Below are 72,089 nucleotides of genomic sequence, written 5' to 3' on the forward strand. Positions count from 1 at the left end.
GCGAAATTAATCGTCAGGCGAAGTTGAGGATAACTTCGCCGAAACCCTAACTTCGCCTGAACTGAATCGGCGACTGTTAAGATTCTAACAGTCGGAATCCGATGTTTCGGCAAAGGTTTGACGATGAAGAACTCAAAAACACTTGCTATTAAGGTTATGTGGACGAACAGTTTGTCCATGAACACGTAATACAAGCTTGTAAATCTCGGGTTTGAAAGGTCACCGGACCGAGGTCACGAAACCGTTCAAACCGACCTATGAAAAGCATCACTGTCGTTGGATATACGGTTAATCGATAACACACACCTCGAATCTATGAACGAAACTGAGAAAAAAGGGTCGAAAACGGAAACGAAACAAGTTCGCCGTATAATATATATCTTCGCCGGATTTCTCGGATAAGTTCGCTTGAATTTCTGATGAATAGTGTGACCTTTGAACATCCTTATATAGAGGCGGAGTTATACAGGCGAAGTTACGGATAACTTCGCCTAGGCGAAGTTATTCACAACTTCGCCTATTCAACAACATCGCCTAAAATTTCAAAAATTAACCCTTAAAATTTTAACAGTTGTCCTTTAAGAAATAAATAACATGATCAATTCTAAGTAACCAGTTAAGAAATCATAAAGCTATTTAAGTACAAAAACGTAAAAAATATAAAGTATAAGGGATCAAATTTCAGTCTCGATAGGGACCGCTACGTTTTAGAAAAGATCCGAACAGGAATCATACTAACTACGTGACTGTCACATAGATTCGTGTTTAGCTGTATTATGACATATAGAGACAGGTTGTAGCAGGTAATATACTTAAGATGGTTTTCATCGTTTCTGTAATACGAGTTAGGTTCAATTAATCCTTAAAATTTAAGTGGGCAACAACTCAGAAATATTGATGCCTCCTATCTATCCTCAAAGCGTATTTGGCTTTCCCCAAGTCACCCCGAATTGACTTCGACCCATAGTGTCTGATTAACTTGTAAGTATTCTTTGTCTGCTTCCCGTAGTCATTCTTCCATGATTGAGAAGTCTCGATATCTTGAACTCTCGAATGTTACAATTACTTCATAAGTACTAAAAATTTTTTATTTTTTTTTTTTTATTTTTTTTTTTTTTTTTACAAACAACTTATAGACTTCAAAGTAATAAACAACTGCAAGTCCCGAATCTGGATCACTGCAGTGTCTTGAAACGCCTTCTTTACGGGAATCAGAACACTTACGGGCTCGTGTATGACTGGGTAATCACTTTTCTGCCTATCATTCGGAAAGATATACATGAAGACACACAAAACTCTTAAGGAGTTTCCACATAAAATCAAGTAAAATTTAATTTGCATCACATCTACTTTTACGCACCATAAAAAGTTACCATGACATACAATGATTGTCCTAAAGCCTTTTAAGCCTAATAACTTCACTAGTGAAGCACACAAAGTTAGTATATCTATCATTTTCCATGGTTGGATCAATTTTCCGTTTAACATAGCTAACTAACTTCTTACGAAGTAACAGACTTGAAAACTAATTTCATTTCCCTAAAAAAAATTTTCACTTCAATCGCCCCGATCACGTCAAAGTCTTCAGGTAAACGGCAATCCTGAAGATCCAATGGATCAACTGGACCGACCACATACAAGTATGTGTCCTTCTAACTAAGTATGACCGACTAATTTTCAGCGACAGAAAGAAAACACATCATAACCGCCCCGGTCACTTTCAGTCATCTGGTTAATGGCGACCCTCATTCTCTACAAGTAGAAACGAGGACCAAAACATATCCGAGGATATGTCCATCAAACTGAGGTAACCGACTAATTTTAAGCAATAGTGACGTTTTTTTTTTTTTTTTTTTTTTTTAATAAACACAAAAAAATGGTTACTCGGGATTGATCATCCCGTTTAGCTCAATTAGGTTTTGAAATCTGGATTTATCAAACGCTTTTGTAAATAAATCAGCGAAATTTTCTAGCGAATCGACCTTTTCGACCTTAATCAGTTTCTTCTCAGCACAATCCCGTATGAAATGATGACGAATGTCAATATGTTTAGTTTTACTATGTTTCACGGGATTGTTAATTACTGAGATGGCAGCAGTGTTATCAATTAATATAGGGGTGAGTAAGAAATTCAGACCATAGTCGCGCAATTGTTGCTGAATCCACAAAACCTGAGAGCAGCAGTTGGATGATGCCATATATTCAGCTACGCACGTAGAGATTGCGACTGATGTCTGTTTCTTGCACTGCCAGGAAACTAATCTTCCACCGAGTAACTGACATCCTCCTGTTGTCGACTTCCGACTCTGATTGCACCCTCCATAATCAGAATCTGTATAAGCAACCAGTTCCACGTCTCCTCCCTTCGGGTACCACAACCCTAGCTTCGGCTTGCCTTTGAGATACCGCAAAATCCTCTTCACACCCTTCATGTGAGATTCCTTTGGGTTTGCCTGAAAACGAGCACAAAGACAAACAGCAAACATTATATCAGGCCTAGAAGCAGTTAAATACATCAAAGAACCTATTATAGCCCGATACTGAGTTGGGTCCACATCTGCGTCACCGTCTATTTCAGCTCCCAACTTGTGGTTGACGCAAATTGGAGTGTCAAATGGAGAAGATTCCTCCATCTTGAAGCGCTTGAGGACATCATGAACATATTTTGTTTGATGAATGAACATCCCATCCTTCTTTTGATCAACCTGCAATCCTAAAAAGAACGTTAGTTCACCCATAGCACTCATCTCAAATCTTTTCTTCATAACGGCCTCAAAATCCTGACACATGGAGACTCTTGATGCAGCAAATATGATGTCATCCACGTAGACTTGAACTAGCAGGAAGTCACTTCCTTCTCTCTTCACAAATAGTGTGCTGTCAATCAAACCCCTTTCAAAACCATTTTCTAGCAAGTAGTCCGATAACGTTGAATACCAGGCACGAGGTGCCTGATGTAATCCATACAGCGCCTTGCTCAACTTGTACACATGATCAGGAAAGTCTGGGTCAGGAAAACCCGAAGGTTGCTCAACATATACAACCTCATCAACTTTCCCATTGAGGAACGCACTCTTCACGTCCAACTGAAACACTTTCATCTTCTTAAAAGCAGCAAATGCCAAAAACAATCTTATCGCTTCCAACCTGGCCACCGGAGCGAACACTTTATTATAAGCTATCCCCTCTTGCTGATTAAATCCTTTAACGACCAGCCTCGCCTTGTTTCTTATAATAATCCCCTTTTCATCTCTCTTGCACTTGAACACCCATTTTGTGCCTATTGCATGCACATTCCTTGGTTTTTCAACCAAAGTCCAAACTTCCATCTTCTTAAATTGAGCCAACTCTTCTTGCATGGCATCGACCCACGAGCTGTCCTTAAGAGCCATTTGATAATTTTTCGGTTCAATATGGCTAATAAAGCATGAGTACAAACAGTCGTTCATTATACCTGTCTCCTTAATGCTCGTATAAACACAGGTGTGCTCATTCAAGCTACTTCTGGTTTGTACACCGGAGGACACATCACCTATAACATTTTCCAAAGGGTGATCTATGTGAATTCTCGTGGTCGGCACAACACCGACATGCAGATTATCTTCTAAATTAGTAGAGAGCTTATCAATGGTTGTTTCTGGCTGAGAGTGAAAAGGATTGATAAACTCTTCTTCAGGAGAGACAGCAGGGGAATCGATAGAATTTGATGAGGAAGGTTGACAATCATCAAATAGCTGTCTATGTGCCAAATTTTCCTCCTCTTCTAGAATCATCTTCGTAGCAACACGTTCTTCTTCTTCTGTACGAACCAAATCAGGTATGTTAAAAGACTTGAAGAGCCTATCATAGTCGAAAATCCCAGGAGGTCCGATGCTCGGTCTTGGCGATCTGTAACTCGTAATGTCGGTGTTACATACCACCTCAACCTTGCCGTTCGTTGTATTAAAGACACGCCTGTTGGGAGTCCCAACTTCATAGCCGACTAAGATTCCTTCAGCGGCTGCTTCACCAAACTTTGAATGTGCCTTTAAAATTGAACACGGGGACCCGAAAGCTTCAAGTCCACACAAATTGGGCTTTCTCCCATGCATAAGCTCGTAGCATGTTTTATTAAGTCTTTTTACCGTTAAAACTCTATTCAGTACATAGCAAGCTGTAGAAACAGCTTCAGCCCAGAACACCACCGGAAGCTTCGAATCAGCCAGCATAGTCCTGGCTCCTTCAATTAAAGTTCTATTCTTCCTTTCAGCCACTCCATTCTGTTGCGGTGTATACGGAGCGCTGAATTGGTGTTCAATCCCTCTTGACAGACAGAAGATCTCCATTTCAAAATTTTTAAACTCGGAACCATTGTCACTTCTGATGAACTTCACTCGTTTATCCATAATGTTCTCAACTTTGGTAATTAGATTCTTCACCATTTGAGCCGTTTCGTCCTTTGATTTCAGGAAGTATACCCACGAGTATCGTGAGTAGTCATCAGTGATCACCAAGCAATAAGTTGTACCACCTAGACTTCTTACATTCACAGGACCGAAGAGATCCATGTGAAGCAGCTCTAGTGTACTGGCAATTGAGTTTACTTTCTTGGTGAGATGGGACTTCTTGTGCTGCTTTCCCTTTTTGCACGCAAGACATTTGTCTTCAAAATTGAAACTTTTTAAGGGAACACCCAACACAAGCCCATGTCTGACAATATGGTTCATCTTCCGAAGATGAATGTGTCACATTCTCCTGTGCCACAGTTCAGATTCTGATTCGCTTGCTTTTGTCAAAAGACACGATTCTTCCGTTGACATTTCAGTTGAACTTAAATCCATCATATACGTATTTCGATCACGTGGAGCCTTCATTACTATCCACTCTTCTGGTATTTGAAAACCAGGCTTCAGCACAATCGCATCAGTCTTCGTGAAGTGTACGGTATAATCTTTATCACAAATCTGCGACACACTCAGCAGATTGTGCTTCAGTTCTTCAACAAAATTCACATTTTCTAACGTCATCTTCCTGTTAGTTACCGTACCCCTTCCAGTTATTTTGCCACCACTCTCACCGGCAAAACTGACTCTTGCTCCTTGAACAGGTTTTAAATCTTGTAACAAATCCTTGTTACCAGTCATGTGCCGGGAACAGCCGCTGTCCACAACCCAAAGATTATTGGAAGCCCTGTTCAACTGTTCCTGCACAAACAAAAGAGATTATTAAAATTTGGGGACCCAAGACCTCTTGGTCTTGGGTCGATTAACCTTCTTAACAGAACTCATACAACTTGGCTGACAAAAGTTAGCATTAGAAAAATTTCCACGAGTCCTAACAGGATACCTCCTTGGAGACTGATAATGAGGCCAACCAAACCGACGAACATTAAGAGAATCAAAAGAATAATAGCATTTGGTTTGGTTATTAGTAGTGTAAAAACGAGATGTGTTTCTTTGAAAACCTGTATTAGCTCTCAAATTTGAATGGTATTCATTTTTAACATTTAAACGATTACCAAAAACCTTAGTCTCAGTTTTCGAGGGCCTCACCTCTCTGAAACGTTGCTTCAGAGGGCAATCAGCAACAAGGTGCCCTGTTTGATTACATCTAAAACAACACCTATATTCAGCTTTCTTTTCAGCAGATGTTTTAGATGTGGAGGCAGTATTACCAACCGTACATCTCACATAAGGTGGGACATATGGGTTGAGTGGAGTACTACTTTTAGTTGATTTAACCTTTTCTCCACTAGTGGGTAATACTTCCTTCTCTTTTGTCTTACCCGACTCGGATGACTTATCCGAATCAGATGAGACTGGACTTGAAATAGAAATTTTAACTTTTGAGACAGGCGAACTTTTTTCGCCTTTACTAACTTCCGGTACTTTACCAGTTTCCTTAGCAGGACCTGTCTGATCAGCTACAAAATTAACAGATTCATGAACACTATGATTGAAAGTATAATTATGGTTATAAGGTGGTGGAACCTCATGGTAACCAATTCCTCCCCTTTTAGGTGAGGAACCTTGATCACTAACGAGGTGATCAAGAATAGCAGAGGAATTCCGGAATTGCTCCAGTTTCCTATTTAGTTCCACCACTTTTACCTGGTGATCAGCAATCTGTTTTTCTTTTTCAGCGATTAACTTGGTTTTCTCTTCTAAAACCTCGTAGCTTAGATCGATCACATCAATTTTCTCAGCTAATTTTGTTTTTAAACTTTTAACGTCTTTTTCACAAGCTTTAATTTTTATTTTGTAATTATTTTCTCTAGTTTTTGTGAAGTGATGATCTTCTTTCAAGGTTTTAAATTCGGCATCCAACTTAACATACTGATCAGTAATTGTAGCAAGCTGTTCAGACAAGTTCTCACATTTAGTACAGATAGGTTTAGCACATACCTCGGAGTTCTGATCATTAGCCATGAAAGCTTTTTCATTTTCAGCAGCTTTCATACATTCTTCAGCTGCAACCTTCGCCATGTGTGCCTGCTCAAAGAGTTCTCCAGAGAACATGTTCCAGTTGTATTCACCAGCATCAGACATCATGGCATTATCCCCATTGTTATTTCCACTTTGCTGTGTAGTCCTCCCCTGACTACGTTCTACCCGTGCATTAGTGCACTCCTTTGCAAAGTGTCCATTTCGTTGACAATTGTAACACCTCACCCTTGACTTATCAAATCCTGGCTTTCCACCTACGAACTTTCTGCCAGTCTTCTTCATGAAACGCTTCACTCTTCTGACTATCATCGCCATCTGCCACTGCAGATCCATCTCCTCCAGATCATCAGGATCGATCTGGTCATAGTCTTCTTCCAAAACAGCAGGGTCCACAATCTTTCCTTGTATGTAGTTCTCGTAAGAAGCAATAAAAGATGCATAGAGTGCAAACTGCTCTTCAGCGGATTTGACACTCATTGGCATCTTAGTGTAGTTATTGCTTGAAGCACTAGGAGAGTAACTACTCTTGGATACTTGAGGTTTCGAAGTACTTGATCCTCCAGCAACAAAGCAAACATCACCGTTCATGTTTACTGACACATTTCCTTCATGAGAAGAGTTAGAACCAGACTCTCCTTTGGAGTAGTAAGCAGCAGATTCAGACTTCGAACTTGAGCCTGAGTTGACTTTGGCACCATACATACCAGGGTCTTGAACCTGATCCGTTGGAGTTTCTTTACGAACCATATTAAGCTCAAAGGTTCTGAGCTTGTTTACTGCTGTCTCCAAATCGTAATTAGGAAAGTCTTTGTCTTCCCTCATTAGAACAGTGTACATTTCCCACTTTGGTGGGAGAGCATCGAGAAGCTTCTCAACTATTTCCTCCTCTCTGTAAGCAATAGAATAGTTGTTCAGCTCTGTCATTAGATGATAATATCGGGTGATAATATCATCGAGCGATTCGTTCTTCAAATACTTGAAGACAGAGAACTGGGTCTTTAACAGCTTAAACTTCGAGGCACGAATACCCACGTTCCCTTCGAATCTATTCTCAAGAGCATCCCAAAGCTCTCGTGCAGAAGTGTACTTCCGGAATGTATGGAGAATCTCTTGAGGAAGAGCCATAGTAATTGCAGCATGGGCCTTGCTCTCGGCCTCATACATCTTCTTCTCTTCTTCCTCCATCTTGCTGTACTTCTTTATCACATCCCTACCTTCGTATTCCATTGTCGGTGGAATATATCCATCCTGGATGCACACCCACATCTTTGCATCCTGGTATTTAATATACTGAGTGAACCTATCTTTCCACGCTACAAAGTCGGTTCCTTTGATCAACCTTGGGGCCTTAGTAGCCGACCCCGCTTCAACTTTCATTTTGACTAACTCTGAGATGTTAATCGGCGACATCTTCTCGAAAACACGAAAAACCTGAAAAAAACAAAATTTCTTCCAAACAGTACTATAGGCGAAGTTAAGGATAACTTCGCTTAAGTGTTAACTTCGCTGGAAAATCCTTAAATTCGCGTGACTTGGCGAAGTTGAGAATAACTTCGCTTAGGATAAGCGAACTTAGGAGGTAAGCGAAGTTGAGGATAACTTCGCTTAGGCGAACTTATGAGGTAGGCGAAGTTGTGGATAACTTCGCTCAACCTTATATCTTCGCCGAAACCCTACTTCCAGTGACGGCAACTTCGCCTGAAGAACAGCAACTTCGCCCGAAGAACACTGAAAATATTCAGATCTGTTTTCGACGATTTAGCAGTTTCCGGTCGGTGTAACGGCTTGAAAATGACTGTATAAGGTGAGTATAACACAATATCAACGAAAACGTGTCCCGCGAATAGGTCAAACGAGACGTTTTCTACACCCGCGTGAAATCCCGAACCTCACAATCCAGCCTAAGCTCTGATACCAATTGTAGGTTCCCGAACGGATCTTACACGGGATATCGCTATATACGCAGGTGCGGAATCCCTGCGTAGGTAGTTACGAGCGTAGAATACGTTAGACAATCACACACGATACAAACGAACACGTTATATATTATAACCTGTAACACGTCTATTACAGACTCGATCTCTCGTCTACTGACTTGCTGAAATACACGTGATTAAACAAAACACTCACTGACCAACTCCCTTCACGTAAACCCGTAGGTTACATAAATACACGACAAGTTCGCTTGTTCAACAAGTTCCATGTACGGAAACGCCTAAGCGAACTTGTTGACAACTTCGCTTACATACAAAATCATAAACTAAAACATAATTACATTACAGACTCGATTACAAACGCTAGACTATGAACTACTGACATTTATGTACCAACACAACTTCCATGTACGGAAACGCCATGACTGACTGAGAGATTGATTGATTTTGGTGAGTATGTATATATCATATATGTATGTAGGTATGGGAAACAATCAATTGGAGAAATGAAACCCTAGAGTATGAATCAAGTTTCTTTTATATATATATATATATATATATATATATAGATTTTGGTGAGTATGTATGTATCATATATGTATGTAGGTATGGGAAACAATCAATTGAAGAAATAAAACCCTAGAGTATGAATCAAGTTTCTTATATATATATATATATATATCGACAGCCTGATTTTAAAATTCATGTATTGGATAACCAAAAATTACCTTTTTCTATAAAATAAAAAAAAAGTTTTTTATGTTTTTAAAGTTTTTTAATCCAGAAATGTTACGTATTTCAAAACCCTATTTTGTTATATGATTTTTTAACTATTTTTTTAGGTTTTTTAGTGGTCCAAAATAGTTCTTAATTTTTAAATGGTTCTTTTATGATCCTTACCCCAAACACACACACAGACATATATATATATATATATATATATATAGTTGTTTGTATTGTTTATTTGCAATAGTGTCATATTATATACAAAAATTAAAAAAAAAATCGATATAATGCATATGTGCATTAGTGTTGTATTACATATATGCGATAATGTGTTTAGCATACAACTATTAGTGTCGTATTTGCATATATTCAATAGTGTGTATTGGATAATGCAATTGTGTTGTATTATATGCAATAAAACACTATTGTATATATGCAATAGGCATTAGTGCACATATGCACTACAGTACTACACCGACAAGCTTTTTTTTTTAGTATCAATATCATCTTTTAGAATGAGGAAAGAAAAAAATCACAAAATAATTTTTTTTAAAATAGTTAAAAATAATTTTTTACTAGTTCTCTAGTTCTCTCTTTAAGAGGAGTTCTCTTTAGATCTCACCCCTATATATATATATGTGTGTGTGTGGGAAGGTTAACATACAAATGAAATTAGCATGCTAAACATGAGAATCAAATAGAGTAATTATATATACAAGTAGAGTAATTATGTAGAGTAATTATATAATTACTTTACTTGATTATCATATTTAGCACGTTAATTTATTTGTATTTAATTCAAACCCAGTATATGTAATATTTATTCTTACTCCTCTACCTAGAACATAGCTCAGGCTACTAGATTCTGCACCTATTTAATTCGAAGGTGTGTTTGACATTCCACATAATATCTTATCCATTGGAATTTGAAAAACGATATAATAGTTTCTCAATGGAATTATTAACATATCAACTATATACCAACTTCCATGCATAATCCACTGAAAATCTTTGCAAAGTTTCACACAAGCTAGGTTATTACCATATACTATAGTACTAGCATGTTATTAATGGTCTGAACTGAATAGTTTAGTCTATGGGTTGATCCATTGTCTTAAGAGTATATACGCAAAGGTTTGGTACCAGTTACTCATACACTTTTCATTGTATGAGGGGATACTAGTGATATAGCATGTATGAAACAAGAGGATCTTGCATTTGTTCTTCATTGCGAAGAGCGGTATGAACAATATTAGGGATATCTTGTGGGTATATATTTTCTTCCCCTTCTGCAACTTCAAAGTGGAACAAGTCTTTCTTATTCTTGTACTTATGGCCAGGCATGAATTTCTTAATGCACCAAAAGCATTCTCCCTTGGTCATTTTATCATTGACTTCCTTACTAGATAGCCTGCGGTTTTGTGTAGAGGCGGATTTAAAGTGTACATAGAGTGGGATCAGACCCACTGTCCATTCCCTCTATAGCCTTAAAATCATTTACAACTTGAAAGCCAATAGGCTTAAAATAGCAAATTAGCCCACCATCCAGTTATAAACCATCGGCTATTAGGCTTAAATAAAATAATTGTACTTTGTCAAGCTTGTATAAACCCTTGAGCCTTTCAATTTATAAGACAGAGTTATTCAGTTTTTCGGCAGCGATGTGGGACACTAGGACTTCTCTTATTGAGAAACTTTCTGAAAGCTTTTGTTGTACAAGCGACATGGGACACTATTGTATCCATATCACTCTCGTCAACCATCCGTTTTTTTGGATGTTTTCAAAGTATCATATTTATTCCAATTCAATGTTGTATAATATCTATGTTTTAAATATGCTTTCTAGAGTTTAATTTTACTGAAAGAAGGATGGATCATACATAAAGTTATTTTAAATTTATGACATTCGGTTCGGTTAATTCGATTACGCCAAATACCATAACCATAACCGAGGCAAAACATTTGGTTAAATGGTTAAGGCTTAAACGAACTGTCGGTTAAGTGTTCGGTTAGGTCATTAATTCAGTCACGATTCGGTCAAGTTTGGCTCACTTTAAACCTGTATTATACCACCGTACAAAAAAGTATGTATCCGTCACTGGTTTTGTGTGACATAGCTTTAAAGAATTGAGAGGAGCTGCATTAATAGTTGTGGGCTATTAGTATTGGATAGTAGACTTGTATGAATAAACTAGTTTGAGACCCGTGTATTACACGGGTAATTGTTGAAAATTTTAAACTTTGACCATTAATTGAAATACAGTCAACAAATTAATCATATATTGTTAATACAATTACAATTAAATTAAAAATTACATAACTAAGATTACACAAATATGTTACAAATAGGTAAAAACTTCCTTTTACACTACATTTGTGATTGTATTAGCGGGTATACATTCAAAAATCAAAATTTTTAGTCCATGTCTGCTTGTAACTCTTAATAAAGTTACATATAGGTATACTTATAATTCTTAATATAGCTATATATAGTTGTCCGTGTGACAAAAAATATAATAATAATCATGGTTACAATACAAATATAAATATATCAGAGTTGTAAGTCAAGCTATGCCGTTAATGCCAAAAAATAGCGGATATTGGTCAACGACCGATATCTGAGAAATCGGTTATTGCGTTCGGATAGCGGTGGGATAGCGGTGTGTGGGTGTGTATATATATATATATATAACACCAAAAGTTATCTAATAATAATAGTTAAGTCTTAATTACCAAAATCATAAATATATAAGCATGATTCAAAACACAAAGTAACAATATTTTTAATTTAAGACATGATTTAATCACTTAATCGAAAGCCATAAATATATAAGCATCAGCAGCGGCTGAAGAAACGGGTATCGGAGATGAGCATCAGCAGAGATTGAGGTATTTTTAGGGCAATAAGTTGATCGTTCAATAATAATCATAATGAAATTGGGCTATGGGCTTACAGTTTGGGCCAAAAAAAGTAACAATTGGATCAAAAATATTAAACTGATAATTTCACCGCTATTTCCGATATATCGGTGGCCAAATATCGGCGAAATAGCGGTAAATAGCGCCGCAAATATCGGAACCGCTATTTGGACCGATATTTCGACCGCTATTTTACCGCCGGACCGATAACCGCTGTAGCACCACTATTGATAGCATAGAAGTCAAGTATACTTTAACCATATTATCTTGCCAATAATTTTAAACATATAATTTTATTTGTGTAACACATAAATTAAACAATACGAGACAATAAAACTCGCACTAAATGTAATCATCGGGGTTACAATACATGTACATTCCAACTCTAGATAAATGATAATATATATCTATGATACTAATAAAAAAAATATTTATACACATAAAATATCATAGCTTTTAAGCAATTAATATGATGTCATTTGAGACATCTCCTCATGTTTATCCAAAAAAAAACATGATTATCCCGAAAACCATATACATGAACTTTGATGAAATAATTATCCTTAGAATCTTTACAATTTAAAATTGATTGATCATGATAAATTTATTGTCATTATTCTGTGTATGACAAATTGTTAATTGACTTTATACTTTACAATTAAAAATTGTATAATCAAGCAACATAAAAACCAAAAATTTAAATATAACAAAATGATTTGTTTATTTCATATGAATGTAATTGGCAGGAAAATGAAAAATACATACTAACATTAAAACCATGTTCAAATAATAGTGATTATTTTGAGATAAAAAAATATTATAAGATTTTAAGTTACATAAAATGAATGTAGTGATTTTTATTTATAATTGGTGAAAGTAGGGCTACCACTTTTACCCATAACATGAAACCCGACCCAAGAAAACCCGTACCTGAACCCAAACTAATCTGACCCGAGAAACTCGAACCCAAGAAAATACTAACCCGAACCTGAACCGAAGTAATTCGGGTTGGTTCTTGGGTCCGAATTCTAGGTTTCGAGTCAACCCGAAAACTTTTAATTTTAAAATCATATGTATTTTTAGGTATTAAAGGCTAAGTCTTAGCCGCTGATGTTATCGGAATTTAGTCCAAGTCGATTGTTCTCATTCCACATATTATGAATCGAATGTTAATTGTTTATTATTTTGAATGTAAACCATAATAAACACTTTAATTAACACTTCAAAATTCACTAATCGTCTCTTGTCAATGCATATGGAGAATACTTATTATATGTAGTAATTAATGGATTTAGTTGGAATAAACCTATAATTTTAATGTCATATATTGAAATGACTTAAAAGATAAAGACCATATGTGAAAATTGGTTGAAAAAAAGGTGAGGAGGGCTATGGTATTGACAAGTGGCAAAAATGGTAGGCTTTTATTAGAATAGATAGATATATAATACTATTATTATATATGGTTATTATAATTATTTATATTATAAAAGATCAAAATTATTAATATACTTATTATATAGGAATATTGGATTTTAATAATCCCTATTAAATGATATTGGCCGATAATAATCCCTATTCATTTTATCGCCACTAAAGGTCCCAAATTCAAAAAAGTTGGCCCCCCAATGGCCCCCGTTTAAAAATGACTTAACGGCGTTATAGTTTTTTTTGAATTTCAAACAAATGTTTTAGGGCTTTTGATCGTTAGGAGGATACGAGTCGATTGGTGTAAAACTTAGTTTGAAATAGTGCTTCAAAATGACGAAACAATGCTTCAATTCGGGTGTTTGAACTTACAATTAACCAAAATTAAGTCGTTTGGAACATTGTTTCGAGCTAAGTTTTACAACAATCGACTCGTATCCTCCTAACGATCAAAAGCCCTAAAACATTGGTTTGAAATTCAGAAAAAACTATAACGCCGTTAAGTCATTATTAACGGGGGACCATTGGGGGGGAAACTTTTTTGAATTTGGGACCGCTAGTGGCGATATAACGAATAGGGATTATTATCGACCAACACCTTTAATAGGGATTATTAAAATCCAATATTCCTATTATATATTAGCTTGGTAATTGTTGATGAGCTATATTTCCCTTATTAGCTATAGAGTTTTCCTTGGGTGTATATATAGAAAGAATAAATTAACATCATAACCTAATCTCACACTCATAGATGTGTGACTCCTCTCTCCTAAACCGGGACCCTAACACCACCTTAAACTATACATCGAACTCGATCAAGATGACAATCATGTCGACTACACCATACTCTGTTGCGGTTTCTACTCTCCATGTTGTAACAGGTCCATATATAATTATATGTTAATCATATAATTCATGTTTTCCATTATCACCAAGAGGAATAGATCTACAATTCTTGGTTGGTTGATGACTTGATGGGATTTGTTAGGGTTACGAATATAGATGGTGGGAAACTATAGAGAAAAAGAAGATCGAGAGAGACTTGGATGTTCAAGTAATATGTCCACCGGAAGCTCAACAAGCTTCCACATTAAAAAGACATAATTCCAACTTATTAATAAAACTTACTTGTGCGCACGACGCATGCGTGCCTGTGTATGCGTGTGTGGATCGATTTACTTGAATTTGGGCTTGTAATAGTTACACTATTGGATGTTCAAGTCATTTTTTGTCATAATTGTAGGTTGGTTTTCATATCCTTATGCATTGTCCTAAGAACTAAAGACACTTGTTCAACTTGTTCTTTGGTAGAACAAGAAGAAAGTAGAGCTCTTGCAGTACCTCCATCAGGATAACATCCATCAATAAGCATTTCTTCAAAGATTTGTAAACATCGCGTGTACTGTTTCTTCCTAGAATATGCTCCAAGACGAGAAGTCCACGTCACCACGTCCCTTTGCAAATTCTTAGCCGGCAACAATCTAAAAATCTCTTCCATTTGTTCAAAATAGCCCGCACGTCCATACATATTGATCAAGATGTTGTAAGTGCTGATATCGGGTGTGTATGACCTGTTTTCCATAACTTCTAAAACTTCTTCCATTTTTTTGAAATGGCCCGTTCGCCCATAAACGTTTAGCATTGTGTTGAGCACAAATGTATCCGGCTCGAGCCCTGATTTGTGCATTTTGCTGACTATTTCTTCACATTTTGACACATTACCGGCTTTCGAGTAGGCTGATAGAAGGATCATATGTGACTTCATAGTTGGTTCAATTCCTAGCCGCTTCATTTCCTCAAATACCAACCGAGCATCTAAACCCAAAACACACTCGTGAGTAAAATTAAATTACTATGATAGTGTTCTAGAATCATATATTAAACATAAGAGTTAAGTTCTTTTTTCGTCCATGTGACTTGGTCATTTTAACAGTTTTGTCCCTAAGACTTAACTCTGTTGGATCTTTTTGTTATATAGAAGGGCAATTAAGACATTTATCGTTCGACACAACAAAAGAAATCTAACATAGTTAGTCCAAGGACAAAAAGGGTTCAAAAATAAAACCACACTAACGCCAAGAGTTAGAGGTTTCAAATTTGGTCTGAACTGATTAAAATGACCAAACCATAGAGACGAACAAAGAACTTAACTCTAAACATAATGTTAAACGAGGCTCTATTTGTTAGCTTTTTCCTTACCTTCATGAAGACCAGATCTTCCATACGCATCAACCATAATATTAAACGAGGCTCTATCTGGTTCACACCCCATATGCTGCATAAGCGAAAAGATTTCTGCAGCACCATAAGGGAAACCTGCCCGGCTGATAAAAAACAGAACATATTTCTTATGAGTTTTTATGTCAATAAAAAAAACTAAATTTAGAAATCACCTGTAGGCTTCCATGAGTGCATTATAAGCATAAACATCGGGCTCGATACCAGCTTCCTCTAACTGTTCAAATATTTCTTCTGCTTTCTCACAAAGGCCTTCTCTAGCAAATGCGTTTATTAACGCGGTGTAAGTACAAATATTCGGTTTGCACTTTTGACTCGTCATTTCTCGGAACACCTTCAAAGCCATGTATGAACGGTTCGCCTGCAATGTGAATCGTAACTTCATTTACTTTGAATTTACCAGCATGGTTGTTAACTGTATTCAGCCGCACCTTTCCATATAAGTTTATCAACATCGTATACGTTTCTGTTGATGGTTGGCAGCAATTTCTCTTCATCCTTTGAAAAATCTCTATAGCTTTCTGTGTGTTTCTACCCTTCATTAATCCATCAATATACGCATTATACACCACTGCACCTGCATACATATTGACAAAAGATCATGTCAAGTATTCTTCAAATATGAAATGGTCAAAGTCAAAGTCAATGGTCAAGACGTACTTGGTGAAAGACCATATTTCTGCATTTCCACAAAGACAACTTCGCTTTCTCTAATAATCCGCACGTACAATAGGCTCTTAGAAGAAGTGCATAAGTATCCTCATTCGGAATGCACCGGGCTTCTAGAAGATTCAAATAAGTAGATTCTGCCTTGTCAGCGCGTGACATGTGTCCAAAAGCATCAATAAGTAAATTGTAGCAGATTACATCAGGCTGGAAAGTACTCCTGTACAGTATCCATTCACACATCTGTAACCACAGTCATTTTAATCCTCAAATCTTTTTAACTTTATGAGAGTAAAACCAGAAGAAAGATATTGGTAGGTACCGATATGATTGGATCCCAATTTTTATTGAGACGAAGTAGAACCGCAACACTGATGATATCATCCCATGTGGTGTGAGTAGGAGGAAGACTACTAAGAGCATCCCAAACCTTGTTTAAATCCATTTCTTTTTTCATAAAATTCAGAATTTGTTGAGCATCAGGGCTCAAAACTGGGAATATTCCATCCACAAATCCTGATCCATATTTCCATCCCTGCCCCCTTAAAGATCCACCTGTACATTCACAACATAACACTCGATAAATGTGATTTTATCATGAACACAAATGTGAATGTAGATAGACGGGCCCACTGGTGCGTACCCCGTTTGCGTGAAACCTTTTTATGATTAAAGCTTCTTAATTTGCCTTCCTTGTTTATGTAAAGACTGTCGTGCTTGAACTTCTCTTTCAGCTGCGCGTCAGAACTTATGGAAGCCAATAATTCATACTTGCACTTGCAACTTCTTGGGTAGATTAGTAAGCCATTTACTGCAACTTTGAATGTCAACCTACAGACAGAATGGTAAGAGAAAAATAACGGCTTATTTAGTATATATACATTGTTTAGGATCTTAATTCTTCATTGAAGAGATTACAAGTAGTAGCCTGTTAATAAATATACTCCCTTAATCCAACCAAATAAACAAAATGCTATCAATAATTGATATGTGTTTCGGATTGAATCGCGTTCTATAACTACCAAGATGGATTTTAAACTAGCTTCTAACAGTTTCAACTGAAAACAGCAGTTAGTATATTTAGTTGGTTAGTCAAAAAATAAGTAAATAAACATATCATCTATCCTTTTAATTTACGAAATGCATGGCTTATTTGCAGAAAATTGATAAAACTAGAAGACTTACATGAGAATTTGGATTAAACAGAAGAATGTAAACCGTGTGTTGAGGTGTAAAGAGTTCGAGAAAAATATCTGGAGAGAAATATGGAGAAGAAAACAAATTCATATCTGGTTTGGTTTTGTAAAACGGTCACTGGTTGGTTCAACTTCAAGAGTTGCAATTTAAGATAGAACCGGAGGATAACGTTAATATATAATTGGTATATATAAACCGGACATTTCATACAAAAAAAAGTGAACCGAGAAGGGTGGAATTACCAAATTGTATATATGTGTGAATGGAGAATTTATGTGTGTGGTATTTTACGGTTATGTCGGGTTCACGTAATTTGGTTTTGGCGGGTTCACGTAATTTGGTTTTGGCAGGGGAGGCTCGGAGGCAGGGGCGGGTCCAATGTTCGGCCAGGGGAGCGTTTGCACCCGCTCAAGTCCATAGTTTCCTTTATAATTTTGTAATACATTAGATTCAAAGATCCAAGTGACCCATTAAAAAACTTTAGTGACCCATCCAAAAAAATATTTTTTGGCCCAGGCCCGGATATTTTTAAGCCCAAATTTAATTTTGTTATGAAAAATAACAATTATGCCCATAATAGATAATTGTTCAACCACTACAATTGAATTTTGGAATTAGTGGGAGACGAACAAATTAGGGTGATGGTGGCTTCACATGTGACTTTTCAGGTTAGATTTATTTTGTAAATTGTGATTTCGAATTCTTGATTTTATTCTAGTATAAAACAAACATTCATGATTCATGGTTCATCACTTGTAAATTTATTTCTTTTGTATTTGAATTCTTCAATGCAAGTCTAGTAACCAGTTTCGATCTTCTGTTTAAAAGAAAATAATGCCCTTTTCTTCAAATTCAATAGGCATGTGATCTTTGTTGTCTTATGGTGAATGATTATATGGTATGATTCATATTCCAAGTTTGATGCATCAAAACATCTTGGCTTTCAATCCATATGATTCATTTTCCAAGTTTTATGCATCAAAGTTAATGAGATTGTGTGAGTAATCCATATGATTCATTTTCCAAGTTTTATGCATCAAAATTAATGAGATTGTGTGAGTAATCCATATGATTTTGATAATGGAGATAAAATTGTTCTTGCAATTCAACTTGACTTGTATATTGATAGTGTGCAAAAAGATGAAAGATTTGTTAATCTGAAAGGTATTGCGGATTTTGCTAGAGTTAAGGTGGAAAAAAGGAAACATATCTCTTTTCATTTGGTTTATTGATTATTAAAGCTAACATTAGTTTTGTCTATTACAACCGCAAAAGTTGAGAGATGTTTTTTTGCAATGAAGATCATAATGACAAATTTAGGTAATTGAATTGGTGTAGATTTTTTTAATGCTTGTGTAATTTGTAGTGTTGAAAATGAAGCATTTTTTAAATGTTACAAATAAAGCTGTAATTGACCGTTTTCAAAAGATGAAATCGCGTAGATGTCAACTGTAATATTTATTTTGTTTATCTTGAATGAAATTTATTGTTTACATTTCTATACGTAGTTTGTTTAATGTAAATATTTTACTCGACTCGTTTCGGTTTGACCCGGCCCATTTTGGTTTAACTTGGTTTAGTTTGAATTGAGGAATTCTAGATTGAACTTTTCTTTGCACCCACTGGCTAAATTTCCTGGATGTGCCACTGCTCGGAGGGTGTGTGAGCACCATCGGCTGGGGCACAAACTTTTTTATACATATTACATATATATGTTTATTGGTGTTAAAAATAAGGTTATTTGCTATGGTTTATGAGATAAGTACATGCTCAGAATGGTTTCTGCTTATAATAAATCGGTCGATAAAAGTTTTATCTATGTACGCTAGCGAATAAAAAAAGTTCGTGAAGGCATACGGGCCTTTTTATTTTTGCCCGGCCGAGGTATTTAAATTCTCGGAGACGACCTTGAGCTTCGGGCATATTTGTTAATTTATAAGGTTTTGGTTTACCGACTATACTTTTGGTTCGAATTACTCCGGTCTTCATGCTCGAAGTTCATATAATTCAAGGTAAGAGCATAACTGTAATGTCATTTGGAAAGTTAATTTGTCTTCGCAAGTTCTTGATAACCGAAAGAACTTGAACCAATGCAATTCATATTGCATTGTAGAAAAACTTTTGGCATTTAATTTTTGTAATTAATGATTATATATATATTAAAAACTAACATTTTACTCCCTCACATTTTCACTATTTATGAAAATGTTTGTTTTTCACAATACACGTGTTTCCTAACTCATGTTATTTCATTGCCTGTTTGGTTCTCTCTCCTCACCGCTGCTTTGTTTCTCTGGTAATATTTGTCTCTCTACTTCATCATTCGTGGTGTCGAATGGCGATGGCGTTGTTCGGTTTTGATTCCGACCCTTGGTGGCATCGAACGGCGATGGTGTGTTAGTTCAGCGGCAGTCTCTGTATTATTGTATACTTCATCCAAAATCGGATGCGACGTTGTCGGGTTCTAATTCAGATCCCTCAGCTGTGACGTTGCCGAATATCCTTATCTTTTTTAATCCATAACATTTTCTATTAAGATTATAATTTTAAAAGAATTCAACCACACAATCAAATATATTTTATCTTCTAATTTAATTTGAGTACTTTATTAATATAAGACAAAATCGTCCTTTATGTTTGCATCAATTTTCAATGGTCGTCTTTTACAAAGATGAATGCTAGAAAACATCCTTTTTATTTAAAAATGTTATCATGTTATTTCCTTTAGCCCTAACCCAGTTAGTTTTTCTCATTAAGTCATATCATATGCCTTGCACGTAAAGGCAAATTCGTCATTATACTCATTTAATTAGATAAAGCATTTTAATAATTAAATCAGATTTCATTAAAAGATTAAAAATAAAATACCCTTTATTTGGAAAATCAAATTATTAGAAATGTAATAATTATACAAAACCAACTAAAAGTACATGACCGATATTAAATGAGCGTAAAAGTGCCTATATTATATTGCAATACTGTTTCGTATCAATGCAGATCATACGTAATTACTTACAATTAGTTTTTATACAGACCTATACATTTTATCTAAAAGACTTAAAACTTTTAATAATTGATTTAAAACTAATAAAAGCTCGTACAAGTTAAAATTCATTTTAAAAGTTATTGCGTCAAAATGAAATAATAAAGAGTAATAAAAAATAGTTAGTAACATAAACTTTAGTACAAAAAAAAGACATGAATAATAAAAGGGAATAGATACCCACGCTGCCAATCTCATATATGCATGCGAATTACCAAAAATCACTCCCCTCAAATCGTCACCAGCGATACGACTTTATTGCCGGTTCCGACGGAAGCTCAATAAGGTCGCCTCCTCGTTTTTAAATGTCGGATCTGGGACATGTGCTGCTTGAGATTGTCAGTGAAACAATTCTTTGATTTATTCTAGTTGGTGTTATGTTACCTTTACTTACTACCATCTCATCTGCTTTTAAGTTAACTTTAACTTTAACTTTAACTTACTAGTTGGTGTTATGTTAGGGATTTTATCAACCAACATATTTTTCTCATTTGTGTTTCACTCTGGTCATTCATGTTTGTGAGAGATCTGGTTTTTGTTTGAGTGAATGAAATATTGCAATGCCTTATGTTTCTTTACAGAGTATATTAGGATAGTGTAATTTGTTCGCCAAAGGGAAGTTGGATCATATGTTTTGCTTACCTCTTTCTTCACATATCCATGCAGCAGCTAATCAATCGTTCCGTTATTTTAATTTTTATGTGCCTTTTTTTGCAACGGTGAGTGCGGAGTTGCAGCTTGGTACTGCTAAAGGGGTTTTTAGGAAGAAAGTGAAAGGGAATGACGATTACGCAAGACAAAGGGAGGTTTTGGATTTTGTGAAAGGGAGTGAGGCTTGGAAACGTTCTGGTGGTAGAGATCACGTCTTTGTTCTTACAGGTAACTTGTTTTTCTTTTATGTTTCATATCATGAATTGTTTAGTAGGGTGTACTTCTTTTCTTTCTATTAAGTGTAATTTTCTTTGTTTCTGTCTGGAAGAATTCATTGTGCTCTTAATATGGGTTCTCTGAGACATTATGAACTTGTATTCTGGTCAGACATAGGGTGTGTGTGAGATAAAACTCTCTTTGAAGTTAGAAATTCACATACTCTTAAGATAGATTTGTGCATTATAAAGTTATAAAAGTTTCTCACTTTTTACAAGCGACCTTTCTGCATGATCTTTTAACTATATGTGTACTTGGCGGAGTAAGTAGGTAAGGCTGGTTAATTTGAAATAGTAATGCAGCTTCCATTCCGCAACAGTAAATTTCTTTACTTTCTGATATATTGTTTATGTGATTCTATATGGGTTTAATTTTGCAAATTTTATGCAAGTAAAGTTCATCAAGCTTTCATGTGGAAGAAGCTGAATTTATCACATGTTATGTATCTATAATTACAGTTGGTATAATGTGAAATAAGAGTTGCACAGGGGTTAATGTGTGGATTTGAAAATTTATAAATCTTTTTTAGATTTGTATTCTAGTAAAGTATATGTAAACCATGCCATCATCAGACTTCTTCTCTTCTTCCTCTGCATCACCGCCACCATCTCACACCTCCACCACCATCTCCTAGTCGCCACCTGTCGCACCACCTTCTACGCCACCAGTCGCACCACCACCCCTCGCAACACTCTCACAACCACACCACCGCTAGCCGCACCACCACTACTCACCTTCGCACAGCCGGAACCTACCAGCCGCCACCTTCGAACCACCATCTGTGTGGACATTGACTTTCAAGCGATCTGCTACAAGATCCGCCTCCACCGTCATCCTCCGTCGCCGCCGTGCTCCACCACCCGTCACTCTCCTTCACCACCATCCTCCGTCGCCGTGCTCCACCACCGTCACTCTCCTCCACCACCTTGCTCCACCACCGTCACTCTTCTCCACCGTTATGCTCCTCCATATCAGAAAGGTTTGATTTTCGTTTTCCCCCTAAAACCACTTTGATTGTAGACAAAATTTCACATACTGTACAGTGTACACACACCCATTTTGCAGCCAATTTTAGATTTTTTTAAACAGTTTTATTATTGATCTTTTAATTTATTTTTTTATTGTTTTCTCCGAAAATCTGTTTAATTAAGATTTTTTTATTAATTTTCGTTTTTTTGTTAATATTGAGTAAACCAGATCTGTAACTTGTAGCATTATTATTATTATTATTGTGGGTATTATTATTATTATTATCATTGTTGGTATTATTATTATTATTATTATTATTATTGTGTGCGCAATTATTATTATTTTTGCTGCCGTTGGGGGTCCCAAAGCAAAAGAGTGAGCTTCTTGTAACCTGGCTGCCGTTGAGCTGTACCTGCCTTCATCATCTTCACGGTATACTCGTTCCTTTCTCACTATTATTATTATTATTATTATCATTATTAGTATTATTATTATTATTATCATTAGAACATACGTGATCCAGATCTTTGGAGTTTATTTTCATTTTAAGATCCCTTGACTATTGTTATTGCTACACACTATTATTATTATTATTAGTTTCTGTTACTATTATTATTATTATTATTATTATTATTATTATTATTATTGATTTGGTGTTCTATTGCTTGTGTTTGTGTGATTAGTTGCAACCATAGAGCGTAGGAACCATGACTATTACTTGAGACCATGTCCTGAAACGAGGGGTGTAGGAAAGAGTAAAGATAGGGAGCGTATATTGCGTTTGGCTTCTTGGAATGTAGGAACATTAAATGGTAAGTTGCTAGAATTGGTAGATGTGCTTAAAAGACGTAGGGTTCAGATAGCATGCCTCCAAGAGACTAAGTGGAAAGGACATAGAGGGGCTGAGTGTAATGGGTATAAGTTGTGGTACTCGGGGTCTGATGGAGCTAGAAATGGAGTGGGGTTTCTAGTGGCTAAGGAAATACACACTAGTGTGGTGGAGGTGATAAGACATAATGACAGGATTATGGTGTTGAAATTAGTACTAGGAGAGGAAGTAGTGGCAGTAGTCTCCGCCTACGCGCCTCATGTAGGCCTAGGGGATCAGGAAAAGAGAGAATTTTGGGATTGCCTAGACGCAGTGGTAGGGGGCATACCTAGGGGGAGAGGATTTGCATAGGAGGTGATTTTAATGGACACATTGGTAAGGCTAACGATGGTTTTCAAGCCGTACATGGGGGTTTCGGTTTTGGTGATAGGAATGAGACCGGAACAGATCTTCTAGAGTTTGCTGTGGCACATGACCTAGGTATTATAAATTCTTATTTTAGGAAACAAGATTCTCATTTAATCACTTTTAGCACTGGCGGACGCGACACGCAAATTGACTACCTTTTGATGAGGCAAGGAGACCGACGTTGGTGGAAGGACTGCAAAGTCATACCTGGGGAGGCAGTTGTGACTCAACATCGACTACTAGTGACAGATATAGCCTTCAGAAATAAGCTGACTGTTCTAGAGAAGAAAGGTACACCGAGAATTCGATGGGGAAATTTGAAGGACGAAAATCTCCTACTGTTTAAGGATAAACTCATACTGCATACGCGGGCTCGACTAAATGGGGACTCAACTCATATATGGGAAGCTATGGAGACAAAGATCATCCAAGTAGCAAAGGAGACTCTCGGGGTCACAACAGGAAAGACAAGTGGGCATAAGGAGTCTTGGTGGTGGAATGACGCAGTGCAAGACAAGATAAGGGACAAACAAGGATGTTTTAGGGAGCTAATGAGGTGCACGAATGAGGAGGAGCGAGTGGAATTGAGGGACAACTACAAAACGGCCAAGATAGAGGCGAAGAAGGCAGTGGCGGAAGCAAAGAAGGCGGCCTTTAAACGGATGTATGAAAGTCTAGAAACAAAAGAGGGGGAACATGCTATGTTTAAGATTGCCAAAGCCAGGGAGCGTAGAAGGCAAGATCTAGGACCGGTGAAGTTCATAAAGGATACAGATGGGCATGTACTGGTCAAGGAGCAGGACATCAAGCTAAGATGGCAAACCTACTTCCACAATCTTTTTAACAATGGGAGAGCTTACCAAGAAGAACATGACAACACAAATTTTCAACGACAACAATCGAATAACTGCTACTGCCGACGGATCACACGAGAAGAGGTGAAGGATGCACTTAGGAGGATGGGAAGGTCTAAGGCGGTTGGCCCAGACAACATACCCATTGAGGTGTGGAAGTGTCTGGGGGAGGAAGGAGTCATGTGGTTAACTAATCTGTTCAATAGAATTCTCAATTCAGGTAAGATGCCAGACCAGTGGAGGAGCAGCGTTGTAGTTCCTATCTATAAGAACAAAGGAGACGCCCAATGTTGTGGTAACTACCGAGGAATCAAACTACTAAGTCATACTATGAAGCTATGGGAAAGAGTGATTGAGGTTAGACTTAGACGAGAAACTCAGGTTACGGTTAACCAATTTGGCTTCATGCCGGGGCGTTCCACCACAGAGGCAATACACCTTATAAGAAGATTAATGGAAAAGTATAGGGAGAAGAAGCGTGATCTACATATGGTGTTTATTGACCTAGAAAAGGCCTACGACAGTGTGCCACGACAGGTGCTCTGGGAGTGCTTGCAGGGTAGAAGAGTGCCCAGGAAATACATAGAGATAATTATGGATATGTATACCAGGAGTGAAACAAGTGTCCGTGCGCCAGTGGGGGATACTGATTTCTTTCCTGTAGAGGTAGGTCTTCACCAGGGGTCAGCGTTGAGCCCGTTTCTTTTTGCAGTAGTCTTGGATGAGTTGTCAAAGTCGATTCAGGGGACTCTCCCGTGGTGCATGATGTTCGCAGACGATATTGTGTTACTTGCTGAGAAAAAACAAGATCTAAACATGAGGCTTGAGGAGTGGCGAACAACCTTAGAGACAAAAGGTTTAAAGATTAGCCGATCTAAGAGGGAGTACCTACACTGTGATTTTGGTGGGATAAACGACAATGAAGACGCACAGATCACAATTGAAGGGCAGGTGGTCCCGCAGGTAACGAAGTTCAAGTATTTAGGATCATTTGTACAGAGCGATGGGGAATTAGACAGTGATGTGACCCACCGAGTTCAGGTAGGATGGTGTAGATGGAAAGCAGCCACATGTATATTGTGCGACAAGAGTTTCCCGATTAAACTAAATAGAAAATTCTATAAGGTGGCAGTTAGACCTGCAATGCTATATGGAACAGATTGTTGGGCCATCAAGAAGGCACAAGTGCGGAAGATGGAGGTAGCAGAAATGAGAATGCTACGTTGGATGTGTGGGCACATAAGGCTAGACCGAATAAGAAACGTTGTGTTTCGCGAGAGATTAGGGGTGGCGAACATAGCAGACAAGATAAGAGAGTGGAGATTGAGATGGTTTGGACATGTAAAGAGAAGACAGACGACGAATCCTGTTAGATCCGTAGAAAACATTACTATAGAGGGGAGGAGGGGTAGAGGACGACCGAAATTGACTTGGGATGAGAGGATTAGGCATGATTTGATAGACCTAAACCTCTCCGAGGACATGGTTGAGGATAGGAATTCGTGGAGAAGTAGAATTAAAGTTAAGGATTTTTAGAGAGAATTGAATACCTTAGGGCTTAGACTTAACTTATTTAGGTCACATACCATAATGGTATTTCCCTTACATATATTATTATTATTATTATAATTATTATTAGCTTTTATATAGCTGTTAAACTGTGATCTTATTATTAATATTATTATAATTAGTAGTAGTTTTTATATGACTGTTAAACTTTGATTTCCTTTATTTTGCTTCATACACATGTACTTAGAGCCGAGGGTCTCTCTGGAAGCCACCTCTTTATTCCTTTGGATAGAGGTACGGTGTGCCTACATCCCACCCTCCCCAGACCCTACTTATAGCTTTGCTGTCGGTGGGATTTTACTGGGCATGATTGATTGATTGATTGTGTGGGGTTGAACAATGAAAGATAATTGGTTTTCTGTAATTATCTTATCTTTAAAAGCAACAGATCTTCGTAGAAAATGTATTAAACAAATGCATGGTGAAGCAACCAATCCATAAACTGAATTAAAGCTACAGATTTTGAATTTATCATTGCTGGTCTTGTTTAGATTGATATTTATAGTTTGCCTCGAATAAGTGTTCCAAACTGAAAATTCATTTACTTGTTCTGTCTTTTTCTCTACTGAGTTTTGCATACTGCTGGTGGCCTTTTCGCTCCATTTACTTATATAAGTTAGTTGATGTGGGTTGTGTTTTATCTCAAATGGGTCAAAATAGAAAATTTAACTAAAAGTGGAACGTGTCAAACAGGTTAAACATCTCCCAAAGTCTGTTTATAGTGCATACAACCTCCAACTTGTTTCTATTCAGATCATTATTTAAAGAACATTGTTTTGTGATAATATTAAACATATCAGTTATCTATTAGAAGATTTAACAGATGGAAAAAGGTCGTAGTATGTTAACAACGCTATCCGGCCCATTTTGACCCATACCAGAAAATGACGTGTTACAACCTGACATATTTGACTTGTAATACGTTCAACTTGTGTTTAAATTTATGAACCATAAATATGTCTGGATTCTCAGGTTATGTTAAAACTGAAGCTTTGTTTGGCAGACCCTGTTGCAATGTATCATGTTAGAGAAGAAATAGCCCCTGCAATTCTACTGGTTGTTGACTTTGGTGGATGGTACAAGGCTGACTCAAAAGCTGCTTCTCACAGAAACAACACATCTGATATGATACAACATACACAAGTGTCACTTCTAAAAGATGTCATAGTACCCTACACTCACTTACTTCCCAGATTGTCCTTATCAGAAAACCAAAAACGCGAAAGTCTTCTCTATTTCAAAGGAGCTAAGCATCGACATCGGGTTAGTTTTAACAATTAAGTTCATGTATACCCTTACAAACTTGAAAATACTCATATATACCCAAGCAAAACTAATAATATCATATATATATGTGTGTGTGTGTGTGTGTGTGTGTGTTTAAACACTATTTTACCCCTTTCCACTGTATGTGTTTAAACACTATTTTTTATTTGGATTTTGATCGACATCGACGATAAGCAAGCAAACCAAACTGGCGCGTCTCCTCTTTTGTTCTCTTGACTCAGATAATCAAATAATTGAATTTGTATGCTCGAATCAAACAATCGAACTTGAATCAGATGATCAAACCAGATATGATTATATGGGTAAAAAACACCGGGAATCAGATAATGAAACCAGGTACGATAAGCATGATAATCGAACGATAAGCAATCCAATATTTTGAGAAAACTAGTGTATATGGATAAAAAATAAAGTTAAAAAGTGAGTAAAAAATTAAGCTAAATCAGGTAAATTAAAAAATTTGAAGTTAAAGATGGTATATATGAAATTTTGAAGTTTTCGAAAACAAGGGTAAGTCATTTGTTAAATTCTTTTTAATTTTTAATAAGCTGTGTATTTTTGATATTTTAATCATTTTGTAAGAGCGTATATGATATTTTTATTTTTGCATGGGTGGTCAACATAAAACAATATTACTTATATACCCTTTTGTTTAACACTTAACCATGAACATCTTCAGGGCGGTTTGGTCCGAGAAAAACTATGGGATTTGTTGGTAAGCGAACCTGGAGTGATAATGGAAGAAGGCTTCCCAAACGCAACCGGGAAAGAACTATCGATAAAAGGAATGAGAAGCTCTGAATTCTGTTTGCATCCAGCCGGCGACACGCCAACCTCGTGTCGGCTTTTTGACGCGATCCAAAGTTTGTGCATTCCTGTTATTGTTAGTGACGACATCGAGCTGCCGTTTGAAGGGACCGTTGACTACACCGAATTCTCGGTTTTTGTAGCCGTGCATGACGCGCTGCAACCGAACTGGCTCGTGAACCATCTTAGAAGCTATACAGATTTGCAGAAAAGTAGGTTTAGAGAAAACATGGGTCGGGTTCAGTCGTATTTTGAGTTTGATAACGGGTACCCTGGTGGTATCGGGCCGGTCCCAGTTGATGGTGCGGTAAACCATATATGGCGGAAGGTTCATGAAAAGCTGCCCATGATTAAGGAGGCTATAGTTCTAGAAAAGAGAAAACCGCCGAATGTGTCGGTCCCACGTCGATGTCATTGTACTTGAATTTTAAGGTCTTAAGAAATATATGTGTTTTGAGTCGTGTATTATGGTTCTTTAGTAAAATTGTTTAGTTTGTTATTGTATTATGATTCTTTTAAACTATAGGAAGCATAGAACATAATATATTCAAAATTATGCATTTATGAGATTGTGGTTATTTAATGATATTGTTTTGATTTGTTATGGCTCGTTTATAGTAAATACATTGTAAACCATAGTATGTTAGTTTTGAAAACTAGACTGGAAATGCCAGTCAAACCAGTTGAACCAGTACCAACCGACCATTAAAAGTGTTCGGTTTAATTGGTTCACTGGTGTTCAAACTCATTTTTTGATTATTATTTTAGATGAACGGCATGAATATCAAATGCAACCAAAATACTTGCAAATTGTGCTTAAAAGGTAAACTAACATAAATTAGGTTGACCATTTCGTTTTAACTATCTTTGTGCAAGTAGTGATCCGGGAGTATAATTGGCTAAGGTGACTACATAAAGCGTATCAAAACATACTAATGATAATTGTTCAAGGGACCATTTGGATAGTTTGTTTTATTGTTTTAAGATTAATGTGCATATCTTAGTTTTTTTAGTTTTGAATAGTATGCTACTTCAAGTTAATATTTGCCAGATAAAGTGACCTTTGAGAATTCATTCAGTCCTCTCAAAATGAAATTGAAACTCGTGATATTCACATTATTGTGGGACTTCCTACTGGAGTGGTTAAATTCTAGGATGTGTGATCTCCACGTTATAACATTGAACACTTGATTTTGTTCAACGTTTAATATTATTATACAATATGTGTGACTAGTTCACAATTATATATAAGCTTTGTAATGACATCAAAAAACGTATTTAAACTACCACAAGAAATACATCACATAACTTGGAATGGACAATACCTCTCACATAGTCGTGTCCTTCATCGACCCTAAAAAACATGTAAAGCTTCAAAGCAACGGTCAATTTGAAATCCAAATGGTAACTAGACGACCAAACCGTAAGCAATACTTTCATGAAAAAGAAAAAGGGGGAATAGGCACCCACAATATGATAACAACACTGCATGAAACAACAAGCTTAAACCAAACTAACCTAAATTTAAACCAACTTACTACTACTAATTCACCATCATTCTTGATGATAACACATTAAGTCGTGAAGGAGATAAGTCTCCATTCAAAAAACTGATTCATCCAGATTCTCAATCCACCACCACCATCACCTGAGACACAACTCAGAATTCTCAGTTCCAAATTATCACAATATGTAGTGTGTGTGTGTGTGTGTGTGTGTGTGTGTATACAGTACCTGTAAGTGCACAAAGGACTGTGAGGACTATGAGATTCAATAGTGGTTTTCAACCGGAACATCATTCTTTTTGCGTCTAAAAACTCCCCACAGATAATAACTTCCTTGAAACCCTGAAAACATAATTCAATCATCACATATTTCATAAGTAACAAAAATAACCATTCAAACGTTAAAACCAAATCTAAAGAAACTCACTCCAGTATTCTTGAGGCAGAGCTTTAGAAGTGAATATCAACAATTCTGCATTTCCTGAATCAGTTTTCATTGCAAGATCTTCATCGATCATGTCACTGACCAACTGCTCAAAATCCTGTTTGTTACTGGGGTAAAATTTAAAATGTTAGGATAAAGTTTTAAAATAAAAGAAAATGAAACATAATACATATTTACCTTGTGTCGCCTGGAAACAAGTAGATGGCGATGTTTTCGTCGGATGGTGGGGCGTCAAAGAAGCTATTGGGCCATAAAAGGGCCCTTGAATGCAGTTCAAAAGAAAGCAATGGCGGAAGTGTAGTTGCTTCATCATGCACCTTTTTACCAGTTTTTATTGAACAATGACAACGAAATCCTTCAAATACATCATAATCTGTTTCAGTAATAACGAAACTTCCCCTGCAAGTTTTAAAAAATACACAATTCTAAAGGTATATAATTTTGTATATTTATTATTCAAAGTATTGATTTTGTTGTAAGATTCAAAGTGTGTGTGTTAAAGTTGATACTATAGGTAAAATGTGAAATAAGAAAAACACATGTATTACCTCCACACCGGAACCAGGAAAGGTTTTGCAACTTGATCATGATCAATTAACAGACAGTTATGACAGTAAATAGAAGCATTAGTGAAAACATCAGCACCGCACGTCGGACACACCGGACCCTAATACAAATAGAATAAAAACAGAGTCATTGAATTTATGTTGATTGTAGAATCGAAATGATAATTTGGGAATATACGGATTTCAAGTATTGTGGATCCTCCAACTAAGCTGTGTAACTGGAATCATGCGAAACATGGAATGGATCCGGGTCGGATCCAAGTCCAAGTTCATGCAAGATTCTGAATATTATTGGTACCGAAACCAAACATATATCAAATGAAAACAGATACCGTTACCACTGAAGGGATTTGGTCGTAAATGGGTACCCGCCCCTAATTAAAACCTAATCTTTGACCAGATAATTAAATCAAAATTAAACTGAATATTTTCACTGGCAACTTGTATTAAAAATGAAACACCTAGCAAAGCTAAGATATTTAGGATCCATATGAAACTTTAGGTTTTAAGCATAAACCATAATAAAAATTACAGAAATTGAAGTGGCAAAACATAAGAGTTTTAGGGAAATTAACAATGAAATTAAATAATAACTTGAAGAGTACAAACCTCCACCGAAGAAATTGGTGAATCCATGGATGAACCGAGAAAGAAACTCCTCTGCACATCTAAAATCGAAGCGAAAGGCAGCACATATTTATGAGAAATCTGCACTTTGCCTCCCTGGTTTATATCGTCGCGCGATGGAATAGCCACTGAAAAAGATTTTGCGAACTTTGACTCCCTGTGTTTTTCCGGCGGGTTCTTCTGACTCCTGCCATCTGTTGATCGTCCGTTGACCGTTGGTATTTTAGTAATAATACCAACATATTAAGGGTATTTTAGTAATCTTCTTTTAATAAATTATAAATATAATAATAATCTATAATATATATAAACGAAAACATAAAATGTGGTCGCTTCCCCTTTTTTGGAGTCACCAGATTTGCTTGATTTTTAAATTGAGACTTCTCATGCATTTGACCCGAATCAATGGGTATGGGTCTTACCAAACCCAAATATTCCTTAAACGGGTTATAACATCTCATTAAATTAAAAATTATTCTCACCAAATTATTGATGTAAAAATCCTATAAAATAGGATGTACTAAAAGTTAACATCTTATTTATTTTAAAAAATATATATATATATATATATATATATATATATATATATATATATATATATTATTTAAATTAAAAAACCAATTTTATAGTAAAGAAAATAAACGGGTTAGGGTCTCATCAACCAAAGTATATTTTTAACTTTCATAAATATTATTTATTATTAATTATAATTAAAAAACCAATTTTATAGTATAAAAATAAACGGGTCTTGGGTCTCATCAAAACCATATAGCTTTTAAACCAGGTTATAACATCTCATTTATTTGTAAAACAATTTATTATCAAACCATAAGTATATTATTAACTTTCATGCAATAAAAAAATATAAATTCAAAAAATAAATAAATATTACAACAAACATTATAAAACAACCCCCGTAATACGGAGGATAAAAACTAGTAGTAATAATAATAATAATAATAATATAATAATAATAATAATAATAATAATAATAATAATAATAATAATAAATAGATTCATCATCTTGCACATCCAAAGCTAACAGCAGCTCAATATCTTGAACAATCAATCAACCATCATCATCAGCAGCTCATCTTCATCATCATCAACCTCAAACATACTTGATGTTCTTCATCATCATCATTACAAGTAATCGAATCTCTCAAATCCTCAAACCCATAAGTCATTCCGACCAAAACCCCTAACCTCCGGCACCACGTCGCCATGGATTCTGGCCATCTCGTTTTTCCGGCCAACTCGTTTTTCCGGCCATTCGGGTGAAAAGTTTACTAAAAAATGGTTCGTTTGTTTGTTTTCGGGTGAAAAGTTTACTAAAAAACGGTTTGTTTGGTTGTTTTCTGGTGAAAAGTTTACTAAAAAATGGTTCGTTTGGTTGTTTTAGGGTGAAAAGTTTACTAAAAAACGGTTCGTTTGGTTATTTTCGGGTAAACTCTGTTTTCGGGTGAAAAGTTTACTAAAAAACGGTTCGTTTGGTTGTTTAAAAGTTTACTAAAAAACGGTTCGTTTTGGATGTTTTCGGGTTATAAATTTACTAAAAACGGTTGTTTTGGTTGTTTTTGGGTGAAAAGTTTACTAAAAACGGCTCGTTTTGGTTGTTTTCGGGTTAAAAGTTTACTAAAAAACGGTTCGTTTGGTTGTTTTCGGGTTAAAAGTTTACTGAAAACGGTTCGTTTGGTTGTTTTCGGGTTAAAAGTTTACTGAAAACGGTTCGTTTTGGTTGTTTTCGGGTTAAAAGTTTACTCAAAAACGGTTCGTTTTGGTTGTTTTCGGGTGAAAAGTTTACTAAAAAACGGTTCGTTTGGTTGTTTTCGGGTGAAAAGTTTACTAAAAAACGGTTCGTTTGTTTGTTTTCGGGTGAAAAGTTTACTAAAAAACGGTTGCTTTGATTGTTTTCGGGTGAAAAGTTTACTAAAAAACGGTTCGTTTGGTTGTTTTCGCGTTAAAAGTTTACTAAAAACGGCCCGTTTCGTTGTTTTCGGGCGAAAAGTTTACTAAAAAAAACGGCTCGTTCCGTTGTTTTCGGGCGAAAAGTTTACTAAAAAACGGCCCGTTTTGTTGTTTCCGGGCGAAAAGTTTGCAACAAAACGGCCCGTTTCGTTGTTTTCGGGTTAAAAGTTTACAACAAAACGGCCCGTTTCGTTGTTTCCGGGCGAATAGTTTACAAAAAACGGCCCGTTTCGTTGTTTTCGGGCTAAAAGTTTACTAAAAAATGGTCCGTTTCGTTGTTTTCGGGCTAAAAGTTTACCAAAAAACGAGTCGTTTCGTTGTTTTCGGGCTAAAAGTTTGCAACAAAACGGCCCGTTTCGTTGTTTTCGGGTGAAATGTTTAAAAAAAATGAGTCGTTTCGTTGTTTTCGGGCTAAAATATTACTAAAACAATCCATTTTTTAGTGAAAATATTACTAAAAATTTGTTCTTTTAAGTTTTTACAAATGGCAAAATAGTTGTTTTCAAAATGGTTTTTAAAAATGTTTGCAGATGATGAAGATGAAGAGGAATTCTTAAACAAAGTGAGGAATATATATTACATATTGTATAGATATATCAAGTGTTAGTTCAGTTCAAATGGTTGGTGTTGTTTGTTGTTATACCAAAGGTCGCGGGTTCGAACCCTACTGTCTACATGATTTTAGAACATAAGTTTTAATATTAATTATAGGCCCATGGGTAAAATGGTAAATTCAACGTTTTTTGGTCAGTCAATTCACGGTCAACTGACAACAAGGAGACAGAATGACCCGCCCAAATTTCACAGTGGTCCATATTTCGCAAAATCTTTTTCAGTGGTTAACCCGTCGAACGACGATATAAACCAGGGAGGCAAAATGCAGATTTCTCCATATTTATTTTGCTTTTTGCACAATTATCAAGTTAAAGAAAATGTGCCAAGCATGAAGAGTAGGTGGTGATCATTAAATATTGAATTCTCAAATCGAAAAAGTTTTATCTTATTGCGTTAGTGTGCGTTTGGGCTTTCAAAAATAATTAAGTCAAAAATGGGTGTGTATGAAAATTTTAGGGAAAATTCTTAAAATTGGCATGAGAGATATTTTTAATTTAGGCCAAAAATTTTAAAAATTTCCATAATGATCCATTGACTCATGAGATGTCAAGCCAAATCCATCTTTGTGGTGACATTGGATTCGTGTCAAATCTGTGAGATTTCAAGCCAAATCTGTCTGACTCGTGAGATTTTCTAGCCAGATCCATATAACCCGTAAGATTTCAAGCAAAATCCGTCTGACCCGTAAATTTTGATACCAAAACCATTTCCTTGAAAGCCATCTCTTCCGTGAGATTTGGAGAAAAGTTTGAATTCACCTTCATCCACCATTGATTCACCACCACCACCTCATTTCTTTGAAATATTTACACTATCTCCAACCACCGTCGCATTCACCATCTCCGACCACCGCCATATTCACCATCCAACATCACCGTCTCCGCCCAACGTTGTCTTCTTGCTAGCCTCCATTTCATGGTGAATCAAGTTCGTTGTCTTCCAACATCAACATATATGCCTCTGTCATCTTCTCCGGTTTCCGGCAAATGGCGGTGGTGGTGAATCAATGGTTCCGTCGTGTTCTCCAGTTTTAGATAAGTGGCGGTGGTGGTGAATCAATGGTTCCGTCGTATTCTCCGGTTTCCAGCGAGTGTCAGTGGTGGTGGTGAATCAATGGTTATGTCGTCTTCTCCGTTTTCCAGCAAGTGGCAGTGGTGGTGGTGGTGGTGGTGGTGATGAACAATAGTGAAATGAGGTGGATTTTTTTTTTCAAAAACTCACGGAGGAGATTGTTTTAGTTTGAAATCTAACAGGTCAGACATATTTTCTTTGAAATCTCACGGGTCAGACGGATTTCCTTTGAAATCTCATGGGTGGGGGTCAACATCTTTACACGTGTCACTATTCCATTGGCAGACGGAAATCATCGGCGGGAAAACAAATGTCATGGCGGAGATGAATTTCGATAGCATATTTTGGGAAGTTTTAAAACTTTTGGCCTATTTTGATACTCTCTCTCCTCAAATGGCATATTTAAGACTCTTTTCTCAAAGGGATTACTCTGTTAAATGGTAACCAAGTTTCAGGATTGTTCCAATCATAGATATTTGACCTGAATAACAGGTAATCGAATTCATTAACACTATGATTACCAAAATACCCTTTAATAATACAATTTCTAACAGATTATATATTTAATATATATATATATAACAGCTACGAATTGGAACAATTTAAACCAGTGACCTAATTGGAACAATCCTGAAACTTGGTTACCATTTTATAGAGTAATCCCTTTCTCAAATGACCTATTTTGTGAATTGCCCCAAAAATTTTTAACGTAGTCTTTTAATCAATTGTTTTCATTGAAACTAGAATTTTTGCTTGTTGCACGTTGCGGTGATAACACCTTTATTAAGGACACATACATCAGTTTATGGCGAGTAAATAAGGAGCGACAACACATTTTTAAGGACTCATACATCAAGTTTGTGGCAGGTAAATCAATCATTCGCAAAGTCTTTATCTTACTGTGATGGAGTTAGAATTCTAGAAGTTCTGAGCTTAGCTAGCAATTTAAACCTTTAAGGCACATATATTAGTAACATTGTGATGTGATGCAAAATATATAGAAAAGTATCCCGATTTCATGTTTGTTTTATGCTTAGACGTTAACGAGTATCAAGTTGTGTATGCATGTATTTACATATTTATGTTTGATGTAGTACCATGTTGAAGAGAGCGAGAAAACAAGTCAAATGAAGAAAGAATCAGCTCAAGCGGGATTCGAATGAAGCCGGTACGCACAAACGAAGTTTAAACGAGCCAGCAGTCGATAAACGAAGACCCAAAGGGCATGGCCACGCCGTGCGGCCACCTGACCCTTCATGGTCACGTAGCGCGGCGCCCTAGGGTGTTCCAAGGCTGCTCAAATCCATCACCATGACTATTTTGTCCTTATATGGGCTTGTGGGCTTGTTATGGACCTAGTTTGGCTTGTTTATCAAGTTTAATGATATATTTAAGAATCCTAAACCCTATGAACGAAAATATACTTCATTCCAGCCGTCCCACATCATTTCTAAACGGAATACCAAGGAGGTGGAGCAGCCGGTTTGTTATTTCATCACCCGGTTGTCGGTTTTGAGTATTTTAACGATTGTGAGTTCGTTTTTGAGTTTTAGACATTCAAACAAGTTGTAATCAGATTCCAATGAACATGTTTATCATATTTATCTATTATATCTGCTTTTCATTCATTATTCTTAGCTAAAGTTGTTTGAATCACCTAGGTTTGATGTTTAACGGTTGATTTATCACTGTCGATCGGGCACGGTTGATATGGCTTTTGTAAATCGGAAAATGAGATTAAATGTGTTCACTAACGGATCTAATTCTTTATGTGGCGGTGAATGTTTCATGGAAGATATTGTTGACATGTGTGAACCGCATGATTATAAGGAAGATGCTTTGGAAACATGTGTTTGTGATTTTTCTGAACAGGTACATCTTTGTGCATTGAGGATGGAAGAGAAGAATCAAGACGTGTTGGCGGTAAAAGAAGGAGGACCACCATGGACTCATCAAATTGAAAGTCTACCGACGAGATCTATTCGGGTACAAAACCGTCCTTGGAAAGCCCACCGAAAGTGGAATTGAAGGACTTGCCGAGTCACTTAAAGTATACGTTTTTGGGGGATAATGACACACTACCGGTCATTATTGCATCTAATTTGGAGGAGTCTCAAGAGCAAGAATTGTTGAAGGTGTTGAAGACAAACAAGGCGGCTATAGGTTGGACAATTGCCGACTTAAAAGGCATTAGTCCATCTCTAGTCATGCACAAAATCATCACCAACGAGGATGCGAAACCAACCCGAGAGACTCAAAGAAGGTTAAATCCAAATTTGAGAGAAGTTGTGAAGAAAGAGGTAATAAAATGGTTAGATGCGGGGATTATCTATCCCATATCGGATAGCGCATGGGTAAGTCTTACACAGGTGGTACTGAAAAAAGCAGGTATACAGGTAATTAAAGATGAAAGCGGTGAACAAATCGTCACCCGACCGGTCACCGGGTGGCGAGTTTGCATTGATTATCGTAAACTAAATGCCGCTACATCTAAAGACCATTTTTCATTACCTTTTATTGACCAAATTATTGAAAAATTATCGGGTCAAAAGTATTACTGTTTTTTGGATGGGTATTCGGGCTATAACCAAATGCTATTCACCCGGATGACCAACACAAGACCACATTCACCTGCCCGTATGGCACTTTTGCTTTTCGGCAAATGCCGTTTGGATTGTGTAATGCCCCGGCCACATTTCAACGTTGTATGATGAGTATTTTTTCGGATATGGTTGGGGATTCACTTGAGGTATTTGTGGATGACTTTTCCATTTTTGGTCCAACTTATGAAACGTGTCTCAACGAATTAGAAAATTTTTTAAAAAGGTGTGTTGAGACAAATTTAGTTTTAAGTTGGGAGAAAAGTCACTTCATGTGCAAGAGGGTATCGTGTTGGGTCACGTTATTTCAGAAAGGGGAATGGAAGTGGATAAGGCAAAAGTACGGGTAATATCATCTTTTCCTCCACCTAAAAACATTAAAGGGGTAAGGTCATTTTTGGGGCATGCGGTTTTTATAGACGATTTATTAAAGGCTTTAGTGTGATCACAAAGCCTTTATGTAATTTATTGTTAAAAGATGCTCCTTTTGATTTTACTAATGAGTGTTTGCAAGCGTTTAATGTTTTGAATGAACAGTTGGTGAAAACTCACATTCTACAACCACCGGATTGGTCAAATCCGTTTGAGATTATGTGTGATGCTAGTGATACGACTATCAGAGCGGTTTTGGGTCAACGAATTGATAAAAAGCCGATGGTAATTTATTATGCGAGTAAAACATTATCCGAAGCGCAATTTAATTATACAACCACCGAAAAAGAATTGCTTGCGGTGGTGTATGCTTTGGATAATTTTCGCTCGTATATTTGGGGGAGTAAGGTGATTGTTTATTCGGACCATAGTGCGGTTCGATATTTGATGGAAAATAAGGATGCATAAACGCGGTTAATTCGGTGGGTATTGCTTTTGCAAGAGTTTGATTTAGAGGTTCGGGATAAAAAGGGGTGTGAAAATGTAGTGGCGGATCACCTATCCCGAATTCCATTGGAGGGTGTTGATGACCCGATGGAGATTAACGAACGGTTTCCCGATGAACAATTGTTAGCCGTGTCGACCGCACCATGGTACGCTCACTTTGTGAATTATTTGGCAACGAGGTCTATTCCAAGTCATTGGGTGAAGAAACGAACGCAACGGTTCATGGCCCAAGTGAAACAATATATTTGGGATGAACCGAATTTGTTCAAGATTGGTTCGGATCAAGTGATAAGGAGGTGTATTCCCGATTCTGAGGTGTTGGAAGTTTTGACTCATGCGCATGCATCCGCATGCGAGGGTCATTTTAGCGGTTAAAAGACGGGCTACCGGGTGCTTCAATGTGGGTTTTATTGGCCCACCATTTTTAAAGATGCAAGTGAGTATGCCCGACATTGCTTGAATTGCCAAAAGTTGGGTAGTATCTCGAAGCGGGATGAAATGCCATTGCAACCGATTTTGGTGTTAGAGATTTTTGATGTATGGGGAATTGACTCTATGGGCCCGTTTCCAAACTCAAACGGATTTTTATATATCTTGGTTGCTGTTGATTATGTGTCCAAGTGGGTAGAAGCGGTAGCAACAAGAACCAATGATTATTCAGTGGTTTGTAAATTCATTCAATCAAACATCTTTGCTCGGTTTGGCATTCCGCGTGTTATTATTAGTGATGGTGGGTCACATTTCAAGAATTTCAACTTTGGGAAACTTTTAAAAAGATACAATGTGAATCACCGAATTGCTACAGCTTATCATTCACAAACAAGTGGACAAGTTGAAGTGTCTAATCGCCAAATTAAAGAAATTTTGATGAAGACGGTGCGGTTCGATATAAAGGATTGGTCTTCTAAGTTAAATGATGCGTTGTGGGCGTATCGGCCCGCCTACAAAACTCCTATTGGCACAACTCCTTATCGGTTAGTTTATGGGAAATGGTGTTATTTACCAATGGAGTTGACACATAGGGCGTTTTGGGCGATCAAGAATGTGAATGTGGATTATAAGGAAGCGGGTGAATTGAGAAAATTGAAGTTGAATGAGATTAAGGAAATCCGGGATGAAGCGTATGAATGTGCTTCCGCATACAAAGACAAGCTAAAAAAGGTCCATGATGCAAAGTTGAGAAAACAGACTTTTGAGGTGGGTAAAAAGGTGTGGTTGTACAATTCAAGGTTGAAGTTGTTTCCGGGTAAGTTAAAGAGCAAGTGGATGGGCCCATATATCATCACTAGAGTGGGTAGTTTTGGTGATGTTGAGACAGAAGATGTTCAAGATCAAACGAAACAAGTGGTGAACGGTCAAAGGCTTAAACCTTACTTGGAAGGAAAGGACATCAATATGCTCGGTGTTGATAGGGTGAGTTACTTGTTAAGATCACCGGATGATGAAACAAATTAAGAGGCCAAGGTATGTTGTATATTTTAGTATAGGTTAATTTAGTTTTTATTCCAATTGGTTTTAAAAATTACCTTTCTCGCTTTGGAGTTGTCCAAATCAAGTGTGGGGAAGTCTTTATGATTTTTTTTACCATGTTGAGGGCAACTTGGGTTTTTAATGGGGGGTAGGTTAATTTTTATTTTTAATTTGGTAAATAAGTTTTTAATTATTTTGGTTATTCTTGGTCCTTTTTGTTCATGTATGATATTAGTTCAAAAAAAAAACCGATGATGTTAGTGATGTATATAGTTGTTTATTTCTTTGTTTACTTAGTTTGTTTGTAATAAGTCGGATCGGATCGCTTGAGCTACTTTCAATATTCCCTTCCATACCCTTACACTTGGCCCCATTATAACCCGTTTTAAGCCCTCTTGATTGGCATTCGTGTCAAAGCATTTACATAGGTGGAGATTTGATGATTGTACAAGCGTATGCGAGGAGAATTGATTAGTTATGGAAATGTATGTATGATCACCAAGAAAAAAATTAATGTGTAAATGTGTGTTATGTATAGGTAAAAACCGAAATTATGTTAGGTTTGGTTAGAAATCTATGGTTTAAATAGAATATCAAGTGAACTAGTGCAATCGATAGAAATAAGGGAATATGGTATGAATTGGGACCTTAACTAAACAGGAATTGTGGTAAGATTGGTGGTTACAATTTGAATGTAACAGAAATTTTGTGTTGAGATGTTGCTTGGGGGCAAGCAACGATTAAGTGTGAGAATGTGACGGGTGGTCTATGGGACAACCCTTAAGTGAGTTAATACCGTAATAATTATGTATTGAATTGGTTTATCTTGTGAAATTAGATAACTACGGTGTGTTCGGTAAATTGTAGGTACAAAGGAGGTTCCGGGGCTATTATAGTGTATAACGAAGAAACCAAAGGAACCGTCGAGTTAAGAAGATCAAACAAGTGGAAAAATGAGGTTTCGTGGCTGAAGTCCACCGTGGCTCACGGTCTAGACCGTGAGCCACAGTCCAAATGAACAAAATACCACAGAGGACACCGTACTGTGGCCTCTGTGGTCACCGTGAAGCCCACCGTGACCCACGGTGGAGACCGTGGGCCACAGTCCAGTATATCCAGAAAAACACCGTGACCCACGGTGTGAACCGTGGGCCACGGTTCGGGTCGTAACTGCCGATTTTCTTCTTATTTTTAGTCGTTTTTTCATGTCTTTTCAATTATCTTTTCATTCCAAACACCTCTAGGACGATTTTGGGAGTGTAAGTACTTTATTTTGGTGATTGTAATCATTGAATTGGTATTTTAGATTCATCTACATACTTTAATTGAGAATGATGAGTGGCTAGTACTCTTTATGTTCTCTCCCGAATTGTAACGTTTTCTAATTGGATATTTGTTAATCGTTTATGTTATTTGTGAGATAGTATTTTGATCATATGATTATATTGCTATGGTGACTGTGAGTTTGTTTTGTAATTGTTAGTATGGTATAAATTCGTGTTCTTGACTATCCGTTCTTTGTGCCACATGCAATCGAGATTTAGTAGAAGAGAATTAGGGTTAACAATACTAAACTGATTATTAGTGACAACCTTGCGTTTTTGTAATCCAAGTACTTAGTCCTCTTTTATCACATCCAAACGCATTTTCACGAACTATAATTGTATAGTTCATCTCACAAGTAAACATTAACTTATCAACATTGGAAACCTGAAATCGGGAGAGGGCATTGTTTCTTATATTGTTTAAAACTCGTTTAGTGCTTTAGTTATTTTTGTTAATCAAAACCAAACAACCAACTCTTTGAATTTACTTTTGCACTTAGTTTAATATAGATAAATTTTATATCTACTCAGTAACGCATTTTCCACAAACTCCCTGTGTTCGATACCCGCTTACCGCTATCTAACTAGTTGCATTCGGTTTATTTTTGAGTGAGTCTTTGTCCTCACGTCAATAGTCTTAGGCTATGTGTAGTGGAGGGGCTACAAAATGAGACGTTTTGCGTCATGTGACGCCGAGTCAGCAAATTATGGGTTTTTGTTTTTGGGGTGTAATGGTATTGTAGCCCCAATATATATATATATATATATATATATATATATATATGTATATATATAACACCCATTAGAATATAATAATAATAATAAAGAAAGGAAGAACCTGCGACAATTACTTGTAGCCCCCCCCCCCCCCCACCCACCCACATTTTACCCAGGGGCGGTGTTCCCGCCCCATTTCGCCCAAACAATTCGGCCACTACATATATCCTTACTTCATCATTTTCTATAGAAAAACAAGAAAGAAAGTTAATACATCATATTTAATGATATACACAATTACACATACATGAAATAAAAATATACGATTACAAATTATATGAATATACACATAATGATCGAGTATGAACTTATTCAACTAATATATATTATGTTTTGAAAATCTCATTTGAAAGTTACGTCATGAGTGTTGGAAACCTAATAAAAGCTCCTACATATTCTAAACAGGTACCAGTACCTGTAATACTCGTACTTGTACCCAAAAGTACACGTACCTATAATCAGTAAATTTGGGTACTCATATATGTACCAAATAGACACGTATGGGTACGAGTATTTGGGAAAATCTCATCCCTAACTCTAATTACATATGCAAGCCGGTTTTTAACCTGGTTAAACAAGTTTTTATTAAACTGGTTCTAAACAGCCGGTTTCAACCCGATTACACCTAAAAAACTCCAAAGCGGTCCAATCTTGGCGGTTTACAGCTACTGAAAACCATTTTTTTTAAACAGATTTAAACCGGTTTGGTTACAGTTCATCTTTCAGGTACCAAATTTATTGATACGATACGGGTATTTTGTTACGATATCCACTTTTGTACCATTGTGTTTTTTTTCCAAATCTCCAGTGGGTACGAGTAAGTAAAATAGTAACAATTAATATAATGAGTAACAAATAAAATAAATCGGTGTGGATACGAGTATGTAATAGATACCAAATTTGGTAAATTGGTACTAGTACAAACATTACTAATATCACAACCAAAATAGCGTAAAGCCAAAACAAAATGGGTTATACTAAAGTAAACAGTAACAATTAATACAATGATAGGTTCGATACTTCATAAATCGTAATGTGTTCAATGGTGTTACAGTCGGAGGATTTATTTTTTATATTAAATATGGATAATCTCAATAAAATCTCTACACATTCCAAACGGGTATAAAATACCGAACGTATCCGTATCGTACTCATACATGTACCCAATTGTACCTATACCAAAATCAATAAAAACAAGTACTGATGCCCGTACCGAATAGACTGAATCGGTGCAAGTACATGTATGGTTACGGGTAGGGGTATTCAAGACAAAAATCCATCCCTAGTTATATGGCTCGTGAATGATAGAATGTAAACCAAAATAATCTATTGTTAGTTTTGAAAACTAGATCGGATATGCTGGTCAGACCGGTTAAACTTGGACCAAACATGTATCAGCCGGGACTTTTTATCATTAATTATATGATTTTTTTTATTCAGAATCTCTGAGTAGTTTGTAACTTTACTAGTTTTAACCCCCGTATTACGGGGGTTGTTTTATATTATTTGTTTCTAATATTTATTTATTTTTTAAATTATTATTTTTTTTATTGTATAAAAGTTAATAATATACTTATGGTTTGATGATAAATTGTTTCACAAATAAATAAGATGTCATAAACCCGGTTCAAAAGCTATATGAGTTTGATGATACCCAATACCCGTTTATTTTTTTACTATAAAATTGGTTTTTAATTATAAATAATATATATATCTAAATTAATCAGATATTAATTTTCATTACATCCCTACTTTATAGAATTTTAACACTTTTATATCAAATATTTGGTGAGATTAGTTTTTAATTTAATGAGATGTGATAATCCGTTTAAGAAATATATGGGTTTGATGAGACCCATGCCCGTGAATTCGGTTCAAATGCATGAGAAGCCTCCATTTAAAAATCAAGCAAATCTGACGACTCCAAAAAAATAAGAAACGACCATATTGTGACACGTAGGATTTTTGTGGTTTCTTTAAATATATTATAGATAGATGGTTGCTAAATTTTAAATTATGGTCTTAGCCGGTTATTTAGAGCTTCTACCCATATAATTGATTTCACTGGTGAAACCACTTAAACCAGTAAAGTGATAAAACAAGTAAACTAACAGAAATTTGGTTGACCATTAGGTGTTCAACTATCTTTGTGCAAGAAGTAGTTATTCAGGAGTTAGGGGTGAGTCCGGTTTTAACGGTTTTTTGGTCAAACCGCGAACCAAACCGTTAGTAACGGTTTTTAGTTTTCGCAAACCATAACCAAACCGTGGAACTTTTAAACCGAACCGAACCAAACCGTTACTAACGGTTTGGTTCCGGTTTGGTTTCACGGTTTGAGCCTTTCGGATTTTTATACAAATTGTTCAACAAAGATATGATATATTTATAGTAAAGTTGTCAATAATTTGCAAATATCAAACATGTTTAAACACAATATGTTCACGGCCTAAGTTTAAACACAAGTTGTTCGAAACATGCATCAAAATAACTATGTGACGAAACTTCAATATTCCAAAATACATCAAAAAGTTAACAAAATACATCAAAAAGTTAACGGTTTGGCTTAACATATTTTCTAATTCATTGCAAGTATGCAGTTAATAAATATTATATACATTACTAGTTCTAGTTTAACAAATATATTCATATATAATTTTAGATATATTAAGAAATTAAATATATATAATTAACTTATACAGTACGGTCCGGTTTATACGGTTGGTTTTCGGTATAAACCGTAAACCAAACCGTTCGCTACGGTTTGAAATTTTTGTAACCGACCGACCGAAACTTAAGAAAAAAAACCAACCATGAAACCGAACCAATGACCGGTTTGGGCGGTCTCATGGTTTCGAACCGAACCGTGAACACCCCTACCAGGAGTATAATTGGCTAAGGTAAGTACATAAAGCTTTAATGGAAGGAGTATACACCAAAATTGTTCATTTAGATAGTTTGATATTGTGTTTACGCAAATCCTTTTTTGAACGACCAACAAATATATAATACCTAGGTACTTCATACAAGGTGACTCAATGGCAAAATGTCACCGCCAGCTAGCCCAACCTAGTTGTGGGGAAAACCCACCAGCTCGAAGGCCCACTGATAGGAAAACCTGAACACTCTTAGAATCGAACTAGAGATCACAAAGATCCCAGTCTTCTTTCATTAAACTACCCGTGTCCCCTCCAAATTGTTGGGTTGTGCTAATGTTTTGGTAAAATTAATGATCCTCAATCTTCACATGTGATATTTAAAAATCATTCAATATAAAATTATTATTAAGGATTATGATCTTAACTAGGGTTTTTCACAAACTGAGCTAAACCAAGCGCATGTTTTATCATACTTTGTTTGGTTTGAAAGCAAACTTAACCGAATGAATTGAATTTAAAAAAACGAGTGATACTTTTACGTTTAAACTTGGTTGGTTAAAACCGAGCATCTTGGTTACGCTTGGTTTTGCTTGGTTTTGTACTAAGAATTTTCAATTTCTAAAACTTCCAAAATATTATTAATAACTCTAAAATGTCTAAAACTCAAATTAACAAGAACACATATATAAAACGAGCGGCTAGGGTTTAAAATTGAAGTTTGTCGTCAACACAAAAGAGGGAAATATAAAACACTTTAAGAAATAGTATATGTTATATATAATATACTGAAAAAATAATTCGAGCAAAACAAATCGAACCAAGCGAGGTTTTGCTCGTGTTTGGCTTGTTTTCAAACTGAACCTAGCCGATCAACTTATTTCAAACCGAGCCAAAATTGAACGAGTATTTTTCGGACAATTCCCTAGCGATCGTCAAGCAGTTTGAACAGCCTAGTCCTAATTAATTTATGGCTAAAACAAGGATTCTCACATGTGCATTGTGATGCGTGACTAACTAATGCACAGTTATAGTTAAGCTTTGTAATGATTTGTGTATGTTTTGAATACAACACATAACTCATTTAAACTTTCTCAATATATACATGAGATAACTTTAATGTGTCAATACTTCACATAGTCGTGTCCATAATCGACCCTAAACCGGTTGGATGAAATTTGTAACACAATTATGTTGATGTATATCGCATAATCCAATAATGCAAGGGAAAGCTGTTAGAATGCTCGATAGTCGACACAACCATGTAGGGGGGTTATATGGTCATAGCTCCTAATTTCCTGCTCATATCGACAGTAGACACAACCATGCAGGGGGGGGGGGGGTTCAAGGCCTTGCAAAATTTATCGTCGATGTGTTTTTTTAAAGTCGAGTTAGAATCGCGCTTTAAGAAAGTACCACAAAATTTGCAACGAGCCTTGGTATCACCATTGATCAATTGAACCAAATCCCAATTCTTCCATACATCTTCGTTGCGGGCATGCGTGAGGACCCGCACAACTTCGGGGTCTTATTCAACACGAACCGGGTCAATAAAAACGGATGTAGAAGCCATCTTGTTAGCCTTGTTGGTACTTGCTATAGTAACAACTAAGAAGTGGTGGAATTGAATAAAATAGAGGCATAGGTTGGTCGGGATTGTAAAACGTGTGTAAACCAAGAAGTATTTTTAGTGTTTTTGAGTTCGGTGGTAAAACCATGAAAAGGAAATCAATTTATATAGTTTTTGGAAATCAAAAACTGATTCCAACAGCTATAAAACGGCTATATTACCGTTGGAACCAGTTTTGGACATCAAAAACCGATTCCAACGGCTATATTACCGTTGGAACCAGTTCCAACGGCTCTATTTGAGCTGCAGACTGCATTAATTGGTAAAAACCCGGCGGGACCGATTATTCCAAGTAGGACCAAGAACCGGAACCGGGTAGGAACCAATTTGAAAAATAACATGAAGAACAAGAACCGGATAGGACTTTCGGGTATATAAATACCCAAACCAGGTATTGGGTCCACCGGGTACGACCTGGAACCGGTTCCGGGTTGGGTCCGGAACCGGTTTTTTTGTGCACGTCTATTATTGATTACTAATTTGTTAAGTTTTGAAATATTGTAACATGTAAAACTTCTAGGCAACAATTTAAAATCCAAATGGTAACCAAGACCAAACCATAATATACTTCATGAAAAAAGGAATAATCACAATCTGATAACAATAGATAATGCAATTTTAAGAAACAACAAGCTTAAAGCTAAACTAACCTAAACTTAATTCAAGTTACCGCTAATTCACCATCATTCTTGATGATGGCACATTAAGTCGTGACGGAGATACTCTCCATCCAAAAAACTGATTCATCCAGATTCTCGATCCGCCACCATCACCTGAGACGCAGCCCAGAATTCTCAGTTCCAAATTATCACATATGTGTGTGCGCGCGCGCGCGTGTGTGCATGTATGTGTATATAATACCTGTTAGTGCACAAAGGACTTTGAGGACTATGACATTCAATAGTTTTCGCCCTTTTGAGGGGTTCTTCTTCAGTTAACACTTCATTCCCGTTTTTGCGGTGGTTTGCAACCGGAACATCATTCTTTTTGCGTCTAAATACTCCCCACAGATAATAATTTCCTTGAAACCCTGAAAACATAATTCAATCATCACATGTTTCATAAACAACTTTAATTATATAAGTAACAAATATAATCATTCGAACGCTAAAACCAAATCTGAAAAAACTCACTCCAGTATTCTTGAGGCAGAACTTTAGAAGTAAATATCAACAATTCTGCATTTCTTGAATCGGTTTTCATTGCAAGATCTTCATCAATCATGTCATTGACCAACTGCTCAAACCGTTTGTTTCTGGGGAAAATTTTAAAATGTTAGGATAAAATTTAAAAATAAAATAAAATGAAACACAATATATATTTACCTTGTGTCGCATGGAAAAAAGTATATGGCGATCTTATCGTCGGCTGGTGGGGAGTCAAAGAAGCTTTTGGGCCATAAAAGGGCCCTTGAATGCATTTCGAAAGAAAGCAATGGTGGAAGTGTAGTTGCTTCATCATGCACCTTTTTACCAGTTTTTATTGAACGATGACAACGAAATCCTTCGAACACATCATAATCTGTTTCAGTGATACAGAAACTTCCCCTGCAAGTTTTGAAAAATATACAATGCATAAGGTATTGAAAATCCATTAAAATATCTCTAATGTTAAGAACACATTTAGTGTACAAATCATATTCCAAAAATATACTTACACTAGTTGAACTATGTCTATTGATTTGATTCAATAATGTAACTCTCTTTTTTATAGAATTTTATATATTTAAACTATTGATTTTGTTGTAATATTTTAATTCTTGTTTTGCTGTAGTTTAAAAGTATGTACTAATATACATGTGTGTGTGTGTATAGGGGAAAGTTAACGTACAAATTAAATTAACGTGCTAATTGTGCGAATCAAGTAGTGTAATTATATATACAAGCAATGTAATTATGCAATTACATTGTAGTGCAATTACACTATGTCAGTATGTTGTAATTACACTATGCTGTAATTACACTATTTTGTATACATAATTACACTACTTGATTTGCACAGTTAGCACGTTAATTTAATTTGTATCTGATCAAAACCCTATTAATTTAAAGTTTAACTAAAAAGCGAAAACTTAGTAGCAAATATAAATGCAAAATAAAACTAGCTAAAATAAATATCATATGCAACATTCAACTCATTTTAGTGACATGTTTTGTAGAAATTAATTTATACTTTTCATGTCAAACATCAAACAATGTAAATTAATCAATAAATAAATTACCTCATTTTAGTGACATGTTTTGTAGCAATTAATTTATACTTTTCATGTCAAACATCAAACAACAATGTAAATTAACCAATAAATAAATTACATCAATGGTCCTGGTATGCTTAGATTTCACTTGCCGTCCTCTAGTAAGGTCACTAACATGGATGAAGGTTACCGTTTTCTGTTAAATTTTATAAAATAACTAAAACATCCTTAGATAGAAACAATAAATAAAAAATTAGATCTCCATGCTCCCGATCATTTCTTTAATTAAAAATTCAACACACACACACACACATATAGTGTGAATAAGAAAAACACATTACCACCACGTCGGTTCCAGTATAGGTCTTGCAACTTTATCATCATCATTTTCCAAATAATCCGATTGAGAAGCATATGCACAACCATTAGACTCATTTTCAGATGATATAGATTTAGAAACCAACTTGTCATGATCAGGACCACATGTCAGCCCATCTTCAGTATGAGTAATATCCTCTTCATTCTTTAACGCCGCATCCGTGCAACTAGACTCACAAGATGAATGCTCGATTGACCTCTCAGTTTTCTGCTTCTTTGGTTTCGCAGCCACACGGGCCGTGTCTCGTTTCCTTTTTACAATTCCTTTCGTTAGAAAACAGCTGGTGTCCAGCTCAGCAGACTTTGGAGTGACTTGATTGGCTCGTGAGTCTGAATCTGATGGTGGTTCAATAGATTGCTGACTTTTAGTTGTTTTTACGGGTTCTAAACTTGCAACAACCTTTTCTTGTAACTGTAAATATTTAGGTACTGGTTTTGTTAACCCTAAAACGATACATCGGTTGAGTCGTTTGAATGGTGAAACGGACTTGTTGTCTTTCTCTGATGCTTCTGAAGAAACATGTTTCATTTTGTTTTGCCGTTTGGTCCTAGGACGAGTTATCCTTACAAGTGCAAAACTTGATGGATCCTCGTCTTGGGGCGGTGAGGGGTCATGTGTTGGTGAAGTCACGTGATATGGAGGTGACGGTGTTGTCCTTACAAGTGCTAAACTTGGTGGATCCTCGTCTTGGGGTGGTGAAGGGTCATGTGTTGGTGAAGTGAAGTGATATGGAGGTGATGGTGTTGTCCTTCCAAGTGCTAAACTTGGTGGATCCTCATCTTGGGGTGGTGAAGGGTCGTGTGTTGGCGAAGTGAAGTGATATGGAGGTGACGGTTTGCAATCTTCACAATGCCAAATTACAAGCTCATCAAATGTGTCTGGCATTACTTGTAGGCAGTATCTGAATCACAAAAAGTTAAAGAAACATTGAAAAACAGTATTTACATCAAATACAAAAACATATCTTTTCATTAATAGTTAGCTAACAAGTTTATGTGAGACGATGATTCAGAAAGAAGAAATTCAAAAGAGTTCAAAGATAATAGTTGGAGATTAGTTTATAATTGTTATAAATTAGTAGAGTTATAGGTATAAATGTATTTATGTATTTAAATAGAATATGGGTTGGTTTAAATCTAGATTGTGTTTGGTATAAATAGATGGTTAGGACTTAGGGTTATTGTAGTTTGTGTGGAGTTTATTTGTGAGTTCATTATAACAAAATGGTCGAACAAGTTCGTTCATAATGTGTGTTTGTGTAAACTGATTAAAGGGCATGACCTTCCAACAGTTTATTTTAAAAAAACGTACCATGCATAAATCCGGTAATTATTTGACTTTCCAACAGGCATAGCCGACCCAAAGGGAGGGCAACGGACACGGGCCTAGTCTTCCGAGAGGCTAATAATTGTAAATATATATTAAATATAATTTTGTTTTAAAACAAAAAACTACAAAATGACTTCTTTGTACAATAGAAAGAGTGCTATGCATGGAACCAAAGGTCATGGATTCAATTCCCACAAGGCCATTAGTGGTATTTTTTATAGATATAAACTTTCTTTTGTATTTTATATGGGCCATTTTTAATAAGTTGTTTATTGTGCCGCCGCCGCGCCGCCGCCGCCGCCGCCGCCACCACCACCACCACCACCACCACTACTACTACCTTTTATTGCTTTGGTCCGTATTGGGTTTGGAAATTCAACCCAATTAGTAAAATTGCCAAATAATTGATCACATAATTAAAAACATGATATTAAAAGCTCTTTTTTTGCTCGTCCTGAGCCCCGAAATTTTAAGGGATTCTCGGAGACGGCACTGCCAATAGGTTATTTAGAAAATGTATCATGTATAAATCCAATAAAATATTTTATAATAGTATGATTGACAAAAAACATGGGTAAAGAATAGGAATAAATAAGTAATCTTACTCTTGAATAATTAGTTTTGCCTTATCAGGTATGAAGCTAATATTTGACCTTTAAAAATTCTAATAATCACATCACAGCCACGTTGCCAAATCATCACCATTTTTTCACTTTTATATAGTTATCTCTCGGTATGATTAATTTCAAATAAAAAACAGCGGGCCGACCACAATTCCTTAAGGGGTAGCCCCGCTCCTTTCAATCACCCGAAAACTGAAAACGAGTATTAAGTGAGGAAATAGCCTCTACAGCGGCTATAATTCTTTTTTGGTTTCAGGTTGTATCAGTCCTATAGGCTACCCGTGAAAGAAAAATGAGAGGGTGGCAGCGGTGTTGCCATGATACCCGGAGTACCCGTGGCATGCTACCCGCTACCACCCCCAGCACCCTTAAAACCACAAAACTACAACTGTTTCAAAAAATTTTTAGGCATCGATTCTTTGTTCCAATTAATCCAAGGTCGGCATTGTTCATTGAACCATAGTAATATTCAGGCAGTAAACATTTTGTTTATGTTGACTTAGAAGCACTTAGTAATTGACTTTAGTTCTAATGATTTTGATAAAAGTGCAGACAGTATTGCATACATACGCAGTTTGATCAAATCAAATCCTTGAGTCAATAACATGATATTCATTTATTACGTACAATCACATATAATGATAATACTGAGAGATAAGATAGACAAAATGGAAAGAAAAGTGTGTGTACCTGTGAATCACAGATCCCAGACAGCTAACACAGTAGATAAATGCATTGGTGAAACCTTGATCACCACATGTCGGGCATAACAAACCCTATACAAATAGAATAATAACACGGTCATTGTATCATAATTCAATTATAGATATATCATACATGTGTTAAAAAAAAGATCCTTAATAAAATACAAGGATGGTATCGGTACCGAAATCGAACTTGTATAAATCTTAATAATACCGTTACAACCACCGAAGGGATTTGGTAGTAAATATTAAAACCTAATATATTCTTTCTTTATAACCAAATAATCAAAAAGATTAAAAATTTAAAAAACCATAATCAAAACAAACATTAGGTTTTGAAATAAAAATCAAAGAGCATAACTAAGATTGAATTTCAAATGTCATCTGTGTACATGAATTTGATAAAATTACTGACATTGAAATCAAACGCCAAAGGTAAGATTTTTATGATCCATATCAAACCTAAATTACAAGTGAAATTGGGGGCGATTGTGAAAAGAGGGTTTAGGGCAAAACATGAATTAATAAATAATAAGGAAAAAAATAGATGGGAATTGTTGAGTACAAACAAACCTCCTCTGAAGAAACAGGTGAATCCATAATCGATAAACGAACAAACCCTAGACTCCTCTGCACATCAAAATTTTATATACAAACACTTGTGTTTTAAATTAGGAAAACTATTCATGTCTTTTCAATTTTAATAACTAAATATTTAATTATTTATTTTCTAAGCGGGTAGCCAAGGAAAATGTATGTTATGATATTCTCAAGTATAATCTGTTTTAACTTATAATGTACTGGCTTTTGTTTAATTTTTTATTATTACCTTTTAATATTTATATATTTTTAGAAACTTAATTTTATTTATTATAAATAAGTTAATACCTGCATTCTCAGGTTTAAAATACAAGGAAAAAAAAATGATATGATTGGATAGGGGAAGAAATGAAAATAAATTATATACTTAACATACATTCTCAAGTTAAAATAAAACAAAAGTAAAGAAAATCTTAATTACATTCTTATTCATGAGTTAGATCGGAAAGAAAATATAAGAAAAAAAATTGTAACTTTACAATTATGTCCTCATAGCAACATGGAAGAGAGAATTGAGATATGGTAAATTAGTATTATTGTAATGGATTATAAACTTTTCCTTCACAATCAGGTCATATTTGGCTGGAAGGTTTTGAAGGAAAAGTCCATAACTTTTCTTTCCATTATCTTTCTTTTCTTAAAAAAAAACTCAAGAATGAAAAAAGAAATTTTTTCTTTTCTTTTCCAAACCTTTAAATAAAAAAACTCAAGAATGTAGGGTTATTATTTGATGATGAAAAAGTTTCACAAATAAATGAGTTGTTATAACCCGGTTTAAAAGTTATATGAGTTTGGTGAAACTCATGATCCGCTTATTTTGTTTTAACAATAGAATTGTTTCTTAGTTATAAATATCTTTTTTTTAAACGGATATTAATTTTTAGTATATCCCTATTTTATAGGATTTTCATATCAAATATTTGATGAGATTATTTTTTAATATAATGAGATGTTATAACTCGTTTAAGAGCTATATGAGTTTGGTAAGACTCATACTCGTGAATTCAGGTCAAATGCATGAAAAACCTCTATTTACAAATAAAGCAATATGTTGGCTTAAGAGAATGTAGGAAGATTTCGTTTACATATATATATATATGTGTGTGTGTGTTTGTGTGTGTGTGTGTATATATATTTAAGATAACATAAAAAGTTTGAGAAATTGCGGGGACCACTAAAATTGTCATAAGTGATAAGTATTTAATTCAGGATCGACTTTAAAAGCCTCATTAGTAGAAACACTCTAGTGGTAGGATCATTGTCAAAAGGGGTCAAGCTTGCAAACCTAATGGGGGATTGAAATACAGATGTAATGACCGTAAGTTTTGAAGGAAACTTAATGATAAAAAACGATAGGAGTCCCAATCTCCTATGGATTGATCAACAACCAAGGTGGGAAGGGGGTGGGGAGAAAGGACAACGGCGGTGATTAACGATCATAGTGTTCGTGACAACAATGGGAGCAATTAGAGGTGGTCTTTGAGGGCTTATGGAGGATATGGGGTTTACTTGCTATTTGCTATTTGGGAAATCACCATTTCTTTTTTGTTTTGAAAATGTTTTTATCGTTAAGATATTTGATGTCTTTTGACCTTCGATGCTTCATAGTTAATGTATATGTGACGAGATAATGTGACAGTGAAAAAGTTACGGGGATTTATCATTCTTTCCTATATGCTTAGTCACTTTGGTTCTTATTATGGGAGGTTTTTTCTTTGAAGTTTTGGATCATTTTTGTCACACCCCAACCTAAGGTGTAAATAATGGGGCGTGAACTATTTGTTCACAGCTCACAAGGTACTATCATGTAAATTTCAATATGACAATATCTATTTTTTTATTTAAATAAACAATTTGCAAATGAGTAAATCAAGTATAAGAAAATTACAAAATGATATCAAATAATTTTTGTATAAATTTTTATATATCCTTAAAGCCTTCTTTAAGTGATCTTCATCTTGATAAACAACTAACCTGATAACCCACAAATGCGAACAAAATATTTTTTTGTCAACACGAGGATGAGTAGAAAATCACCAGTTTTAAATACATTATATTAATATATATATATAATAAAGAGCAAAATTGTTATATGTGAGTATATACAATCAAGCCATAGCATGTAATATTGTAAACAAATAATGATGAATGAGCTAAACCTTTGTCACGCGATTCAGGCGTTGGTTACCATAATTGAGTTGTCGGTGAAACCATTGTCATGCGATCGGACGCCGGCCACTACGACATAATGTGATAATAATGATAAATGATGGACCTCTCCGAATGCAATAAATAAACGCATAAACATATTAACAAATAAAAACTAGTCATTCAATTGATACACAACACAAATATAAACAGTTTGCATTTGATAGTATAATAAAAAATATAATTTGATAAAAGGTACGCATAAGTCCCCAAAACATTGAAAATAAGTAAAAATGAGAGTGATTACTCACCTGATGAGTAGAACAAAACACAAGTGAGGATGTGAGAATGTTGATACCTTCGGGAATTACCGTCAAAGATTCCTTAAATGAGTTTGATCTGATGAAGAACGGCGAAAAGGAACCCGACGGCCTAACTTGAGCCAATACAGGTAACGGAGGCTGATAACAATCTAATTAATCATAGGGTTATTGATCGCGAGGTGAAGAAGAAGCCGCAGATGCGTTTAATTGAGTTTTAACCAATCCTAGATAGTATAATACCTAAATGGTATATGACGGGTACGTTAAAATGGTACATTGTATAAAATATATCATAATTTCCTAATTGGTTGCGTCGATGAGAGTTAATATACACATATAAACGATTTCGCAAGATCAAACACAATTATACAACGAAGATTATGGAACACAAAATCAACTGGGTTGCGGGTTACGGGTTCAAATAAAGATTTGGATATGGATATAGACAAAACGAGTTCGGGTTATATAAAATAATAAAATCTTTAAAAAAATTTGCAATCTAGTCCCTATAGTTCTAAGGTGGATACAAAGAGGGTTAAAACTAACTTTAGGGGGTATTTATGCATATACTTGAAATTTATAATAATAACTAATTAAATATAATAAAAAATAATAATAAAATAATGATAACTCGAATAACGTGATGATGTGTTGCAAAACACATAGCGTTTTATCCCGCTTTTGTGTTGTTTTGTCCGTAATCCGTTGACGAATATAACTTGTTCGTGCATGAAATTAAATGTTTGTGTATATGATAGGTCCCACATTGAAGAGAGCAAAAAAACGAGTTTAATGAAGAAAGAATCAGCTCAAACGGGATTTGGATGAAGCCGGTATGCGCGTTTGAAGATAAACGAGTCAGAAAACGAAGAAACGAGCACCCAGGACCTGGCCGCGCTACGCGACCAGGTGAGGCATCCATGCCACGCTATGCGACATCCCACATGTCCCAAAGGCTGCCAGGAATGTTCAGGAATCAGCTACCCCATTTATTTTGTCTTCTAGTTGGCCTTGTGGGCTTGTTTTAACCTATTTTGTATTAGGAAAGATGTGTTTAATCATATATATAAAGAGTTTATACTCTATGAACGATTTGGACATCATATTTCCAGCCACCACACCTGCTCTAGAGGAGAAACCAAGGAGGACAAGCTTACGGTTCTATCTTTTATCCTTCGGTTGTCAGTTTTGACTATTTTAACGTTTGTGAGTTCGTTTTTTATTTTTAATCATTCAAACCTTTTGTAATCAGATTCATATAAACATGTTTATCATTTATATCTATTTTATCTACTGTTCATTGATTATGATAGGCTAAACTTGTTAGTTCTACCTAGGTTTGGTGAATATTGTTGTGTTTTAGTGAGTTTTATGGATTGTTTGATCATCATGACTTGATTTGTTAATGAAAGTTTGGTTTAATATTGAATTAAGTTATGTTTAGTGGCTGTGATTTTATTAATTATACTCATATGCCCGTTGCTTTGATTGATTGAATTAATTTTGATTGATAGTTGCTTGTTTGATTCTTTACTTTGTGTTTAGAGATTGTTTACGGGGTGTACAACCGTTGGCTTAGTTGGGTGTGCTAATTGAAATAGGTCAGCGGGTAAGCACCTTCTTAGAGACTGAGAGGTGATAGGAAGTAAAGTCGTCTCATAGCTTTTACTTGTTAGGATTAGGATCGCGCGAGAGCGGGTTCGGTTCTTGTCGGGTTTGGGTTTGTGAACGATTAGTTGGTCTAGTTTAAGTTAAACCAAATTGTTCCTCTATCCTTGGTTGCGTAGTATTCGTTTCCATTAGGGTCGTGTGTTGGTGAGACCGAGAGGAGAGTCGACATTAGAACACTTTAGAAATTCGTTTCCCGGTTTGTTCTTAAAATCGACTAAGTGTAAGTTAGGGTTTGTTAGTGAGACCGAGAGGTGATCTAGCTTTCTTGAGTGAACCTTAGTTGTGTCATCCTTAGACACCGGTGTCGTGAGATTATTCAATCCATTAGCTTATTAAACCTTCAATAGGATTCTTACCTAGGTAGACGTTTTCTCCATTGTTAAGTTTCATTCTTAAAGTTTCGTTAAGTCTTTTTAAGTTAAGTCTTTTAATTTAGTTAAATAAGTTAAGTCAAGTAGTTAATTATTAAAAATCATTAAAAAAATATTATTCTTAGGAATGTCTTGTCTAGAGTTAGTGATCATAAACGTTTTCACGTGTCCTTGTGTTCGATACTCGGACTTCCATTGGTCTATACTACTTTTGATCGGTACACTTTCCGGTTGTGTGTGGATTCGTTAGGAGTTTCGTTTTATAAATTTAAAGCTTAGTTGTGAGTTTCATAGAAAGAGCATCATCAGACACACATCACGTGACATTTTATTGATTAAAATTACCCGTAAACAAAAACCGGGTCAGGTATTGGTATTTAATATATATATAAATGAAAAACCCGAGTTGTTACAATTTTTAATCAATATGTCGTAGATGCTTGTAATGATTTCATTCGTGAAGCCAATCTTGTGGATATCCCAATGGAAGGTTACAAATTAACAAAGATTAGTTTGGATTTTTCATAAATGAGTAAATTGGATCGTTTTCTAGATTATGTAAATACTGTGGTAAACTTTGTGAATCTGAAAGTTTTAGCTTTAGAAAAAAAAAAACATTGTTTATCATGGATTGACTTTTTTGAAACATTATTTGAAAAATTTTGGGGCACTCTTGTTTAGATTATCTAGTTATTGGCTTAACCTAGAGGGCTTTTAGGTGCTTGTTATGGAGGCTTAGAATGATGACTCTTTTAAGGTTCAACTAATGCACTTGTACATTTTAAACTAAAACTTAAAAATCTCAAAGAAGCTATCAAATAATGGAATTCCTCGATACATCTTAGAGAGCATGGTTTGGGGGATGAGCTTATCGTTTCCTCAAGTTTTTTAGCACTAAGTCCGACATGGGGGTGATCGATATTAATGGGTTAGAAGAAAGAAAATATGTTGTCTAAGAAACTGTTAAGATTAAGAAAAATACTAATGCCAATTGTTCCAAAAGACGAAAGTAAATTAGTTTACAAAGGGTTGATGAAAAACTGAAAATAATAAGTTCTTACATGGGATCGTGAATGATAACAGAAGAATATGAATATTAGAGACTTTAAAAGAAAAAGTGCATGGCTCATTGACTTCTCTCCGATTGAGAAGGAACTTTTTGACCGATTCGACCAATTTCTTAAATTCGGTGGGGGTTTCTATGGATCAGAATCGGGGCAGCGTATGTGGGGTGGGGGGTTACACATGACCCATTCTTTCAAGGAACCCAAACTATTTTAGAAAACATATATATATATATATATATATATATATATATATATATATATATATATATATATATGTGTGTGTGTGTGTGGTTTGGATCAAATACAAATAAAATAAATGTGTTAATTGTGAGAATCAAGTAAAGTAACTATGTAATTTCATTGTAGAGTAATTATATGATTAGTCTACTTGATTCTCACAATTAACACGTTAATTTCATTTATACGTTATATATATCCCTATATAATAAAAGTGAATAGGTTAGGAAATTTGTCCCTCTCTTATAAACCATGTACACATGTTAAGCATAAAATCATTATGCTGACTTGACAATCAATCGATTAGGCTTTTTACACCCCCTTTTACAAAATCCCCCACAAAGCTTTGCTCTTTGAATCTTCCACCGAAAGTTTCATATCCTTTCACCAACCACCACAAAACAACCGGAAGAGAGAGAAAGACTAGATATGGAATTCAAATTCAAAAATCTTCTTTTGCAATTTAGGGGTGTTTGGGATTCCTTATGAAACCTCTTTATAATTTTTCAATAAGTCAATAAGTTATAAAAGTATAACTTATTAACTTTTCTCTCTCACATCAAAATCAATCCCAAGCATCTTATTTCTTTTCAAAAAGTTAATAAATTATAAGTTGAAAAAAATAAGCAATCCCAAACACCCCTTAGGGTTTTCTCTTGTGACACCAACGTCATCGAAGAATGTCACACCCCAGACCACGGCCCGGGCGTGCGACGCATATGTTGGTACCGCATTTGTAATTATACCAGAGTTGACGGATTAAAAGCGGAAGTCTTTATATTATGTGGATGTAAAATATAATATTTACATTAGCAAAAGACGGGATAAAAAGTTCCCGTTTAGTGTTTAAGTAAGATTACTTGTTATTTACAAAACCACCATTTATAACTAATGTTTAACAATAAGATCCGAGCCATCGGATATCTTAAGTACTTCGTCATTCCAAGCCCTATTCTTGATTACCTGCAAAATGTTTAAAAATACGTCAGCAACACATGCTGGTGAATATGCTGACCCTAAAATATTTTCTTTAACTTAACTACCCCTCAAGACATAGTTATGTCCGGCCCATCGTGGCTTAGGAATAGTCAAGCTTTAAAACAAATAAAGTTCACACAAAAACACCTCAGCAAACACCGCAGCGTTCGACACTAGTTAGGTACCATACGTATACACATGGTCATGCTCCCCTCATGGAAAGCGCCATATGACCAGGTGTGACGCGGTGTGCCCACCGTCTTTTTACGACATATGTAAGGATCCAAACAAACGTACACGACAACCTGAGGGCTAGCGCTTACTTTTGTTTATAATGTTTTAGAGACACGTAGTCCCATGTAATTCTTTTCATTTAATTCATTTGACTCGATTTAAACAAGTTTGTAAAGTTTAGGGTCTATTCTCATTTTTCGATTTGGATCAGCTTCAATACACTGTCCGAGGGTCTTTCCCTTTTCTTTGCTATCTCGCACCTATAGTACGAGTATAACCTTTTGTTAGTCGGATATACAATCCGGCTTAAGACCTTTAGTCTTTTTATAATCGTTACCTCGATTATATTTTCTGTTCTTTAAAACCTTTAGTTAAAAAGTATTATTTCTTTATTTTCTTTTATAAATTAAAAGTCTTTCTTTTAATTTATTTTCTTTTCTTTTCTTTAATAAGATAAACCTTTAGTTTATTCTTATTTGACTTTTCTTTAAAACCCTACGTTTCTTCTTCTTTAAGAAACGTATTCTTTTCTTTTCTTTATCATTTAAGAATATTCATAATTACTTAAATAACATTCTATAACAAAGAATTATATAATAATCATACTGATATATATATTGTTTCGGTCCAAAATTAACAAAGTAATTTTGTGATCAAATTCGTATGTGAGGTAGAGTGCTTGATCAAGAATAAAATGAACACAATGATTTGATTTCGAGGGAAAAAGCCCTTGATCATGAGGATCTCCGGCACAAAAAAACCCTGGATGGTGAAAACTGTCACCGTCTCTTTTATTAATAACAAAAAGGTGGTTACAACTGGTGGAGCTGATAAATAATCGTATGCTAAGTGTTACAATGTGTTTTGATAGCTAAGTGAGTGAAGTGTGTTTTCTAATCGATCATATCAGCTCGTTTAAATAGCCAAAAGAGTACAACTGAAATTCCAAGAAATCCGGAACAAACCCTAGACTAAGTCTCCCATGATCCATTGCTGCCCACGTTTGAATTGACGAAGCCCTAATAATAGCCGTTGCAAACTCATGTTCTTATTAGCATATTAAACATGTGGTCTTATCTGCAAAACAAACAAAAATAATAAAGGACAATTGAATTAGTCAAATATAATCCTCAGAATACTTGCACCGGCAGAATAGGTCAAAATCCTTAAATCGTGATCAATCCTGAGGATAAAAAATCTGCTCCCAACAATTGCCCCCAATTTTTACAGTTAGCGCATGACAGCTGTAAAAATTTTAAATTCAAAAATGAAAATATCTTCTGCGACTTGAAAGGGCGGCACGCGAATTGAGGAAAACTTAAAACCGTCCTTTCTAGGTTATAATTAACCCACACCCAAATTTCTAAATCATAATACTCTCTCCTTCGCTTGATATCCAGGTCAGTTTCTCTCTTCCTCATCTTCTTAATTTTCTGAAGCTTTTTTAATTCGAACGATAATGAGAAAAAGAACCCCTCGATTGCCAAATCCTTATTTTTTCACAACCTCAGAGGATTTCATCGATCAGGGTCACATCCCCGCCACTAATGAGGATCAGTGTCTTTTCAAGGACCTCGATATTCGATTTCTCAAAGATTTCGGCTTGTTACCCACCAAGGCCGCCGTCAGACCATACAACCTTAAAGCCAAAGCTGACTTTTCATCCGAAACCTGGGTTTGTTTCTTCTATTACCCTTTTTCGATCGGCCTTTCGTACCCATTTTCGTCGCTTATCAAGGAGTTTTTTTTATATCACCGATCTCTCCTACTCCCAAGTTATGCCAATGGTGTGGAGAGTCTTATCCACAATAGATCGCTTAAATAGCACCCACGAACTGTCCATAGGCATACCCGAGATAGCCGCGACCTATAGCCTTCGTACACACGGGTCTCACCGTTATTGCCTCCAATCCAAAGCCAGCCGTCTCTATGTGGTCCCAAAAGTGTCTGCTAACGACCACGATTTGAAGAAGAAATGCTTCTTTGTACGCCGTGACTCGATTCCCGATGGAGTGAACTTGCCTGCTGAATGGGTTCATAAGGGTAGGAAATCCTTAGGATAGAATTTCTTTTTACAACAGTTTGTGTTAATATATCTTTTCTTTTGCAGTTGTTTTTGATGATTTCGTAAGGTATAGGAAAGACACGAATCGAAGGCTTAAGGCTTTGTTCAAAATTCTGGCACAAGAAAGGGAATTTCGGTTTGAAGGAGAAATAGGCGAAAGCAGCACGACTGCCGCAAGGTCTTCTGAAAATATGTCTTTTGGTAAGTATTTTAGGTATTTCAAAGAATCCTTAGGATTTTGCTTTCCCGAGAATAACTTGATAAATTATTGCACAAAAATGACGAAACCAAAATCTTCCTTCAGCTTGATCGACCTGGACGACTTCATTGAGGACATGACTGTGGTGAAACAGGAGCATTCCAAGACTCTCTCCCCAAAGCCGAGGATTCCAACTACTCGTCAAAAGAGTGTTTCCCAAAAGAAAAGGAATGCCACCACCTCAGCTGAGACTGATCCCTTTGCCGATATGAACAATGCTAAAGCCGGAGAGAAATTACAAGCTCTTGCCAGTCTTCTCGGAACAGTAAGTATCCTTATGAAATCCTGAAAATAATAATCTGCAAAAAACTTATGTTAACATGGGAGTAGCAGAGAACCGAAAGTTACCACTAAAGACTCCAAGATGTTGAATTGGCTCTGAAAGAGGCTGAGGGCAAGATTTTCGATCTTCAACATGCAGCAGACACAAAGAACAAGCTTCACAAAAAGAAGGAGAAAGTGACTGTGGATCTTAAAGCTTCATTCGAGTTGGAGAAAGCCGAGTTTATTGAAGAGGCCAAGAAGTCTGCGGCTACAAGTATCCTGGAGTCAATGCTCAAGATGTCAGAGGAGGTGCAAGCGAAGGGCTATGTGATGGATTCCTGGAATTCTACAGCTTGGAGAAAGAAGCTGAAGATGCTGAGGGGTGAGAAGGTTGAAGAAGCTGAGGTTGCAGGTACTTCTGAGGTGATGAAGAAGACAGGTGCTAGTGAGGCGGTGAAGGAGACGAGAGCTAGTGAGGTGACGGAAGCGGAGAAGAAGGAGGGTGATGGTGACAAGGTTTGAGCCTGGTTTTCAGGTTATTTGATGTGTTTCTGTTGGTTGTTTGAACAATTTCTATTTTGGTTGTGTATGGATAATATAATATGCCTAGGATATTTGTTTGGGTGGAGGGATCCTGGTTCAGGACGAAACCCAAGCTAACTTTTATTTCATGCTTTTGAACATTCTGATGGTTCAGGTGGATGGGCTCTGTTTTGAGTGAAACCTGATCATCCTTTCCTGCACTATAATATTAGTATAACAACTTTTTATGACTTATGTTGGTATTTTATCCCTGTTTATGTTATTAAATCTTTAGAGAAAAAATGAGTTTATTAGGAATGAAATTCTTTAATAACAGTCTAAGTTAAATTCAATAAACCAATACCAAGTCATAAAATTCATCTTATAAGTAAGACAAGTAATATAAAATATAGAATATTCACAAATAGGAAATCATACCAGAAGCGTATAGCTACTAACTCTAATAATGTATAGACCATTTTATCCTTGTAATAAGATTACTTTTCAGAATGTTCCTCCACTTCTAGGGATATACCAATAGACCTGCAATGTTAACATTATCCTGAAAATAAATTCAGAAATTCTGGCGAGTAGGCCTAAATAAACTGGCGGCAAGGCCTAAATATATTGGCTATAAAGCCCTTAGAAGAGGTGAAAACCTCTTAAACCTTAAGAATAAACTGGCGCCAAGGCCTTTAGGAGAGGTGAAAACCTCTTAAACCTTAAGAATAAACTAGCGCCAAGGCCCTTATGAGAGGTGAAAACCCCTTAAACCTGAGGAAAGGTACGTCTACCATTAACTTTAGATTTAAACCAATAGCCGATGATAGCAAGATAACAAGTCACTATATTTCATGTGCTGGCCCCGCCTCTCGAACTACGGCTGAATAAACATGCGCTACATGCGATCTTAAGAAGAGGTGAAAACCCCTTAAACCTTAGAAGGCATCGAATAATACCTCAACTGACAGCAAGGCCCGAAGAAACTGGCGATAAGGCCCTTTGAAGAGGTGAAAACCCCTTAAACCTTAGGAATAAACTGGCGACAAGGCCCTTATTAACTTCATTCCATGTGGGAATACCACATATCTTCAGGCTACAAAACAGTCAAAACTAGGTGAGGGGTGGGTGTTAGCCTTGCTAACACCCCTCTGATGCTTAAGTCAGTATCATGATAAAAGAATAATAATAATTAAAATGAATAAAAATATAAATTCGAATACATACCTCAGTTGTTTAATATTACTATTAAATTTCTCAAGATAGTAACTATCCTCAGGATAGAAGTCTTACATTAAATATTTTTTGAGGTGGATAGCGTTCCAAGCCCTTGGTAATAAGTCACCATCCAAAGTAGACAATCTGTATGCCCCCTTTCCTACTTCTGACTCAATTAAGTAAGGACCTTCCCACTTTGGTGAAAGCTTTCCATACGCAGGATTTGTAGTATTCTAAAAAGTTTTTTGGAGAACTAAATCCCCTTCTTGAAATCTACGAACCTTGATAATCTTGTTGTAGGACTTTGCTATCTTCTGCTGATAAGAGGCCATTCTGATCTTCGCTAAATCCCTGAGTTCTTCTATTGCATCTAGATCTTCAAGTAGACTTTAATTATTATCTTCGGAATTTTGATGACTGACTCCAGCTGTAGGGATAACCATCTCTGTAGGGGTAACTGCTTCATCTCCAAATACTAATGAGAAAGGAGTCTGACCAGTAACATTCTTTGAAGTGGTCCTATCTGCCCAAAGAACAAAAGGTAGTTCCTCGGCCCACTTTCCTTTCTTAGACCCCTACTTTTTCTTCAGGTTATTGATAATGATTTTGTTGCTTGATTCGGCTTGACCATTAGCCTGAGGATGGACAGGCGTTGAGGTGATCATCTTGATTCCCCAACTGGCACAGAAGTTAGTTGTTCTCTTGCCAATGAATTGTGAGCCATTGTCACACACTATCTCTGCTGGGACTCCAAATCTTGTCACGATATTGTGCTTGATGAATGAAATAACCTCTTTCTCTCTGACTTGAACAAAAGCCTCTGCTTCAATCCATTTCGAGAAATAATCTGTCATAGCCAGCATAAAGATTTTTCCTCCTGGAGCTCTGGGTAACTTTCCGACAATATCCATTCCCCACTTCATGAATATAACATTATACAAGGGTTCTGCTGGCTGGTGCAAAATGTTGCTATGTCTTTGGCATGCATCACATTTTTGAGAATAATTCATAGCATCCCTCTTCATCGTTGGCCAAAAGTATCCTGTCCTCAGGATTTTGGAGAATAGTGCTCTGCCCTCAGTGTGATTCCCACAGTCTCCTTCATGGATATCCTGAAGAACCTCTTGAGCTTCTGACTTCTCCAAGCACCTAAGATATGGTCCTGCAAGAGATTTTCTATATAATATAGCATTCATTATAGTATATGGGACTACCATTGTGCGAAAAGCTCTTGGGTTTTCATCCTTGGGGATAACTCCATCCTGAATATATCTCCTGATTGGGATAATCCAAGAATTTTCGTTATCTTCAGGATTTTTGACTCCCATATCTTCATCATCGTCTGATATTTCTTTGACACCTTGCTCTCCTATTGCTGGGCTCAGGACATGTATGATAGGAATCTTGACACCTTCCGGTATCCTGAAGGATGAAGCTAAATATGCTAGGGCATCTGCTTCAACATTCTCTTCTCTAGGTACCTGTGAAATATCAAACATTTCGAAACACTTTGCTAGTTTTTTGACTAGCTCTAAATATTTCATTAGTTTTAGAGCTAGTTGTAATCCGGCTATCAAAGCTTCATATTCTGCCTCATTATTTGTGGCTTGAAATCCACAGGATATGGATTGAGGTATAATGCCCCCCTGTGGCGATTTCAACAGGATCCCGAGACCTGTTCCTCTAAAATTTGAAGCACCATCAGTGTGTAGAGTCTACTTATCTTTGGTTTCCTCAAGTTATTGGACTTCCAAGTCTTCATCTTCTTTAAGTTTACTGGTGAAATCAGCCACAAAGTCTGCTAATGCCTGGGATTTGATGGAAGTCCTAGGTTCATATGCTATTTCATATGCACTCAGCTTCACAACCCATTTTGCCATCCTACCTGACATTTCTGGTTTTCTCCAAAGAGACTTAATAGGGTAATTAGTTTTAACACATATAGGGTGAGTTTCAAAATAGTGTCTATGTTTAGTAGGTGCCATAATAAGTGCTAAAATTAATTTCTCAAGATAAGAATACCTGGCTTCTGCATCCAAAAGACTTTAACTTACATAATAGATGGGATGCTGTTGACCTTCATGATCCTTGGCTAAAACTGCACTTACAACATTATTTGATACAGCTAGACATAGAGATAGAGGTTCACCTTCCTTGGGTTTTACCAGTAGAGGAGCATAAGAAATATAAGCATTTAAGGATATTAAAGCTTCCTCATGCTTACTGGTCCACTCGAAATTCTTGTTTTTACTCAGGATATCATAAAATTCTTTGCACTTTTTTGAGGATCTGGATATGAATCTGTTGAGCGCTACTATCCTGCCAGTTAGCCTTTGAACATCCTTGACTGATGCTGGGGATTTCAGATTCAAGATAGCTTGTATCTGCTCTGGACTCACCTCTATCCCCCTTTTGGTGACCATGTATCCCAAGAATTTGCCAGCCTTCACTCCGAAATGTCACTTTGAAGGATTCATCTTCATGATATATTTTTCGAGGATATCAAATGCGGTCTTGAGATCCTGGAGGTGATCCTCAACTTTCTTGGACTTCACCACCATATCATCAATATAGACTTCCATCGTGTCCCCCAGTTGTTCTTTGAACATCATGTTAACTAACCTCTGATAGGTTGCACCTGCATTTCTAAGTCCAAAGGGCATAGCAATATAACAATAAATACCTGTGGGGGTCATGAAGGCTGTATCTTCTTGATCTGAAGATTCCATTTGGACCTGCTAAAATCCTGAGGATGCATCCATAAATGTCAGCATTTCGTGGCCAGCTGTAGCGTCTACCATTGAATCTATGTGTGGTATAGGGAATGGATCCTTAGGGCAGGCCTTATTCAAGTATGTGAAATCTACACAAACTCTCCATTTCCCATTCTTTTTCTGTACAACCACCACATTTGCTAACCATCGGGGATATTGAACTTCCCTAATCATATTCGCCTTCAAGAGTTTTTCAACTTCTTCTTGGATGATTATGTTTCTCTCAGGTGCAAATTTTCTTCTCTTTTGATGGATTGGCCTGAAAGAATTATCAATTCCAAGTTTATGTGTTATAATATCTTTGGAAATACCTGTCATATCTTCATGCTTTCATGAAAATGTTGATAGTCTTGATTTGAGGAAATCGAGCAACTTTGACTCAATATCCTCATGAATGCTCGTTCCGATCAGCACTTTGACTTCAGGATCCTCGGGATAAGGAAGTATTTCTTTAATTTCTTGTTCCCTGGCCTCTATTACGTCTCGTGCTGGCTTCTGTAATTGCTTCTGTAATTGCTACGCCAGCAGAGATTTGGCAGTACATTTCATAGAAGAGGTGTAGCAATTCTTTGCATCTTGTTGATCACTGATGACCATGATAACTCCCCACGGACTTGGGAGTTTCACACATTGGTGATAAGTGAAGGGGACTGCTTCCATGTCGTGTATCCAGGGCTTGCCTAATATGATATTGCAACAAGACAAACAGTCAATAACACAAAATTTTTGCATTTTGTTTACCTCTTCAACATATACTGGGAGCTTGATATCCCCAATAGTGTTCTTAGTTTCCCCACTGAATCCAACCAATACTGAGGACCCGGGGATAATCTCATCCTCAGAAATATTCATCTTTTTCAGCACATCTAGTTGGATAATGTTGACAGAGCTTCCACAATCGATGAGGATTCTGCGCACATAATGGTTAGCCACATATAACGTTATTACCAAACTATCATGGTGAGGATCCTTAACATTGACTCTATCACTTTCATCAAATGATATGGTCTTTGCTTGAGTGAGAATGGATGTCTTTGTTGGCCTATCAACCACTTCTAACTTCCTTTGGTCAGCATTTCTTTTTGCAGCAGAATAAGAGGTTCCACAGATGTCAGATCCTCTGGATATGAATAGGATTGTTTTTGCATTTGTTGGTGGAGGAGTTGCCTTCTCGGGAACTTTTTCAGGATTTTGTTCTTTTCCCTTCTTCCGGCCAAACGGCTTTTTAAAGTGGCCCTTGCTGAGAAGATAGCTAATCTCCCTTCTGAGTGCAATGCAATCATCAGTCAAGTGCCCGAAATCTTCGTGGAAGGCACAACATTTTGACTTGTCTTTCTAGGTTCCTTGTTTCTCCATCTTCTTTGGCCACCTGGCTTTTTCACCTAAGTCCTGCATGGCACAAATTAATCCACCAACATCAACAGAAAAACAATATTCAAAGATCTTAGGATATTCTTCATCATCCTCATCGTCTCCATCATCTACTGCATTAATCCTGGGGTTATCAGGCTTATAGTAAGGTTTTGACCGATATGATATTCCCGGGGATTCTGCTTTCCTGTTCGTCTGATCATATTTCGTGATATCGATCTTCTTATGGCTTTTCTTATCATCCTCTAGCCTGATAAACCTCAGAGCTCTGCTTCTTGCTTCATCTAACGACCTTCACGGAGTCATAACAAGATAATCATAGAAAAAGGAGTCTTTCTGTAACCCAAGCTTAAGAGCTTCCACTGCCGAAGCAAGATCTAGATTTGGGACCTCCAGCGACTCTTTGCTAAACCTGGTAATAAAATCTCTCAAGGATTCCCCAGGATTATGGGTAACCCTATAAAGATCACCTGTCATCTTCTCAAATGTTCTACTTCAAGAAAACTGGTTATTGAACAAGTTAACTAAATGAGAAAAGGAGGTGATGGTGTTAGGAGGAATACTCAGTAGCCATTTCATGGCTGCTCCAGTCAAGGTAGACACAAATCCCTTGTAAAGACATGCTTCCTTTATTTCCATAGGGATTGGATTGGTCTCCATACGCTCCCTATACTGTGCAACATGTTCCTCAGGATCTTTTGAGCCATTATACAGTTTCATATTTGGGGTTTGAAACAGTTTTGGGATCTGTTCGTCGCTAATTGATGGCACAAATCGGGATATTCTGTGACTATCAGTGAGAACTTCAGCTATGGGACGGATTACACCGAGAACATTTGAGATCATATCCTTAAGCTTCTGTAATTCCCGGGCTGAACCTGAACTTATGCCTGCATCCTGCACAAATCCTTGATTAGCATTAAAGGAAATTGTATTGAAAATGTTACCCAGATTAGTATTCTGAGGAACAGTCTGGGTGCTGTAGCTTGCATTCCCAAACATAGTATTTCTTGGAGTAACAAATGGAGTGGTTGAAGTGTTAGCCTGCATCGGGATAAAGTCTCCCTGGTACATCTCAGAGGATCCTACAAACTGCTGAGTTTGAGAAAATGGTTGCTGAGGATTGGAGAACCCTGGTGGAGGCACTCCTGAGAATCCTGCCTGTTGCTGAAATCCTGAGGATACCGCCTGCTGATAAGGACCTGAGGATCCTGTCTGATGGAACAATCCTGAGGATCCTGCATGTTGAAATGGCCCAAAGAAGATGCATGCAAGTACCCATGGGATCCAGATGAGTGCAATCTTGCAGACCTGAGTGCTGGAAAAATGAGGATCCAAAGTTGTATGCCATGGTCGACTCCGGACGCACCAATCCTGAGGATCCTAGAGGAGTGAAATCTAGAGATCTCGGGACTAGTGGTGTGAATTCTTCCACCGGCTTCTTGGCTTTCTTGACATCTTCCAGTTCCCTCACGAGCATCTGGTTGGTCTTGTTCTGGCGATCCATCTACTCCTGTACCTGTCTAAACATAGACAAAAGGTCGTTGTTGGATAACATGATGGGATCCTGAGGAGATGGTCTCGACCCTGAGAATACGGGAGTAGCAGGCTTTTTCTGAGTGTTGTCAGGTTTCTTCGAGATACCACCAGCAGGAGGAGGAGGCATATGAGGCCTCATAGAGGAACCTGAAGTTGCGGCAGAAGAGGAAACATTCTTCGGTTGGGAAGACATGTTGTGGATGTTGAAAGTAGGGTTTAATTCGAGGGTTAACAATGATCAAAGCATCATTTTCCCCACGGTGGGCGCCAAATTGTTTCGGTCAAAAGTTAACAAAGTAATTTAGTGATCAAATTCGTATGTGAGGTAGAGTGCTAGATCAAAAATATGATGAACACAATGATTTGATTTCGAGGGAAAAAAGCCCTTGATCTCGAGGATCGCCGGCACAAAAAACCCCGGACGGTGAAAACTATCACCGTCTATATATTAATAACAAAAAAGGTTTATTACAAGAGTTGGAGCTGATAATCGATCAATTGCTAAGTGTTACAATTAGTTTCAGTAGCTATGAGTGCGAGGTGTGTGTTCTAAATGACCAATTCAGCTCGTTTAAATAAACAAAAGATTACAACTGAAATCCCGAGAAATCCGGAATAAACCCTAGACTAGGTCTTCCACTATCTGTTTCTTCACACGTTCGAATTGATGGAGCTTCAGAAGTAACCGTTGCAAACCCACGTCTCTTATAGCATATTAAATACGTGGTTACGTCTGCAAAACAAACAAAACAATAAAGAACAGTTGGATTAGCGAAATATAATCCTCAGAATACTTGTATCGGCATGATAGGCTGAAATCCCTAAAACATGAACAATCATGAGGAAAAAAATCCGCTCCCAACATTAAGTAAGATTACTTGTTATTTACAAAACTACCATTTATAATTAATGTTTAGCAAAAAGATCCGAGCCATCGGATATCTTAAGCACTTTGTCATCCCAAGCCCTATTATTGATTACCTGCAAAATGTTTAGAAAATACGTCAGCAATACATGCTGGTGAATATGCTGATGCTAAAATATTTTCTTTTTACTTAACTACCCCTCAAGACATAGTTATGACATAGTTATGTCTGTCCCATCGTGGCTTAGGAATAGTCAAGCTTTAAAACAAATAAAGTTCACACAAAAACACCTCAGCAAACACCGCAGCGTTCGACACTAGTTAGGTACCATACGTATACACATGGTCATGCTCCCCTCATGGAAAGCGTCATATGACCAGGTGTGGCGCGTTGTGCCCACCGTCTTTTTACGACATATGTAAGGATCCAAACAAACGTACACGACAACCTGAGGGCTAGCGCTTACTTTTGTTTATAATGTTTTAGAGACATGTAGTCCCATGTAATTCTTTTCATTTAATTCATTTGACTCTATTTAAACAAGTTTGTAAAGTTTGGGGCGTATTCACCTTTTTCGATTTAGATCGGCTTCAATACACTGTCCGAGGGTCTTTCCCTTTTCTTTGCTATCTCGCACCTATAGGACGAGTATAACTTTTTGTTAGTCGGATATACAATCGGGCTTAATAACTTTAGTCTTTTTTATAATCGTTACCTCGATTATATTTTCTTTACTTTAAAACCTTTAGTTAAAAAATATTCTTTCTTTCTTTTCTTTTATAAATAAAAGTCTTTCTTTTAATTTATTTTCTTTTCTTTTCTTTTATAAGATAAACCTTTAGTTTATTCTTATTTTAATTCTTTAAAACCATACGTTTCTTCTTCTCTAAGAAACGTATTCTTTTCTTTTCTTTATTATTTAAGAATATTCATAATTACTTAAATAACATTCTATAACAAAGAATTATATAATAATCACATTGATATATATATATATATATATATATATATATTCATATTCTTTTCTTTTCTTTGTTATATTTTCTTTTATTTATCGAGGTATCGAGTATATCCTCGACTTAGGGTTTTAAGCCTTTTATTATTTATTATTATTTTATTCGGGCATCATGCCTACCTTTGTTGGCTTATGAAATCCCTTCACAATCGATCAGCACTTCAACGCCGCTTCGTCTTCTTTATCTTCTTGATCAACACTTTTCCTCAACACCTTTTCCTTTGCACGTGAAACGATGCACACCAATACTTCTCCACATGTCGGCATGTTTTACGAGGCGGGTCGTCGGGACGTCGATATGGAGACACCTTATTTGATGGAATGTCGTCGGTGTGTGGCACGAAAATCGAGGAAACGTCGGTATTTTGGGTACGGAAATTGAGGAATCGAAGGCACGCTTTACGAGGTGATTTCTAGTGAGAGAGTGGATGCTTTAGAGAGAGAAGATAGCTGTGAAAATGGTGTGTGAAATGATAGAACCCATGGCCGCTATTTATAGGCAAAATCAGAAGGCTCATCGCGATACGCGATGCCCGTCGCGTATCGTGACGTAGGCATTATCCGTCACAACTAGGTCCGCCACGTGCCGGACGCGGTGCCACGTGGTAACTCGTGGCGACACATAGTGCCACCATTTGAAACGTGGCGACACGTGTCTTGGCCTGTCAGACCACGTCATCGCGATACGCGATGACGTTGGCTCTTTGGCGATAGCGTATCGCCATTGACCTCTCTTCTTGAATTTATGACCAAGCCCTTCT

At 36.4% G+C, this 72,089-nt stretch overlaps 2 protein-coding genes and 1 pseudogene across 4 annotated transcripts; 1 reads left to right on the plus strand and 2 right to left on the minus strand.

Moving 5' to 3' along the window:
* Positions 1-14,577: 14,577 nt before the first annotated feature.
* Positions 14,578-17,565, minus strand: LOC143578036 (uncharacterized; annotated as a pseudogene). Its single transcript, XR_013143205.1, has 8 exons — positions 17,522-17,565; positions 16,980-17,167; positions 16,659-16,891; positions 16,331-16,579; positions 16,102-16,247; positions 15,826-16,031; positions 15,632-15,756; positions 14,578-15,247 (listed from the first exon to the last, which is right to left on the minus strand). The product of XR_013143205.1 is annotated as an uncharacterized LOC143578036 (transcript).
* A 3,640-nt stretch (positions 17,566-21,205) lies between these two features.
* Positions 21,206-28,718, plus strand: LOC143578033 (putative arabinosyltransferase ARAD1). Its single transcript, XM_077061713.1, has 3 exons — positions 21,206-21,455; positions 27,136-27,395; positions 28,099-28,718. The coding sequence occupies exons 1-3, from the start codon at positions 21,206-21,208 to the stop codon at positions 28,648-28,650; spliced, it is 1,062 nt and encodes a 353-aa protein (XP_076917828.1). The 3' UTR covers positions 28,651-28,718.
* An 18,409-nt stretch (positions 28,719-47,127) lies between these two features.
* LOC143578035 (uncharacterized) lies at positions 47,128-51,900 on the minus strand. 2 transcript variants are annotated; one of them, XM_077061714.1, is made up of 6 exons: positions 51,793-51,900; positions 49,113-50,051; positions 47,903-48,124; positions 47,711-47,832; positions 47,439-47,607; positions 47,128-47,350 (listed from the first exon to the last, which is right to left on the minus strand). In XM_077061714.1, the coding sequence occupies exons 2-6, from the start codon at positions 50,033-50,035 to the stop codon at positions 47,347-47,349; spliced, it is 1,440 nt and encodes a 479-aa protein (XP_076917829.1). In that variant the 5' UTR covers positions 50,036-50,051; positions 51,793-51,900; the 3' UTR covers positions 47,128-47,346. The 2 variants fall into 2 exon arrangements, with proteins under 2 accessions (XP_076917829.1, XP_076917830.1); XM_077061715.1 differs by lacking the exon at positions 51,793-51,900 and having other exon boundaries at positions 49,113-50,175.
* Positions 51,901-72,089: the final 20,189 nt, after the last annotated feature.

This window comes from Bidens hawaiensis, unplaced genomic scaffold (assembly GCF_021521415.1).
Source record: "Bidens hawaiensis isolate Kalapana, Puna unplaced genomic scaffold, B.hawaiensis_p1.1 tig00029002_1, whole genome shotgun sequence".
In the NCBI taxonomy this organism is placed as follows: Eukaryota; Viridiplantae; Streptophyta; class Magnoliopsida; order Asterales; family Asteraceae; genus Bidens; species Bidens hawaiensis.

What these genes read in the sequence shown, in the direction of transcription:
- LOC143578033 (XM_077061713.1), top strand. Translation starts at nt 21,206, where the DNA reads ATGTTTTGCTTACCTCTTTCTTCACATATCCATGCAGCAGCTAATCAA. An exon ending in TCACGTCTTTGTTCTTACAG is followed by an intron (nt 21,456 to 27,135) that starts GTAACTTGTTTT and finishes TTTGTTTGGCAG; the next exon opens with ACCCTGTTGCAATGTATCAT. An exon ending in GAGCTAAGCATCGACATCGG is followed by an intron (nt 27,396 to 28,098) that starts GTTAGTTTTAAC and finishes GAACATCTTCAG; the next exon opens with GGCGGTTTGGTCCGAGAAAA.
- LOC143578035 (XM_077061714.1), bottom strand. Translation starts at nt 50,035, where the DNA reads ATGCCAGACACATTTGATGAGCTTGTAATTTGGCATTGTGAAGATTGC. An exon ending in TTTTTTCCATGCGACACAAG is followed by an intron (nt 47,833 to 47,902) that starts GTAAATATATAT and finishes AATTTTCCCCAG; the next exon opens with AAACAAACGGTTTGAGCAGT. An exon ending in TCTGCCTCAAGAATACTGGA is followed by an intron (nt 47,608 to 47,710) that starts GTGAGTTTTTTC and finishes TTATGTTTTCAG; the next exon opens with GGTTTCAAGGAAATTATTAT.